We start from the raw sequence: 70338 nt of genomic DNA, 5'->3' as shown, positions 1-70338 counted from the left end.
AACAGAAAATGAAACTAATCCCAAATCTGTTAAGGATTTAAATAAATCTCTCCTCTCAGCACAATAGAGACTACATTCAAGCAAAATATGTTTCACAGTCTCAGGGTGTCCACACTCATACATAGCCCAGTACTATGTTTCCCAATTATGTACAAGTCGCTGTTTAATCCACAGTGCCCCAGTCTTAATCTACACATTTTAACAGAGTCTTTCCGATTTCCTTGACAATAAATTACTTTTTTAATTTTGGGGTGAAAAGAGAAATAGTGTCTTCCCTTGCTTTCTCCTTCCCATTCTCTTTGCCATTCATTCTCCACACACTCTTTAATTATTGCTCTCATTTCAACTCTTCCCATAGAATTCTTCACATCAATCTCTCCTTTCTTGAGGGTTGCTTTTGCTAACAGGTCTGCTATCTCATTTCCCTGTATCCCTGCATGCCCAGGAACCCAGCAAAACTTGACCTCACACCCAGCCTTCCCAGCTCTGAATAGAACAGACAGAATTTCAATTACTATCTCAGGGCGAGCGATTGATTTGCCACCCCTCAACGCCATGAGAGCGGCTACCGAATCAGAGCATATCAGTACTCTGGACATGTTTAAATCCTCTAACCACCACAATGCCCACAGGATTGCTAATAATTCTGCAGTGAACACAGAGCTCTTATTAGTGATTCTTTTGTTAAATCCATATCCAAGCTGTTCCACAAATACTCCTAGAACCGGTGTCGTGCCAGAATTTGATTTTTGCCAGAAACTGATTTCCGGTGTCGTGCCACCGGAAAAATCTAATACTTCGAGATTAAAGTCGTAAATTTACGAGAATAAACTCACAAATTAATGAGAATAAAGTCGCAAATTTACGAGAATAAAGTCGTAAATTTATGAGAATAAAGTCATAACATTGTTGTTTTAGAGGAGGAGAGTTAAAATGAGGGACGTGGAGCATTTCGTTAAGTTGTACTTCAGAATAGGTTTCACGAACAAAGAGATAGCCTATTTAGGCTAATCTTTTGGCACATCAGCATCACATCATCATAAGTATCAGGACTTTAAAAAGAATATGCAAGAAATTGAAAGAACCAGGCGGACTTGGAGGAAGTCGCTGCTTTTGTGGAGGGGGAGATGGCTGGACTACGTTAAATGTACTCTCGTCTTTTCCCATTACGTTCTCCCTCTGTTGATTTAGATGTTCTCCTCCCGTTTCCGTTCTAACTCAATTACGACTTTATTCTCATAAATTTACGACTTTAATCTCGAAGTATTAGATTTTGGTTGGGTTGCAATAGGCTTTTAAAGGAATTGTCTACTTGATAACAATTCATCACTAATTAATTTTTCTTCTTGTAGATGGTCTTTTGTACTATATAAGGCATAAAGGGCAGCCTAATTCCACCAGGGCGAAAGTTCTTTGTGGACAAGAGGAGGCCAACAATGTCTTCATAGAGTTTCATGCCAGCAGCCATGGTGCACACTGTGGGCAGAAGAAAACCATAGCAGCCATCTCTCAGAGGTTTTACTGGCCTGGAATGTCTGGGGACATTCATCAGTGGGTCAGTATGAGCATATGCTTTCCTGTCTTTCCAATAATCTGTGGTGGCTTTATATTTCGGTCTGTTCGCTATATTTTTACTCTTTAAATTCTTGAACTATGCTGAAGTTAAAACGTTTTTTCATTTTGTCAAGGGCACACAGATGGGTATAAGAAGAGTAATTTTTATGGTTTTGTTGGTTTTTCTTCTTACTGTTAGGTTGCCCAGTGTCCTGAATGCCAGGTCAATAGTGTGGTGATTAAACAGGAAGTGGAATACCAACCCATTAAAGAAAGAAAAAAGTTGAATCTTTATATCATCTTCTTCTTTTAGACAAAAAAAAATTATAAGTTAATAGGAGAAAATAACAATTTGCTGGAAATATGATACACATCTAATGAGTTATATTTTATGGGTTGCAGGTCACTACACCGTTTGAACTTGTGGGTATGGATCTAATTGGCAAACTGAGCACCACTCAAAGTGGAAACCAGTACATATGTGTGCTCATTGATTATTTAACAAAGTGGCCCCAGGCTTATGCCATAAAATCCAAGACTGCACAGGAGGTCAGTCAGTGCTTACTGAAGTTCTTCTATCAGTTTGAAGCACCAAAACGGATACTGACAGACCAAGGCCGGGAGTTTGTTAATGAAGTATGTATGAAAACTAAAAACATTTATCATCCACAAAAATTTGCTAATTAATTATGTAACGCTTACAGTATTCAGTGACTCTTTTAGTCACCTGTTATTCCCCCTATGGCTACCTTTAATTTGCTGTCTATGTATTTCTAAAATAGATCAACAGCAACATGTGCAAGATTCTGGGCATCAAAAGAAGCCTGTGCGCCCCGTATCATCCACAGACAAATGGACTAGTGGAGAGGATGAATGGGACGATCCAGAGGTGGGCCTATATCTATTTTAACATGTTATTAATATCACTCTGGAATATGTCTTCTTGTAAAAAAAATTATAATTTTTCTTCTTTGTAGGGCACTGGCCAAACTGGTGCATGACAGGCCAGATATGTGGGACCAGCATTTAGATGTTTGGCCTGCGAACCAAGCGGCAAGTCACTACAAAGTTCTCACCATTCTATTTAATGTTCGGGAGAGAAGCGAGGTATCCCTCTGAAATCCCAGAGGATTACACGGTAAGATGCATTGCGCATACTGAAAAAAAAATATTTATAGATGTACAGAAAAGAAAATTGAATTTGAGCCCACTGTGGGCCTTAACATTAGTGTAATAACTCATCTATCAGACGATGTAGCCCAAACTTTGTGCAAAATTCTATTTTTGAGTAAATCTGGGATGAAAGTGTTTTTTTGTTTTTCTTCTCATTGGAAAATGCAGGCGCACAGATTATACATCAGCCTGCTCATGATTTATCAGCCACTGATAATGGATCCGTCATCCCTCAATCAAACGTCTGAGACCCACACACACAAACCAAGCTCGGTCTCACCCCAAACATTGAATATCCCCCCGCTCGATAACAACCAATCAGATTCGTTTTCCTTACTCGGGTAAACTCGGCATGACAGGACAAACTGTCATTTCTGTACACCTTTAATAGCTTTAAACTTAGAACAATGTACTGCTTTAACAGGGATTTGGTTTAATTGTTGTTTAATTTGATTTTTAACTCATTCAAAAGGTGGATAGCAGTGTGGAGGACAACCTCTCTGTTGAGGAAGTCACAGAAAATGTCCTCAAACTGGACGATGCACTTCAAAGTGCCATCCAAAATATCAACAACCGCCCCAAACCCAGGAAGGATAAAAAAAGTGCTGTCAACCTTCAGGTGGGCATGAAGGTGCTAAGAATTAATGTGAGGAGCCAGCAGAGGAAAGGAGGAAAATTGGAGGCAAATTATCTTGGGCCCTACACAATTTCCTCCATCAATGGCAAAAGTGTGGATCTGGTAGACCCAAGTGGGATTACTATCCCCAAAATAAGTAAGGATCACCTTGTCCCTTATACTGAGCGGAAAGACAGAGTTCCACACAAACTCTCCACTGGCCTACCCACAACCCCATCAAATCAAGCCCCACCTGCTGCGCCAGCTTCCACCGGACCGTCTGCTGTGCCAGCTTCCACCGGCCCCCAAGCTGCACCAGCTTCCACCGGCCCCACAGCTGCACCAGCTTCCACCGGCCCCACAGCTGCGCCAGCTTCCACCGGCCCCACAGCTGCGCCAGCTTCCACCGGCCCCACAGCTGCACCAGCGTCCACCGGCCCCACAGCTGCACCAGCGTCCACCGGCCCCCAAGCTGCACCAGCTTCCACCGGTCCCACAGCTGTGCCAGCTTCCACCGGTCCCACAGCTGTGCCAGCTTCCTCTGATCCCCAAGCTGCACCAGCTTCCACTGGTCCCACAGCTGCTCCAGCTTCCTCCAGTCCCCAGGCTGTGCCAGCTTCCACTGGCCCCCAAGCTGCTGCAGCTTCCTCCTCTGGTCCGCCAGCTGCAACATCCAGTGATGGGCTAAGGACCACTGCCATTTCAGGTTATATACACCTCCCCTACATGTACTCCACAGTGGACACCCCTATCAGCAAGCTATGTTTTCTCATAGACAGACAGACAATTGTATCTCAAATTTATTTTTGTACTGACAGAATTACATTATTACAACTTTAAATTTCTCTTTTCCAGATGTGAGAGATGCATGGGGGGGAAAGAGCATACGTCCTGCTCTCCAAAGTGGGTCCCTATAAAATATTTTACAACGATATCTTCAACACGGGTCCTCAAATGGAGTTTGAGAGTGAGGTGAGGTTTTAACACTATTTTACTTTACATTTATTTCCTATTTTAAATACTTTCAGGCACACACATCTCTTTCTTTTTTATATTTTGCTCTGCAAAAAGGGGTTTAACTTTTTTTTTAAATTACGCATATCTCACAAAACTTGTGGAGAGGTATAACAAAAACAACACCACAAGGGCATTTGCAATCGACAGTTTTGAAATGACACGGATTTGGGAGGGGAAGAAACCAAAAATTAAGGTAATAAAATATATTCTCTCATGTTTTTGTACTAATCAATACAACACAATATAAAAATATCACAAGACATCTTTTGTGTATCATCTTACGTTACAGATCATCCCGCAGCTGTATGACTTAATTTTGGGTGTGGTCAATCAGGCCCATCACTGGATGCTGGTGGTAAGTTCACAACACATTTTGTCTGTGTGTGTGTGTGTGTGTGTGTGTGTGTGTGTGTGTGTGTGTGTGTGTGTGTGTGTGTGTGTGGTAGTGTGCATGGGAGAGTGGATGTCTGTCTGTCTCTGTCTGTCTGTTATTGTGTTATTGTGTTACTGTCCAAAATAAATCGTTCTTTTTCTGAAAATTCATGAATTCTATCATTATTTAAATAAGTGGACACAGTATAGTAAGATATCAAACGAGGTCTTGTCATTGTGATGATTACATTTTATTATAGGGTAAAAGACTCAAACTTTGCTGAGTGACACCAAGTGATACCCTTTACTCATTTCTCAAGCACTGGTTTATAACTCTGCTGAATTTTGGGAAAAATATGCAGCTCTCTGCAGTACCAGAGGTGTGAATCAATTTTTGGCAGGTGATATAGCCTGATTTTTACATTGTGATAGCCCTTTAGTCATGTTCCCAGTAGTAAAAAGTACTGTTTGAGCTCAAATCTTGCATATATCACTCTGCTGAGTGATCCAAGGTCATTTCAGGGCAAAATATCCCTGTACAATACCAGAGGCATGAATCACTTTTTGGCAAGCAAAATAAGCTGATTTTTACACTGTAATGTCCCTTTACTCATTTTTCAAGAGGTAAAAGGGACTGGTTGGAGTCAAATCTTGCATATATCACTCTGCTGTGTCATATTAAGTCATTTTGGGGCAAAATATCCCTCTATGTACAATACCAGAGGCATGAATCACTTTTTGGCAAGCAAAATAAGCTGATTTTTACACTGTAATGTCCCTTTACTCATTTTTCAAACCGTACAAAGCACTGTTTGGTGTCAAATTACTCTGTTGAGGGATCTAATGTAATTTTGGTGCAAAAAAAAGAAGCTCCCTCGGTGACAAATATCTTTATTAGCGCAAATACAAGCCAGATTTAAATCACCAACTAGCCTATTCAGCAGCAATATAAGGCAGCTGGGCGTACAGGAGGCTATCAAACGCAAACACAAATAAACATCGTTAGATGATCATAAACAAACTGGTTGTTTGAGCCCGACGGAGCCTGCCGCAGACCCACAGAAGCTGCGCTTTTCTACTATAGCGGCTGTGCGCGGAAATCAGTTTCTGGCAAAAATCAAATTCTGGCACGACACCGGCCAGGAGTTCCATGTGAGTTCAGTTAAAGGAACCAGCAGCTATCAGCGTTTCAAGTCTGAGAGAAACAAACAGCGCCACCAACCAGGGAGGAGGACACGGTGCAAGATACAAAAACACTGATGCCAGTCACTTAGTACACCTGGTTAAAATGAATGCAGCATACAGTCCTGTAATAAATCATACCCTCATGAAAGTTATTATGTTAACTTTTTATTGAAACTGATTTAGAGTGGTGTTAATTCAATTTTATGGACATTTTGAAAGACAGAGTTTGTGCTGTTGAACTGTCCTGCATTATATAGAGAGGTCTTTGTTATTTAGCCTGCCCTCACTGATATGAATGGGGTGGACAAAATAACAGAAATACTTGTCAGCAGGTGCATATGATAATAAGAGCTGGACCTATAAATCAGTTGGGTTGATATGTCAGCCTATAGAAGCTATTTGCAGATATAATGTGTGTCGCTGAATCAGAAGAAAGTAATTGCAGTACAGAAGAGGGCTATGATCAGCAGTTATTTATTGAGTTAGGTTATGGTTATGATCAATCAGTAGTTATTGATCAGTGTGCTGAGTCATTTGGACTTTCAAATGTCAGAAAACATTTTAAAATACTGTATTTATGTAAAAAAAAAAAAAAATTATCAACTGATAAATTGTTTTCAGACTTCTTTAAACTCTCAGAATTCAATATCAGCCCCCATATACTCCAAATACAGAATTGGTGAGAGTATAATGATCACCTTCAAGTATCTTTAATGTAAGTGTAACTTGCATTAAAATGATACACAAATCAGTAATACCCCACTCACAGTGACATACTTATATATGTTTACTTTTAACATCTGCAGGACGTTTGCTTGTGATATTGTGTATTTATTGAGTAATATTTTTACAGTAACGGTCCTGAGCAGTACTTCTGCTACTTCGCACCACCGATTAATATCAAAACACATTTACTGATTGAACAACAGAAGGATTGCATGAAAAGTGCCTTATTGTCAGAGGCCAAGCTTAACTGGGGAACTGGGACTCCATCGGCTGTGAACTGGAGTGCATAGTCAAATGAGAGTTCATTTGCCCACTTTTCAGACAACAAAAGAGAGACTGACGAGCCTGCATGTCATGCCCAAAACACCAATTACTGAAGACACAACCTCAGTGACTATTCTGCACCCAAAGGCCAATATGTTGTCGTCTCAGCACATACCAATGCTAATGCACTGCACCCCTTTTTACCCACCCTCTATACACACCTATACCATCACACCCTTGTGTATGTCTGGGCATTCATACAAGATCACACGAACACAACACATCCAGGTGGAGATCAGTAGAAATGCTAATGTGCCCATTAGGCTCACTGTCCTCACACCATTTCACTGCTAACTGACTCATTACCATGACCACAAAGCCAAAGAGGGAGAACACAAACAATCATTGGATGGTAACACACAAGCTAATCTAATTCATCTTTGTGAAAAGGATTGCAAATGGAGGGAAAGTTTGAGTCAACATGCCTCAACCCCCCCCCGTTCAGGATGGAGGTATACTGAGATTTGAAGCTTTAGTCTCTGGTTTGGAACACTGTGAAGAAATCGCAATTAAATAGATGTTTTAAATCACGTTGGAGATAAAAATGTATCACTCCTCATACACAACACTTGCAAGCGAAATATTCTGTTGAATACATCTTAGTAACTAGGTCCTCTGCCCTAGATTTATATGTGTTCACAATCATCAACAGTAACGCTGATTAAGAGGTATTAATGATTCATGAGATATTCATGTGTGAGGCCCAGATATATGCTATATGGTGTAAGATAGTTGTTTACATAAAGAGGAGGGGGTTTCTAGTAGTCACTGGGTTGCTGAGACATTGACCTGCACTTTACCTGCACTTACAGTATGATCACAGTGTATGATTGCAGATAACATGCTACTGCAGATACTGACCTTATGTTATGCATAACATGTTACAAGACTGCTGCAGCAGCTGGATGAAAGGCCTCCAGTCTGATCGAGCATCCAGGTTTAGAACCTGTTTGCCTAAATGTGCATACAACACTTACAGGGTTGATTACGGTCCTTTACAGCTATGGGGAACAGAGCAGTGAGTTTCATCTTAACCAACTTCATTGTTCATACGCCATAATAAACTAAATAAAGTCAATCATATTTTTTTCTTGAACATATAGCAAAGTTTTTCCTTAGCAAATACTGTATATTACACATTTATTCACATGAAACATTTTATAGATATACAGTAAATATTTATTGACCGCAGTCATGAATAGTTATACATGGAAATACAGTACAAGTGAAGGAATCACTGAATCCATATTAGAAAAATGTGAATACAGATGTTGACATTATACAACCTTTTGACTAACATAATGTTCAATTTTCTCAGTTGTTACAGGTTGTTGTTACAGGAGTTTTGTGAGCTGGTGCTGGAGCTTCCTCGGCCAGAAGATTTGTGTATCATCCCATCACGCGTAGTACTTCAGATACGTTGGGAGTTTCCTGACGCCCAGGGAAGATACGCCCCCCGACTGAATCTTGACTCGTAGCTGGTGACCTCCTTGTCTGGATGCTAATATTGTGAAGGCACGTCCAGCAGGATGTTTATCTTCAGAATCTCAGCTCTGTACTATGATGGGTCGACAAAGATCTTCTCCATGATCATGTCCATCAAATCATCAATATACCCTGTGCAATACACAGACACACAGAAAAACGTGAATCATTAGTATCATTTATTGGATTATTCAACGACTGTTAATATAGTGACATTTTGCACTTTGAATTCTGTATTTAAGTGTGTAGTTTTTGGTTTATTTATTGTGTGACATGTACAATATAAATGTTTTTTGAGTGGAGAAAAAAAAGAAGTTAACACGAATGTGGCCTCAGCCTTCAGCCTCTGCACTCTCTCTTCATGAACTTTGGAAAGCTCAGTTTGAAAAGAGGATCCCCTGATGATGTGGTGGTTTGTCCGCTAACAGGATTCTCGCTGTAATGCAGTGCGAAAGTATATTTTTATGATAACAGGCCATAGTTAGGAGTAAAACATGACAGCACTGTTACAGTGTAAATTAAGTCACTAAAGGCTGCAACAACTCACTGCTATACTTGATCAACAGCAGGTAACTGTAATGATGCACTGGCCTATGTAAAAAGAGAGAAGTGACATCAGCTTTATCTTACGCGTATAGCTATGCCAACAGCTGCACGCAGCGTAAAAAAGGATCACTCATAAATAAAATCCAGAGAAAAAACGCTTGTGTGAGGAGTGTAAATTGTGCTGGGATGTAGCAGTCTCAACCATACACTCGTTTTGCCCTGGGCTTTTCTAACATACACCAGTTTAGAAGATATTTCCAAATGCATTACTTTCACAAATTCCCGAAGCTTAGACCCGGTGAAGTGTCCGTGCATGTATCGCCTGGTTGCTGGGTTTACATATGAAGACCGTGATGATTGCTAACTAAAAGCTAGCGGTTAGCGTTAGCTTGTGCTATATGGCAAAACGCTACTATGTTAGTTCGTGTAGAATCGAAAAATGAACACAGCTAAACATTTGTAAATGCTGGCATCTCCCTCGGCCATGCATTAAATCATTTGCAAGACCAGAAAACGTGGTGTAATGTACCAGAAGCTACGGTAGCAGCGAGCTAACGTTTGATGGCTGAAGCCTAGCGGTTAGCCTTGCGTCGTCCTCAATGGCAAAACACTCGCTACAACACGCAAGAGTTCGCGCTAATCTACAAAAGAAACACACAGCTAATTATTTGTATACTTACATGTATGGTGTGATGTAAATGATGCACATGATGGCTGACAGTGTGCTCCTTAAACAAACACAACCACAAAACATCACCAGCTGTGACTATCTGAGCCTGAAAAGCCTCGTTTAGAGGCAACTCTCTATCTCCCTATAGGGCCAGTAGTGTCACTAAGAAATTCTACATATTCAATTTATCTTTGTTTAATTCGAACATTTTTCCTAAATGGTGGTAAAAGAAGTGAGGTAATTCAAAACTTTCTTTTTGTCTCCAAATCTGAAAAATACAATTTAAAAGCAAAGAATTAACTCAGGTGGCCAATGAAAGGGCTTTCTGCCACCCATACACCCACCTCCACCACGTCCACACCCACACACGTGTTAATAAACAGCCTGTGGGAGGCTGCGCGCAATTTTTGAACACTGGCCCGGCATGTTTTAGCCGGACGCTTCCTTGCTTGTGTTTGCCTCTTCGGATCTACGGGGGATCCAGCTGGATTAAGCGATTTTGGGGCCAGTATTTTAGCTTTTCTTGTATTTTTTTAAAACACTTTTATTACAACGGTGCCAGAGAAATGGCAGACTGGAAGTCACAGGTCAGTTACAACTACAGCCCCACTTACCATGCGTACGCGTACGGCCTCGTGTACCCACCCGGGCCCGAGAAACCCCACGGGAACCTGCCCAGCTGGGGCGAGGCTGGAGTCACGGATTTGAGCAACTACAACGGAGTACCACACGCCTACTACGCCGCCGCCGCCAGGACCCAGGAAGAGTCCCCGCCTGGCAGTCCGGAGCAGCACGCCGTGAATGGCCATTGTCACTACCAGGGCTCCGGGGTTGTGTACCTCGGTGACGCCCAGGCAGGCCGTCTGCTCCTCGCCGGACCGCACCGGGCTGCCTACGACGCAGGGGCACACGAGGCCAGGCGGGACGGAAGTGATTCACCCAGCGACTCCGAGGCGCACACCTCGCCAGGTATTTCTAACCTGAGCTAGCATTTTACAAAGAAGCTAATGATGGAGAAGGTTGGCTAGGTTGACCTCCATGGCTCAGCTGTAAATCACAATATTTAACACGTCGGCTTATTTAACTAAGCCGGCGTGTGAGCGCTTACATCTCCAAGTTGGTTTCTAAAGGCTACGATTTCTTCCTCAAGAATGGCCATGAGCTCCAATTCAGCTCCATCTTCGTTCTAAAATATTTCCATAATATCCCGCCACTGGTTTTACTGAGTGCTATTGGAAAAAAGTCGAATGGCGACATCTCGCGACAGAATATGAGAGTATTGGAAATCACGCTCAATGTTTACATGTGGGACATTTGCGCGAATGGATATTTTACTGTTGATAAGACGCTATTTTGTTGGGATTATCTGTTGCATAATAAGTGTGCTATAGTGGTGACTATACCTGGGTACAGTTCAGGAGCGCTGCTCTGAGTCTGGTCCACATTGACCCTGTAGGTATGTGGTCTGCTCACCATTTGTTCCTCCTCACCTCAGATTCATGGAGTTCTGGTAGTAGCAGAGAAGGACACCTCCCCCATGCAGACCCGGCCACCTGGATGAAGAACGACCTTGATGATGAGGCAAGCAGCAGGAGCCCTGATGCCAGAGAGGATGTTTCCAGCTCTCTAATAGAGGAGCCGAGGACCTTTGCAGTCACAGGGAGTGAGGGCATCGACCTGACCACCCCTCCACGTGTGGCCTTAACCCCCCCAAAGAAACCATGCACTACTGCTGTGAATACCCCCAAAGCAAAAGTCCGTGCAGCCTTCTCAGAGAGTCAAATGAACGCTCTTGTCCAGCGCTTCAGTGTGCAGAGGTACCTCACGCCAGCTGAAATGAAGAACCTGGCCGAAATGACGGGGATGACCTACAAACAGGTGAGGGATTTAGGAACGTTGTTGGATGACAAGCACGGCAAAATTGAATTTCCTGTACACTTTTTGACCAACTGGATCTCCTTCACCTTGCTTGAAGGTTAAGACTTGGTTTCAGAACCGAAGGACAAAGTTAAGAAAGCACCAGAAAGAAACCAGCTGGGTGTCTGAGCGCGACACCACCAACAAAGGCAGCCCAATTCATGGAGCCATCTTCACTAACGTTCCCTCACACATCCCATCTGTGAGTAGCTTCCATTATTCGCAGTGTGTAATGCAATTTGTCAGTGGGGGTGTGTAGTAGTAGTATTCATACATAGAGCATTATTTTGGGATGAAATATTTAGTTTGATTCTGAACAAGAACTGTTTTACACTGAATTCTGAAGAATACATTTGAGACCAATTACTCAAAATGGGAAAGTGATCAAACCATTGTCCTGCTCAGGTTTCCTGTTAACTGGTGATGGAGAAACAGCAGCTTGGACATAGAACAATTCGTCCATACTGGAGGCCTAAACATAGTCTGGTTATTGCCTTAAAGGCGAGACGAAACATGATCAAACTATAAAAGTCTATTGGGTTTTTTTAGTTAAATTTGATGCTAACCATGTTTCCCTTTCAGTATCAGGGAGAGGCCCGGCCCCAGCTCAAGGAGCATTACAACCAGCACATGATGGAGGCAGCCTTCAAGAAGACCGCTCCACAGAACTTGGCCTTCTACCTGGCCACGATGGGCTCTGCTGCTGGATCTGGAGGCTACCCCTCCTGGTCCCCTGGCCTACCCCAGACTGCAATGCCCAGCAGGCCTCATGCGGCTGGCTGGTCCATGCCCCCAGGCATCAGCCCTTATGATTACAACCCCAGTGCATTCAACTCAGCCAGTGTTGCCTCTGCGAGTAACACTGGGCACGACACAAGCTTTGATTGCAAAGACGTGGAGCCAGTCAACAGCCGCAGCTCCCTGAACATCGCCATTACACATAACATCGGCCAGTAGTCAACGTTTGAGCCTTTCTGTAAATGTTACCTAGCAGTCTTGTTAATATTCTTCTATTCAAGTTTCCTGAGTGCAGTTTGACCTTAACTGGTGCTTCTTGTCAGGCTCGGTGTACATATGCCTTGTCCATAATTCTGTTCAAAAGCATTTTACCTTTTTATCTTGAGGTTTTATTTTTATATGCAACTATTTAATGTATGTTGGTGTGTTCTTTGCGCTTGGTATACTTGATGTGTCCTTGATGTGAAGTTGGATGCATTCTTTGGTTTACATTGTTTTTTGGTGCCAATGTGATGTGCACACATTTCAACACGTTTGTTTTTTTGTTTTTTTTTTTCTATAAATACAGGATCACTTTGGCAACTTGAAATATTGTCTTTGTTTCACTTTGAGTGCTAATGCATTATGTGCGTTTGTGTAAAAGTGGGCAAACTTAAACTCATCCAAAGTAAAAAAAAAAATAGTATTTTTGGTTAACATAAAGTACTCTGTTGGCAGTTGGTAAGTTGTGCAGTAGAGAGGGCATTATAAAAGAAGAATGTACAAACTCTTGGGAAAATATATGTATTAAAAGGTATTTTATTGAAAAGACTATTTACATCAGGACCCAAATCACAGTCAATGGTTATCATAGAATACATTGACAATATTGCTCCCATCACCGACATTTTTGCAACAGCTCTTCAACCTACCAGGCATCGCTCCTCTTATCCACTGCAGGGCCACGTGGAGCTTGACAGGGCCAGTGCAAAACATAACTTTTCTATTATTTGACCACGCTGCCACAGTAATGTGTGGGAGTGTAAGTGCAAGTAGTTGCACTTGCATTGCTGCATAATCGGTCAAAACTACAGTTAGCTATCTCAGTGGGTAACTGGTGTAATGGGTGGGGGGGTACCGAATGTGTTGGTCCTGCCAAGCCTTGATAGACCATGAGTAGGAACTGGAGCAGATGATGCCACACTACACCATACAATGATTAAATTCATTCACTCATGTATCTCAACATACATTTTACGCATTCACTCCTGATGGGACACAATCATCCCTTTTTACTGAAATGTCCCATTTAATCCTTAAATATATGATCCCCCTCCCCAGCTCGCCCTTCATCTGTCCATCCGGCCAACTATTCCAACAATGACAGCTCTAGTTCAATCACTAGCTCCTGTCAGATCAAGGTAAAGGCCCCTGTTTCTCCTCCCAATGACCCCATAGGAGGTGTGTATGTGTGTGTGTGTGTGTGTTGTATATGTGTGAAAGCAAGAGAGAATGAGGATTGTCGATGTGTGCTATGAGGAAATGTGTGTTTACAGCTGTGTGTCCAACTCCGTATGCATACTCCATGTCTAGTCCATCTTGAGGCTACGGTAGATGTAGCGAATGAATGCCAGTGAGGCCCAGAACGACACGCTGCCCAGCATCAGTGAGAAGACCATCGCCGTGAGCAGAGAGTAGCCGAAGAACTCCGTGCTTTGCACCAGGCCGCTCATAGAGGACCGGTTCCGGTAGTAGAAAACAGAGTAGACGAAGATGAAGAGGCCTGTGGAGCCAGTGCTGAGCACGCTCCGCCACCACCATCGGTAGTCCTCACCAGACAGCAGGAAGTAGGTGAGCGCCACAGAGATGCAGGCGCCCACTGAGAGGAGGATGGCGAAGACGCACAGCAGGATGCCGTAGAGGGTGTAGTGCTCTCTGCCCCAAACGGTGGCAAAGATGTAGTACAGCTCCACTGAGATGGCGCTGAGGGAGAAAATTGATAGAGAAGAGGAGAAAAAAATAAACGTTGCACTAAAACTCTGAAACATTCTGTTTAACCTCCTGCGTTGACGCCAAAGACAGCTCACCTGAATGGCAGGAAGCCGCCGATGGCCATGTGCACAGCCGCGTGCTTGTACCAGGGCTGTGTAGGGATCTGCCGGGCGATGTTGCGAGTGCGGCAGGGCGCCTGGAAGCTGCCGGCTCGGTTCTTTCCCACGATGCCACCGATGACCGTGAGCGGGAAGCCCACCAGCACCCAGGCCCCCAGCAGGAGGAGCACGGTGGTGGCCGGCAGAGCCTGAGTGGAGCCGCTCCACCAGTGGATCGAGTTCACTACACTCCATGTCAGGAACAGAGGAGCTGTGGGAGCAAATGACCACGTGAATAAAGGACAGCCACTCCAGATAACACATTGAGAAAATCCACCTGAGAGTATTGCTGATAATTCAATTCAATTCAATATTCCTTTATTAGTCCCGCGAGGGGAAATTCCAATTTACAGCGGCATCAATAAAGCGGAATAATGGATCAATTATATCAGTGCTTTCATTGATGAACATCTCCAACTCACCGGAGAAGAGCGACGAGGTGAGGATGATGTTCCATGCCCAGCGCTGACCGTTGATCTGTGTGTAGAAGCTGCATGACACGTAGCCCGACACACAGCTGGTCAGAGCGTACAGGACAATGGCCGCAGAGTTGATGGCACCATGGCGGTGCACGTTGAACATTCCCAGCAGTGCCATGATGATGATTCCTATCGCAAAGAGGAAGAAGTGTGCTCACTTTCCAAACAGAACAATGATAGTATCTGACACTGTTTCAGAATTTAACAGGCCGCATTCAGCTGTGTGTGTTGCTGTGTTCAGCTTTATTTGAGAATTACCGCTCACCCGTGGCAAGGGTAAGGAACTGAGCCCCCACTCCCAGCACGGCACACAGCAGGCTTTTGTAAGGAGGAAACCTGAAGACGTCAGTGTGGATGATCTTCCAGCCGTTGTCTCCCTGGTCCAGATCATCACAGCCGCCCTCCTCCTCCACATTGTACCTGCAGGCGAGGGAAAAATGCAGTCACCCAGGATGTTATCGTGTATCTGAAGAGCAGAGGGTTTAAAATTAAGAGAGACTAAGTTTTTTTTAATCAGAATTAACTCATTAGTTTTATCAACTTGACCAACCTGGCAAAGTCATTCTTAAGAACCCGCATGAGGATAATGATGACGAAGCCCAGCAGCAGCACCACCAGCACCAGTGAGTTGATGATGGAGAGCCAGTGGATCTCCAGCGTTTTGGGGAAGAAGGAGTAGTCTCGGAGGCGCTCGGCTCTCCGGGAGTGAGGCAGAGGGGACTCGAACCAGCGCACGCTGTAGGTGTGGGTGACTGTCAGGCTGCCTCCACCCACCCCGACTCCACCCACTGCTGCACCCGCGCCCTCCTCAAGGGGAACGGGTTTGACATCTTTCACTGAGACGTTGGCGAAGATAACGGAGTCGCCGTTGTACTCAATGTTGAAGTCTAGGTGAGTCCACAAACCCACCTGTTGGAGGAGAGAGAGGAGGGCAGGGAGAGAGACAAAGACAGACCAAAAAGACAAAAAAGAAAAAGAGGAGGAGGAAGTGAGGGATGAGAGCAATGACAGCGAGTGTGGTTCAGCTGAAACAGGATCTTTGCATAAAGATAAAACTTTAAAGAACTTGCTCTTTGTGTTTCTCTTCATCTCCCTCTCCAAATATCCCACAAACCCTCAGGAGCACCACAGGCTTACCTTGTGGCTATGAGGCAGGAAGCCGCTCTCCTCTATGTATCCCACAAACCCCCAGATCGGAATGTCATCCAGGACAAACTCAAAGTAGAACAGCTCCTCGATGGCCTCGCGGAGCTCGTCCACCTGACACACACAAAACATCCACCATCGCATTCCACACTCCAAATTTTGGAGGCGATCCAAATCACTGGCACACAAATTATTTTTCACTTTGGTTAACAAATTGGGCATTTGGCCCTGGCAGAATAAATGTCATTCATCTCAAAATCCAGTAGATTGTAGTAAAGTTCAACAGTGACACAACAGCCAACTGTAGAGATGGAACGACTCCGTGTCACAATCTACACTCCCAGGTACCAGTAATCCTCTGGGGCAGCCTACACATGCAGTTACTCAAACTTCATACAGAAGGCAGCCACTATGGAGACTCAGGGACAGTGGTTTCATGGGAAAACTGGAACAACTGGAACATTGCCACAACTGTAACAGCACTTTTTCTAAGTGCGCAATAAATGCAAGTCTGAGATGATGAGCATGGCACATCCAGATTTTGACATAACTCTAATAATTTGGGAAATATATCCACACATAGTGTGTATAGTGGTTGTGCTTACAGATTTGTATATCATAGAGGAGTGGACGACTGGCCTGGGCGGAGATCTGCGCCGTCCAGGTATCCTTCTAGTTATTATATTTTTGAGCAGGAGGGAAACTTAGCAGTTTTATTGTATTATACCAGCTATCTTTTTAAAACTACACTACAGTAAACTGGCATATTCCGGAGAAACATCTACTTGAGGAAATGTTAAGGAATCATAATTACCACTTGGATTCAAATTAAAATGAAGCAACTTCATAAATAACTGACAGTTTAAATCCCCTTTGAGCCTTTAAGAGTATTGAGGCTTAAGCCACGATGTGTGGTAGTATAAAACGCAATCTGCATCCTTGATACCTGATTCCTATCCTGGTCTTGTGTCAATAAATACCTGTTTCTCCGAAAGGGTGAGCTGGCATAGAGTTTTTTTCTCCACGTTCTCTCTGAATCGGATGTGATATAACGACTCTGCCATCCTGTCACCATCCAGCACTTCGCCCAGACTCAGGGACTTGTGATGCACCTGAATATGACGTGTTAGATCACAAGTAAGAGCGTGTAAAAAAATTTTTTTTTAAAAAAGCTGGCCACAATCATACTTCATCACTGTACCATATCCCATAAAGTTACTCCTAATGTACATTTGGGATCCACCACCAACAACACAATCATACATCCAATAATTGCTTTTATAGCAACATATCACCATTTTTTTTGTACTCATTAAAATATGTTTGTGACAATGCAGCCAAGTCTCAAAATAAAGCCTCAAATAAAACCTGACACATCCTGCTCACACAGGAATAAATGTTATCTTCGAGCCGTTTCAATTTTTCTTCTAATCTTACATGACATTAGTATCATTTATGGCCACGTTCGGCACCCTTCAGATGAAAGCAATTTTACAAGAAATGCTGTGACTTGTTATCTCCACATAAGCGTGACAAAACAACCTCCACTTCCTTCTTTGACTTACAGCGAACCATTAATACGCCGCGAAACAGAACAAAGACTGACCTTCTCCGGCCGGCAAACGGGCAGGGTGTAGTAATGATACGTCTCCTGGGGGTTATGATAAGGGCCCACTTTGTTGACATAGAGAGTCACGTTGTCCCCCTGCTTGTAGCCCACTGCCCAGCCTGAGAACAAGCACAGGATCAAGACGCAGTGCAGGCCCATCGTCCCCTGGCAGCCACCTGGCAGGTGTCCTATTCCACACCGCATAACCCCTGTTGCAAAGATGGACAATTCATCAGCTCATGAGGGACAGGTGTGATTTAAACTAGACTGTCTGTCCAGAGACTCACAGCATGCCTCTCATTTCAAGTCAGGAAACGAGCCTTAGACTCTCTATGTGACAATTTATGTGTCAAGTGGTTTAAATGGAGAATTTTATGCAACGTCACTCCCTCATTACTCGAGCAAACAGCAGAAAATTGAGAAACACTCGGAAAGAAATGCGAGACAATGCTTTACCACCAAGAAATACAACGTCTTTCATCTTTCATCATCAGTTTTTATCTGTTATGAGTTTGTGAGAGCTTACAGGAAGTGAAATTGCCTATAGATACAACCACAGGTGTTACTGTTTAACACTACAGGGGTCTCTCAGAAGTCCTGATTACGATGTTGCTTTCAATATTTTATAAAAGCCTCATAATAGCAGCAAGCAGGCACAATTAACTCAAAACTAATGACCTCCCTTACTGTGTATGGCTGAACACTAGTTTAGCCATACACAGTATTCCTCTTTCTATATCTACAGGATATGAAAATGTACTTAAGACACTGACCCCTAGTCTGCAGTGATGTAGCCTTACTGATCAAATGTCACATCAATGCAAAAGATGTGAGTTGTCTGTATTTCAGTGCAATTAAAATGTAGTTGATGGCAATTTCCTTCCTGTGTTGGGCATCATTATACTGATATGCTGATCATCATAGTGAAAAATGCTCTGGTGACAGCAGATTTTAGTTCAAATGGGACTTCCCCTGGAGGATAATGTACTGCATGTGCTTGATAAATAGTGGGCATGCTTTTTTTTTTTTTTTTTTTTTTTTGTAACACACTGGAATTACATTTAGCAGGTTTCTGACCGAAGCTGCTTGTAGAACAGCTACAAGGTGACAGCGGTCTCAAAATGTGATCAGCTGATCAGATGTCAATAATCTGTCAAACTGTTCTGCTAGTCCTCTTCAGATGAGCATCACAGCTGTCTGGACCTCCTGAACCTGCATTTGATATGAGTTTTCCCACCACGTTTTTTAAGATTTAACACAGACTTATACCAGATGGACAAATAACAACAGCCAAAGCACAGATGTTTTTATTAACTCTTTGTATTAGCATGTAATGAGTGAAGCGATGGCAAAAATAGACTATTCCCTAATTTACGGCACTACGAGTAAGCGCAAGGTCAAGTAGTGCCACGAAACGCAGGGCACATCTTATTTGTCTTGTACATTCGGTGTAAGGAACTGACTATAAACTGACTGTGACTATACGAGGGCCCGACTGATTCGTGGAAAACAAACAACCTTCATCAGCACTGCTTTATTACAGACAGCATGTGACTACAGACAAGGGTTAGTCAAATCTGCTTTACCAATATCTCTGTTGTGTCACTTCAGTGCTGATGCCGCAGATCCAACGAAACCTGTTTGTCCGCCGGATTCCTTGGACTCCAGGCCCAGACAGTCTCGTCGCTGCTCCGGTATGCGCCGATACTGGAGCCCACTGTTAAGACTTACAGCTAAACATCTTGGAAATCCTCGATGCAATGTACCAACGTATTATGCATTCATTGAGTGCTTATCCGGGTACGCCAAGTACTTTTACTGACATATGAGACAGTGTAGAAGAGCGGGTCCGACTCCACGTCACCTTAAAAAATAAAAATAACGACGACTCGGTTGAGTTTTCCGGAGTGGGCGGAGAAACAAAAACACACGGCAGACGTTCCCGATTATTCGTAGCTGGTAATACATTCCCCTTCACAGGCCATTTGAAATTGAAGTGGATTACTTCCGTGCCTTATCGCCACAGACAGCCGACATTAGGATCGTTTTTGCTCGTAACTGAGCGACTCTATTATTTTGCGGTACCGACCGGATTTCCTTCAGCCTCAATGAACCAATCGGATGTCCTTCCAGTACTTCCTCGTTACAACTCAGACCTGTGTAATCATACATGCACTGTCGATGCGCAGTTCCCCAGAATCTTCGGCAATGCCGTGCTCGATAGATTGATAGTTAATGCCTGCTATTTGATTTCCCGCGAAAGAGACGCAGTTCCTCGCGCCCGAGTCCCCGAGACAAGTGGTCAATCTGGAGTGAAAGAGCCAACGGGTGAGTCTGTAGTAATCAATAAAATGGTTTAATAATTTGATAAAATTCAGTATGTACAGTGTAGAGGTGCCACTTGTTGCTATCCGCTAAAAGCATGTGCATTGTGAATAACTGTGAGATTGTTTATGTTTTAGCCCCCTTGCTAGCTACACGTCTGTAAGTTTACCTGCAGTTAGCTCTCTGCGGCAAAGCTGCTAAGCCGGGACATGTTCCATCCCGCACCCCAGACCTCTTTCAAAAAACTGCAGATTTAATGTGGCTGTCTTTCACTGCAAGTCCTCACTCGTATACCATAGCTGATATTATGTGTTAACTATAAGCAGTAGCTAGTCTTTACTTCGGCGTTCATTGGACGAAGCAGCACATGTGTAAACAAAACGTAAACTTTGAAAGCCGGATGCGTGACATTATTGATCGCACGTTTTTAACCATATTTGGGGAGATTAAGCATAATGAATCAGTTACTGGGGCCCCTGCAGCGTGTAGCGAGGGTGGATGGTTATAACAATAGAATTAACAAACACTATTTCATTGTTTTCAGACTTAAGTATTGAAGTTTGAGCTTCAGACCAACGCAATGGGAATACACGGACTTGCTAAGCTGATTGCTGACCAGGCCCCTGGCGCCATCAAAGAGCAAGACATCAAGAACTATTTTGGTAACCATAACGGGCCTCTTTGGTGTATTCATGGTTTCAGATTGGGGGTTTAAAACTTTATTTTCTCTGTCTTGCATTAACAGTACATAGGCAGTTTCTGATTATTCAGTCCACCATGACATCCCTTATTAAAACTGTAACCTCTTTTGCATAATGCATGCAGGTCTGACCGTGTGGGTAAATGAATGAATCTTATTCACTTTACTTTGCCTTGTAGTGAATATAGTGAATAAAGGCTTAAATAGAAACCAGGTTAAAGGTAGTTCAGGAAGTTGTTACACTTGATACAATTGTGTTGATAATTTGCAAACTGCTTTTTGGAACTTTTGCAGGCAGGAAAATTGCTATAGATGCCTCCATGTGTATCTACCAGTTCCTGATTGCTGTGCGCCAGGACGGGAACGTTCTGCAGAATGAGGACGGAGAGACGACGAGGTGCAATGCTTACAATACAGACACTTTGACATTCAGACTATTGGACACATATTAAAGATAAAGTAGTTCCTGGACGGATCCTAGACCACGTAGTTCAATGTGGGCACAAAGCTGAGATATTTTTGCCAACTGTTTGCTCTTTTTTCAGCCATCTGATGGGGATGTTCTACCGGACAATCCGCATGCTGGAACACGGTATCAAACCCGTGTACGTGTTTGACGGCAAGCCCCCGAAGCTCAAGTCAGCAGAGGTTAGTGTGATTTCCTCTGGTGCTTTTCACCCTGCATTCTGTCATTGTAGTCATGGCTATCAGCCTGAATCAGATTAATTTTCATTGCCTTGCAGTGTTGCTTTTGTTTGCACGTCACCTGTAATCTTGATCGCATGCAAGTCAAACAGTGCGGTCAAAACTGTGACATTGGTCTCTGTAATCTGTTGTTTGGTAGATCAGTCAACATAAAAACATTTCAAAACTGTCGTCATGTGTAAATCATTTGTTTGGAAATGGAAAGAGACGAAATGTGACTTATATGTTCTTTCACCCTTGTTTTTAATGAATTATGTTTTGTTTGTTGGAACTTACATCATCTGTCATCTGGTCCTTCCTTCTCTTACTCTGTCTTTCTTCTCTTCACCCCCAGCTGGAGAAGAGAGGAGAGAGGAGGGCAGAAGCTGAAAAGCTGTTGGCTGAAGCTCAGGAAACTGGTACAGTTAATGTGTTTCATGCTTTATTTAACAATAGCAATGACTGGTATATATTTAATATTATCTTTATTTACATGGTGGTGATTGTACAAAACCTTTCATGTTGGTTATGTCTGCAAATTTTGTTTGTCTCAACCCAGGGGAGCAAGAGAATATTGATAAATTCAGCAAGCGTCTGGTGAAAGTCACCAAGCAGCATAATGATGAGTGCAAGAAGCTTCTGACCCTGATGGGAGTGCCTTACATTGAGGTAAGATCAGCTCTCACTTTGATACAACTCCATCCATCCATCCATCCATCCATCCATCCATCCATCCATTATCTATACCCGACTATCCCTTTCCGGGGTTGCGGGGGGGCTGGAGCCTATCCCAGCTGTCAACGGGCGAGAGGTGGGGCACACCCTGAACCGGTCGCCAGCCAATCACAGGGCTGTTACAACTCTTTCTGCCTTTATTATAAGACTACATTTGTATTGACGGTTAACCGGTTTTGAGGAATCTCAGTGCTCTTTCTGACATTTTTATTGTTATTGCAGTTGCATGTTGATTGCCAGACTAGGCTTTAAGGGCCATGAAAGACAGAAAATGTAATATTCAAACAAAGCAAATGTTGTTCTTAACATTGTGCCGATGGCATCAAATGTTCATGAATTATGATCTGCAAAAAGGCCTGATAAGTACAAGGAAACTCCCGCTGCTCTTCTGTAGACCTGCCAACAAAAGCATTTTTCCCACGTCAAAGAAATCGATTGCAAAGGACAGGTGTGGCTGAATAGTTCTGTGAAATGTATATTGTTGTGTTTTTGTGTTGTAGGCTCCATGTGAGGCGGAGGCCAGCTGTGCTGCTCTGGTTAAAGCAGGGAAGGTCTTTGCCACAGCAACAGAGGATATGGATGGGTTGACCTTTGGCACAAATGTCCTGCTCAGACACCTCACAGCCAGTGAAGCAAAGTAATGTTGCACCTGAGTTCTCCTGTTTGTCATTGTTTTCTACTGTTGGCATCTGTTTGTCTCACAATGAGCCGGTAGGAAGGAACCTAAACGTGTATTATGTCATATTTCATATTTAAACATTTACATCTTTGGGCAATTCTGATAATACATAATGTAATATATTTGTTTCAGGAAACTTCCTATACAAGAGTTCCACTTTAGTCGAATGCTGCAGGACATCGGCCTGACCAATGAACAGGTGCGTTTTTTTACCTGACTTTGAGAAGGTGCAGCAAATTACATGATAGTGTCATTTTCCATCCGGGGTAAAATTACAGAATTGCTTCCTCTGTCTTTATCATGCAGAGTCTGTGCTCTGCAAACCAAATGCTGTAGATTTATGTCACAATACTTTCCTTATTCTTAAAGTGCTGTGGAACTACAAACGCAGTTCGGACAGATAGATTGTGATATTTCGGGCTTTCTTGCATTAACTCCTCCTTTTCATGGTCCATCCTAGTTCATCGACCTTTGTATTCTGCTGGGCTGCGACTACTGCGGCACCATTAAGGGGATTGGCCCCAAAAGAGCCATCGACTTGATCAAACAGCACAGCTGCATTGAGGAGATCCTAGAAAACATTGACCTCAGTGTAAGTTGACGTTTGCTACAGTCCAGGCGTTCAGGCAGCGAAACAAAGCAGGGTTTGGTTCTCATTCTCTGTCTGTCTTGCTTGCCTTCATGCAGAAGTACCCCGTTCCAGAGAACTGGCTGTACAAAGAAGCCAGGGGTTTGTTTTTGGAGCCAGAGGTGGTGGATTGTTCCACAGTCGAGCTGAAGTGGAATGAGCCGGACGAGGAGGGACTGATCCAGTTCATGTGCAGCGAGAAGCAGTTCAGGTGAACCACCAGCAGACTCTCTGCAGCACTGCACTGCATGCTGGGTTTGTTTTTGCTTTATTATTGACTTTTCTTGCAGTGAAGATGGATGATGGCAGTGATGATGTTTGTTGGTGCAGTGATGCTGTGACCAGACCAGCTGGTATGACAACATATGGCCACTAGTCTGCACTGCTGGACATGTAGAGGCAGAGTTTATAGTTGTAGTGTCACTTGAGCGTGCAACCTTTTTACATATGACGTGAGGTTTATTACACATTCCAGAGTCTGTTCAGGGCGGACTCTTTACAGTGAACGCTTTTGTTTACCAGTCATACAGTGAATTTCTACTAAGATCTGCTTTAGTTATTTGTCACAGGCAGTTGTGTAGTTACTTCCATTCTTCTAAATGCTGCTTTAGTGCAGCTAGAAATAACGTTGTGCATAGATAATTTTTTAGTTTTACTGAGTGCTTGATTTGGGTATCTGTGTGCAGTGAGGACAGGATGCGTAACGGCTGTAAGAAGATTGTGAAGAGCCGACAGGGCAGCACACAGGGACGACTGGATTCTTTCTTCACGATCACTGGATCTCTGTCCTCCAAACGAAAGGTACATTTAGAAAAACTACTCCTGCGTGTTTCCAAAATAACTGCTCTTATTAATTTAATCTCCTCCAGTTGTATGTTACGTGTGGTACCCCAGGTATAAATTTTTAATGAATCCTTTTAACTAAACAATAAGCAGAGGTGCTCTGTGCATTGCTTTATTTTGATGCCAGTGTATTTAATGAATTTTTCCAATCCTCATTTTTATTTTTCTTACAGCAAGTTTCTGTTGTACATTTATCTTTTGAATGCTGGACTCATTTGTTCTGTTTTGTTTGCCTCACTCAGGAACCTGAGATTAAAGGATCGGCTAAAAAGAAGCAGAAGACTGGAGCAACGCCGGGCAAATTTAGGAAGGGAAAATAGACTGAACGTAGGGTTGCTTTGGTTTCCCTTGAGAAGTAATTATTGTAATGAATAACACGTACTAAACAGAGTACAGAAAAGCTCCAGATTAGGCAGGAGGAAGCTACAACACAGTACAAGGCTGAAAAAATTGTATGTACATGACCGAAAAAATGATGTAGAAAAGTGTGTTTTCTGATGTTCAATAAAAGTAATGACATTTTTTTTTGTAGAGAAACTTGTCATCAGCCTTTTCATTGACTCATTATCGGTCATCATAATGTTGAACACCAGTATTTTCTGTCCACATAGCATTAGAAAACATTTGGTGTTACATTTGGAGTACATAGTACAAGATGAGCGCCGCTCCAGAGGGATAAAACTTTGCTAAGGGGCAGGAAGCATATTTGGAGCATATACACTCAGTGCAGTCCTGTGCATGTAGACAATACTATAAAGACTGTTGTGTTGAAATAATTTCACAAGCGCGGTCCAGTGAATCAGCAGTGTGAGGCAAGTTCCTCAATCACATTCACTGCAGTGCAACTGAAACATGTTTACTGTGGCTCTCGAAGTCTAGTTAGCAAACTGTTTACAATGCACAGCTCAAACTGATGAAATATGAGTATATACATGCATGAGAGACAGTAAAATTATATGACTTAGATTCATTTTAGTCCCAAATAAGAGCCCCACTCATAGCACCAAGAAATAAATGTTTTCAGAATATTGTTTCACTTGATAACATTTTTCTGATATTTGTGAATTCAAAACTGACATTTTTTCCAAACAGTGTTTCTCTGAAGGCGCCGCATGTGTGCTGTCAGCGTGCTTACAAAGTCTCGATCAAAGTCAATGTCGCTGAAAGCCTGACAGAACTGCTGTGTTATTTTTATCAGTTGAGTTGTCCATGCGTGGTTTCATGTGGAACAGACATTTCTAATTTGCCTGTGAAAGCTCAACTCTTAAATATAATTTAAATATTAATTCTTTCTAATATCTCAGATCAGATGTCATTGCACACAGTGAAATACAGCATTTACAGAGAAGAGCAGCACATCACCATTGTGGAAAGTTAAAGAGTTAATATTTTTATCTGTCACTATGGTGTGTCTCTTTCACATGTCACTGTCATTGTGTTTAGGATACCACTTTGTTAATCCCCCATAGGAGAGAGTTGGGTGATACAGGCAGCAGAAGTAGAATCAAAAAGTATAAATAGACATAGATATAAAAAGACATAGAAAATAGAGAAATTTAAAAAAATCAAAACTCTGTGTACACACGCACACACGCACACACACACATTCTATACAAGGAAGAACAGTGTAAAAATTGTAATGGGAATGGAGATTTGCACATGGTTCAAATACAGTGTTTTCATCATTGCACATTGGTTAGAAACATGTAGCCGTATATATAAGAAAAATATGTAGATGCATAGATTTGATAATCTGATAGTTTCCACGTGAAGGCGACATGTCACCAGCTTGCAGTGAGTCAGTGGCTAAATGGGGTAGTTGGTGCATTGACGAATTTCCTGGCAGTAGCTGAATCTCGTCACTTACATCACTTTCACGTTACAATCAAAAGACCTCGTTTCCCCTTTTTGCTCGGGGCTTGTTGGGTAAGGCAAAGAATTTACGTCTTCTACAGCTTTTACTTCATATCCTTTTGAGACGCAAAGTTATATTATTTGTTTTGTGATCTGCATTGGAAAAGGACATTTTTCATTGTAATGTCATAATTTAGCTCTTCAGATGTCATTCACTTTCTAAACCACAGTGAAGTCTGGTTGGACAGGACCTGTAAATGTGTGTGACTGATAAGTAAATTAACAGCACTGTTGTGTTTGTAAATGCAGGTGAGCAGTCCTGCCTGTGAACATGGTGACAGCCAGCCTGTTACTGTGTGTCTTCCTTATTTCAGGTGAGCCGTTTGTTTAGTCATTTTTCTTGAAAGACATCACTTGAATCATTTCTAGTTTGAACCTCATTTAGAAACAGAGCACAGTGTTATCCCCCTTGATTCATGTGACTATTTACAACGTGTGTTTTCTCCCTGAGTGCTTGTGCCACTGTGACCACTGTATTAAGAACACCTTGTGCTATTTTGTTGCCTTCAGGTTTACATAAGTGTACTCAAGTAGTCCTTGAGTACCTCTTGAGTGATACCTGAGTATACTTGTGTGTAAATAGTTTGCTAAATTGGCACAACTTTTTCAAACTTTCAGTGTACTTAAAGGAAAGTTAAAGGGCTGATAGTGTCCTCTGGAAATCAGGAAATCACAGCCCATCACTGACATGACAGATTAAATCTCAGGTTCCAGTGAAGAGAACAGTCTGACAGGGTGGTGCAAATGGGGGCCACATGGAAGCCTACATAATATGTAGGCATGGTGTGTGTGTGTGTGTGTGTGTGTGTGTGTGTGTGTGTGTGTGTGTGTGTGTGTGTGTGTGTGTGTGTGTGTGTGTGTGTGTGTGTGTGTGTGTGTGTGTGGGTTTACTTTACACAAGCAAAGACAAAGATAGAAACACCCACATTAGAACTCAGCTAACTGCTGGAACTCCACAGACTCTCCTGAACAGCATCTTCTTGCACTGAGGAGATGGAACATACCACTCTGAGAGGGGTGGGGTGGAATAGTCCAACAGAACTGAAGTATACCCGTGAAAATCATGATTCATCAGCATTAAAAACACACTTGCCGTGCAATTGTATTCTATCACTAATGTGTTGGAAATATACTTAAATGTACTTGAACTTGAATTTATTACTATTAAAATAATTGTTTTTTAGTACACTTTAAAAGTATAGTTAAGTACAAAACACATTTGTAATTATAATACGTTTGTAATACACTAAAGTACACTTTTTATAAGTACTTTGAAATACCACTTGAAGTATTACAGAATCAGTATATTTGTTTTTAATCTATTTAGAAGTACAGTTTCTAAAAGTATGTCTCAAATGTACTTTAGATTAAGCACAAGAAGTAAAAGTGTAGTTGTCTTTTCTGTGCTTAAATGATATGTGTAATACAGTAAAGTGTTCTACTTTTTGACCTGGGTGGAGATCATTTGTTGGGTGTAGATGGGTTTGATCACCATTGGAGCCAGTCTTGTGGGGGAATAAGGGGAGGGTGTTACCTGCTTGTCACAAACAATGACGTGACAAAAAAGACCATAATGCAAAATATTCTGAAGTATATTTTGGCTTTATGTTCATAAAGATTGTTTTTAGACACGGTGTGAGACATGAGTCTGGTTTCACAGGTGTTTTGGCTGCTTGTCCAGAGGATTCAGATCTCGTCATTACTGCACCTCAGGAGATGGAAGCACTGAGTGGATCTTGTGTGCAGATCCCATGTACCTTTAGATCTAAATCAGTGGAGGAACTCAACAGCACGAGACCAACCTTTGGGGTGTGGATTATAAATGACCCCATGAGACTTTCTGACAGAAATGTGATTTTCAACAGTAGCCGTGCAGTCAACACATACCCAATAAGTCTCACTGGGAACCTCGGTCAGAAAAACTGTGCCACTCTGTTTTCCAATGTAATCAAAGATCACACAAGCACATATTTCTTCAGAATTGAGAACCAACCATATCTAGCAACAGCGGTTTGCAACCCTGTTCAAATAGCAGTCAGAGGTAAGAGATTTTTTTTTAACATTTGCTCAAGAGTCCCACATAAACACAATTCTGTGTTCATGCAGTTTTTCACAGTTTTTTCATGTCATATTTAAGATTTAGAGCAAAGCATAAGGTTTGAATGAATCACAAATATTCTTACCACTGTAAAATAACCATATTTGGGGACATTGAAGCAACTTAAGGGTCAGCATCAGCCTTCAAAAACTGGCCCCACTGTCCTATTGTTAACTATTTCTATTTACTGTATATGCTTATGTGTAAACTGTGTTTGATTGGAAACCACAGATTCTCCTGCGAGCCCCAGAATTGAGATCTCAGGTGACCTGAGGGAGAATCAGTCTGTCACTATAAGCTGCTCAGCTTTCACTCCCTGTCCTCACTCACCTCCTAAACTCACCTGGAACCTCCAACAAGACTCTCTCAACACAATAGAGGAGAACACAGACGGAACCTTTACGACTAAAATCCAGAAGAGCATCACTCTGTCAGACCACCATGATGGATACAACATCACCTGTTCTGTTGCATATCCTGTGAATGGAGGGAGAGATGTGAAGACAGCAGAGGAGAGAGAGACTCTCAGTGTTTCATGTAAGACTTCATTTGATTTTGTATTATGAAAACATACAAATAATGGTTTCCTTGGTTATAGATTTAGGGTCTTAATTTACTATAAAATATTCTTCTTCTTCTCCCTTTACAAATCTTTTCTCATCACTCCAAAATCTCTCCACATGCCAAACCTTCCAGATGCTCCCAGGAACACAGCGGTGGTCGTCAGTCCCTCTGATCCAGTGTCGGTTGGCAGCGTGGTGAACCTGACGTGCTCCTGCAGAGGAAACCCTCCTGTTGTCCACTTTGTCTGGTTCATGATCAGCGATGGCAGACTGGAGCTGATCAGAGTCGATACACAGGTTTATGGCTTTGAAGTGGCCCGTGGTGATCGAGGCAGACTGTTCTATTGCGGATGCAGAAATGATCTGGACATTCAGCTATCAACGGGACAGCAGCTGGTGTTTGAAGGTAAGCGCAGGAATTAGGATTTGTGGAGTTGTAGTGTTTCAGAACGTGACCATGCTTTGTGTCAAAGGTGATCAACCGGCTGGCCGGGTTGGCGTCCAAGTCATAGTGATGATCCTGGGAATCATCATGCTCGTCAGTACGCTGGTCATCTTTGAGTGGTGAGACAAACATTTGCATGTGACAGTTTGCAGCTACAGACAAATTGGACTAATTTTAAATGAGGTTTGGCTGCATGATACAGAGCAGCATCATTACAGCATGAGCAACAACAAAAAAGGCTTCACTGCATTGTGTTCTTCTTTCAGCTGGTTTAGATCAAGACGCTCCCCTAAACCAGTGAAGGTAAGTGACTAGATGAGTAGATGTATCTCTCTTTCTTCCTCCTCAGGATGAAGAAAAAATCCACCTTAAAGTATCTCCTAATTCAGCTCCAAAGTTTCAGTTAGCAAAGGTTTATTTTAAGATTTCTGATGTTCAGGTCTTATCTGAGACTGTATGTGGTTGGTTGTTTACTGCTTCACCTACTCTTCTGTAATGTGGGTGTTGTGAGGCCGTGTGACACAAACACAACCGCAACACCAATGACAACTATTTTATAAAAGCTGGAGTACTAACACTACTTGTTCCATGTCCACAGGAAGCAGCAGGAGCAGACTACATCAACACAGTGACTGAGATGTCATTATGAAGTACAAGGAGAGGATGAAGATGTCTTGCTCTACTAATCATACTGCATTGTCTCTTCTTCAATCACTTCTTCGTCTTTGTTCCCATTCAATGAACTCCAGGCTTACTTTCTTTAAAATGACCTCAAAATATTAAGAAAAAGACTAAGAATACGTGATGTTTTTTTCTGTTCTGTGTTTCTTTGTTAAAGTGAGTATAACACAAAAGTAAAAAAATGATTTATCTCATGTTGAAGTGGTATATTGGGACTTTTTCTTTAGTTCCCAAAAGATGTTTAGATTATGTCATTAATTTTCCCTGGACGAATGCAATGTGTGCTAAACGAAAGAAAAATGAAGCTTTTCGTGCAGCAGACAGTCTTCAGGAGGAAAAGAAAGGGAGGACGGAAAACAAGCCAGCAAAAACACTGTTGATGTGTGAATTACATACGCTGAAACCTTCCCCTGCTCAAAAATGTCACTGTAGGTGATTTAACATAAAGGCTAGCATGAGGGATGCTATAAACAGAAATCCTTGAGGGCGAATTAGTCATTTGAAACCCAAAGTTTTTGAGGTGTCGCAAACTCTGACTTCCTCGCTCACAGGATATGAGCAGTCAGGACAAAGCTGTCTGTATTTCTGCATCATTTACTCATGGGTGGTCAAGTGACGCCTCACAGCTTTCCCAGCAAAGTTTACTGCATAACAACAGCTAGCTTAGGTGTCGTTTCACTCTAAAATACTAACATTTCATTTTTCTTATTTCCCAGCTGTGGGCTCCTTTGGTAAGGAAACATTTTACTGCTTTTATTTCTCAGCTTCTTATACTAAAACTTAAATAACGTGTCTGTCATCGTAGTACATGAAGAATAGTAATTTATTTGTTGGTCTACTCTGCAGATGTTGTTAACCACAAACAATAAAAAAACTGGCAGCTTGGTACAGGATAGGTTACTGGTGTGGATTTGAAAAAGGGGAAGTTGCTTTAAAACAACACAAACGCTGTGTAAAAATTCAGTGAGTGCTGTAATTAAGACGACTGAAAAGAAAATGCGTGATTATTTTTGCACATCCAGGGAAACACGTTCTGTTTGTGATTATGGTGACAGCCAACGTGTTCCTGAGTTTCCTCTGTATTTCAGGTGAGCTGTTTCTTCAATTATTTGGAGGCACCACTTGAATAAATTAATCTGAACTTCATTTATAATGAAAGCAGAAAAAGCAGTGCAGGTGGAGTTACTCTTTTTGGCTGTTTGTGTCCTGACTGCAAAGTGAAATGAGAGACTGTTAACACGACATTATCATGAACTTCATCTGAATGCAGATTTTTCAATTTGTTAACTTTACAGGTGTTCTGGCTACTTGTTCGAAGCCAGCAGGCCTATTTATTATTGTACCACAGGAGATGGAAGCACTGAGTGGATCCTGTTTGCTAATCCCATGTAGCTTTAGAGCTAAATCAGAAGAAGAGTTCAACGGCGCAAGAGAAACCTCTGGAGTCTGGATCAAAAATGACTCCAGATTTGGCAAACATTCAAGCAATGTGATTTTCAACAGCACTGAGAAAGTTAACAAGTATCCAATGAGAATTACAGGAAACCTGACCGAGAAAAACTGCACGACTTCATTTTCCAGATTACTCACAAGTTATACAGACAAATACTTCTTCAGAGTTGAGAACAAACCCTTCATGGCAACAGCTTCTTGTGATCCTGTTCGAATCACAGTTCGAGGTAAGAGAGCTCAACATGTCCTGAAGGATGATCAGCAGAATCAGTTGTGGCCAAATGTTCCAGAAAGCAGCCACGTTACATATCATATTATATATTCTGTTTTGCATTGCTATTGAAAGCATGCTCGTTCAAAAAAAGGGAAGTGCCATGTGGTGACCTCTCATGCCCTCATCAGTGGGTGACAAAATCTACATAACGTTTTACACAATGATGAAGCTGAATGAACTTTCATGACAGTTTAACAGTCAAAATAACACACTGCACAAGCTGTTCTGTATTCTTATGTGTAAACTGTGTGTTTGATTTGAAACCACAGATTCTCCTGCGAGCCCCAGAATTGAGATCTCAGGTGATCTGAAGGAGGATCAGCCCGTCACTATAAGCTGCTCAGCTTTCACTCCCTGTCCGCACTCGCCTCCTAAACTCACCTGGAACCTCCAACAAGACTCTCTCAACACAATAGAGGAGAACACAGACGGAACCTTTACGACTAAAATCCAGAAGAGCATCACTCTGTCAGACCGCCATGATGGATACAACATCACCTGTTCTGCTGCATATCCTGTGGATGAAGGGAGAAATGTGAAGACAGCAGAGGAGAGAGAGACACTCAGTGTCTCATGTAAGACAACCAGAGTTTCTTACTGGATCCTGCACAGGATAGAAATAAAGGATCTTATTCAGGCTCTGATGTTACTCTCGTATCTCACATCTCTGCCACATTTTCCTCAGACGCTCCTAAAGACACCTCAGTGACCGTCAGTAAATCAGGTAGCTGGGTGAACCTGACCTGCTCCAGCAGAGCCAAGCCTCCTGTCAGCAGCTTCACCTGGTTCAAGAAGAGCAACGATGGAGCCATGAACGTGTCTGAAGGATGGTTTTACAGCTTGAATGCGACAGATGGAGGAGTTTATTACTGCATGGCCACAAATGAGCTTGGTCGACAACAGTCATCAGAGATTGATCTGACTGCTGAAGGTAAACATGGAACTGTACAGTATCCAGAAGTGAAATAGGAGCCATTAATGTTGCATGTATTTTATGCATCCTGTAGACATTTGCAGAATTGCAAATAATGTGTTTATATTCAATAAGGAGAGATCAATGGTGAGTTAAAAACAGTATATACAGAGAAATGTGCTCTTGACAGTACATGGAAACAGATGTGTGAATGAGCCATGACATTATGGCAAAGCAGAAATGAAGAGGCTGGCATGAATGATGGTCATAATGAAAATAACAACAGGAAGTGAGATGAAAAGAGAGAACTGAGAGCCACTGAGGAAAAAAGGAGGAAAAAAAATTAGACCAAAGATTTCCCCAAAATAATTTTCAAAAGCTTGACCACAATCTTCTGACGCTGTTTTCGCATATTCTGATGTTACGACACAGTGTGAAATGAACTCTACACATCTGCAAACACATGGCCCACAGCATTACTGCATTTGGTATAATATGTTGAGCTTTACACGAAAGCTGTTCATAACCATGATTCTAATTGACTTTGTCACTTGTAATGCTTTTGTGTCTGTAGGAGTAAAACAGCCCAGTAGTTCCTCACCGTGGGGGGCAGCTGTTGGAGGGATCGTCGGGGTCATTGTCCTCATATTTGTTGTTGTTGCTGTTTGGTGAGCATCTCAAATCAGTTTCACATTCACATTTGTGCACCAAAATTGTATTTATGTCGATATTTTCTCCTGATGTTTAATTTGTGATTGGCTTGTTGATTCCTCTCAATATTTATCACTGTGAGCTCTTTTCCAGCCCAGATGTACATTTCATGCTGTTGATTATTTGGCTTTGACTGAATGTCTTAAATAATAATAATAATATCGTGCTTTTTCTGTCACTGAGAATTCAAAGCCAAAGTTGTATTTCTGGAGTTCCTCTGGGTTCTGTTCTTGGGCCATTAGTGTTGCATCTCCATGCAGCCACAAGGTCACACTACACACATACAAAATGCAGATATTATTTTTACCCAGATGACATAATTATTCTTCCCCGAGTCTCTCGATATCACATAAGTTTACCTGCTGAATTAGTGTTGGTTCTGAGTTATATGAATGATTGGATGGCTGCCGATAATTAAAAAAAGCAGCATACACTGCTGTCATTTCAAACAATAAGTGAAAGACTAAGGGTGATAAGGGCTGTGCTTTCTCTAAGATGTGAAATAACCTTTATGTATTTAGTAGTATTGTATTATTAATTGTCTTATTTTCCCATAAACAATGAAGCTGATGGCCTTCTTGTGTTTTCCAGGAGGTTAAAGTCAAAACATCTAACTTCACAACAGACACAGGTGGGAAAATGCTGAAATGTAGAGTGCAGAATTGCATGTTGTGAACATGTTTAGATCCTATGAGTGCAGTCAATATGAACAGCAACAGACTGAACAGGTTTGTCATAGTGAATACATATGGAGAAACACAGGAAGTGTGATGAAACATCCTGTGAGCAACCAACTTTAAAAATTGACTGTGGTATCTATAAATACATAACATCATTTTTGGGAGCCAAATCAGAGCAAAATAAGGTGATATGAAGAAAGCAGATGAAGACTTCACAACATTTCTCCTTCATCCATTTTTCACAGAGCCTGACCGCTGAAGAGCCAACTGTTCAAGAAAGAGATGGAGCAACAGAAAAAGAAGACATCCACTATGGAGAGATCGACTTCTCCAAGCAGAGATCTGAAGCATCCCCATCCACAGTGCAGGACAGTGGACAGCAGCAGGACACACTGTATGCACAGGTCAAAGTGTCCAAACCAGCAAACAGCTCAGCGCAGACTGCTGACAACTCAGACTGCATCTATGCTCAAGTGAAGATAAAATAAATGAATGGACATGTCTTTTTTTTAAAACAAATATTGTTTCTTTAGTCAAAGAAATGCTCTTCATTGGCTGCTGTCCATTGAATTCTATGTCAAATGTGCCATTTGCGTATTTTTTTATTAGTGCACGTGCTGTTGACTGATCTCAAAATCCCCTTTCCTCCCATAAACTCCAAACCAGAGTCAGATTTCTTGCATGTGTGCACACACTTGCCCAATAAAGCCGAATCTGATCTTGGTTCACCACACACAGCTGATTTGCTCAAAACATGCAGCATATTTCTTCATCATACGTGGATTTGTGTTTTGCTTGATGATGAAGATGCCAGGCTTGGCATCTGATGACAAAAGGCTCGGCACGCAACTACAGCAGCTTTCAACTCAATAGTTTACATATTACGTGTGCACATTACCAAAATCATACCATTTCATCACAATTAAAAGGGCAAGCGGAATAGTGACTTGACTGCTGACAAATATTGTTATATCAAGCTAAGATGGACTAATAGCAGCAATAAATACAAACAATGTGTGACATTCCTTACTATGTAAGTAAGATGATGAATAAACAAAATGGAGTAAAACTGTAAAATATTTGCATGATCTCATTTGGTCAGTTTATGATTCCTCCCACCTCTTTCTCTCTCACAGATGTAATCAGTAACTGAGAAATCGGTTGTGTTTTGGCAGGTTTAATGTCCAAAGGTCATTCAAGCTGATTTATGACAATCACCAGCTGGAGGTGAATGCTGTGCATTTGAATCGGAGACTGAGACGAAGCAGGAGACTGAAGCGGGACATTCAAATTGAGCAAATATGCTTTTTCTGCAGCGGATTCCTTCTTTGTTTGCCAGTTCATATTTTCAACGTGTTCAAAATAAATACGAGAACTTCTTGTTTTTCTTCAATCTTTACCATAAGTCAGATGATAATCAGCAGACATAAATAAATAGATACAAAAATTAATAGCTGGATTTACTCTGAAGTCTTGAAACACAGGAAGTCGACTTGGTTTTAAATTGCAACAGCAAAAAAAAAGGAAGTTGTATATTTGGTGTGTTGCGCTTTAGCTGAATTCATAAAGTGAAGCGTTTCCACATTAAAATCATTATCACAGCCAAAGGATCGCATCTCAACGTGGACTCATCTGGTAAGAAAACATTTTTTAGTCCAGACAATTATATTATTTTCACAAACAAACCTGATTTATTATTTTATTTGATGGGTTTGCTGATCAGAACCAAGACTTAATATATGACTAAATAACTGTGTCAGCTGAAATACCATAAATTTACTACTGTTGGATTATATATTATATAAACTGCAGGTCTGTAGATGTTAACTGACCACCACTTAAACACACACAGCCCTGGTTTGTAGAATGAATATGAGTGTTTTAACATGTTGTTACAAGCTCTCGCATTCATTGTAATAACTCCAAAAATCTGCATCTGTGTTTGCAATGCAGGTGATGAGTGTCATCGCAGTGCTTTCTGTGAATATGGGGACAGCCAGCATTTTACTGAGTGTCCTCTTTGTTTCAGGTGAGCTGTTTGTTCAGTCACTTTTATTTGGAAGCAGTTTGTTTATGGTCCGAGCAGGAAGAGCAGCGCAGATAGAATGACTTTCACAACTGTTTACACTCTGAGGATTTATAAAAATGACATTCTGACATGCATGGTGCTGCTGAAGTGGAGTTTTCTCTTTCTATTCATGGAGATTTGCTCCACATTATGTTAATCATGAGTCTGGTTTTGCAGGTGTTTTGGCTGCTTGTCCTGATGGGTCAAACCTTTTCATTACTGCACCAAAGGAGATGGAAGGACTGAATGGATCCTGTTTGCAAATCCCATGTACCTTTAGAGCTAAACCAGAACGAGAGTTTAGCGGTCTTCAAAACTTTGGTGTGTGGATGAAAACGGATCACAGCTTTGGTGAACATCCAGAAAATGTGATTTTCAATAGCAGTGGGAAAGTTAACACCTATCAAATCAATATTACGGGAAACCTGAGTGACAAAAACTGCAACACTCTGTTTCACAGCTTAATCTTAGATTACACAGACAAATATTTCTTCAGAATGCAGAACAGTGAATTCAAGGCAACAGCCATTTGTGATTATGTTCAAATAACAGTTAAAGGTAAGAGAGTTTTATTTTCTTATCAGTCTATAAGTCTATAATGCTATGATAATTATTTTTTAAAAAACATGAGAATTAGGCAGAAGTTTGGGCACAAAAGTTGATTGTGAGCTTGTTTCTAAACCACAGATTCTCCTGTGAGCCCCAGAATTAAGATCCCAGGTGACCTGAAGGAGAATCAGTCCGTCACTATAAGCTGCTCAGCTTTCACTCCCTGTCCTCACTCGCCTCCTAAACTCACCTGGAACCAACAAGACTCTCTCAACACAATAGAGGAGAACACAGACGGAACCTTTACGACTAAAATCCAGAAGAGCATCACTCTGTCAGACCGCGATGATGGATACAACATCACCTGTTCTGTTGCATATCCTGTGAATGGAGGGAGAGATGTGAAGACAGCAGAGGAGAGAGAGACTCTCAGTGTGTCATGTAAGACAACCAGAGTTTCTTACTGGATCCTGTCAGCACAGGACAGAAATAAAGAATCTTATTCAGGCTCTGATGTTACTCTCGTATCTCACATCTCTGCCACATTTTCCTCAGACGCTCCTAAAGACACCTCAGTGACCGTCAGTAAATCAGGTAGCTGGGTGAACCTGACCTGCTCCAGCAGAGCCAAGCCTCCCGTCAGCAGCTTCACCTGGTTCAAGAAGAGCAATGATGGAGCCATGAACGTGTCTGAAGGATGGTTTTTCAGCTTGAATGCGACAGACGGAGTCTATTTCTGCGTGGCCACAAATAGTCTTGGTCGACAACAGTCATCAGAGGTTGATCTGACTGCTGAAGGTAAATACTGAACAGGACTGAATCCACTTTGTTTGACCTCTGAAAAGTGAAACTTCTGCAAACATTTGTTGGGTTTCAATGAGCAGGACCATCCAGTGGATCTCTACAGTGGGGGGAAGTGGTTGGAGGAATCATTGGGGTCATTGTGCTCATCTGCCTGGTTGTCAGTATTTGGTAAGTGCCACAAATTCAAGGATCTAATGTGACTCAGTTAGTTGGAACTTAAGTTTCAGCTACAGCTGGGTTCAACATGAAGGCACAGATGAGTAAGTCATCTTTACATCACTGCAGCCATGTCTCAAAGAGCATATTTTCTACACCACTTTATATACTAATCCAGATTTCTCACTCATGGTTCATTTTACAGCGTTCTCATACGTTCGAGGCGGTTAAAGTCGACATCTTCAACTCAACAACAGAGTCAGGTGGGAAAATGCTAAACCGTAAATGTGTTGCATCTGTTCAGACACAATGTGCGCTGAAATATATATGACAAAATATCCTGTTGGCAAGCCACTGCGGTTGAAAACTGAAGACTCTACAACCCACACAAGAGTACATGACTATAAAATATTTGATTGCTGTGCCCAGTAAAAGCTGCATCATGACAGTCCACATACAGCAACTCACCTCGCTTCATGTTTTTTGCAGACTCAAACAGGTGAAGAACAGATTGCTGGAGAGCAAGCAGGAAAAAGAGAAGAAGACGGAGAAGACATCCACTATGGAGAGATCGACTTCTCCAAGCGGAGACCTGAAGCATCCGCGTCCTCAGTGCAGGACAGTGGACAGCAGGAGGACACGCTGTATGCGCAGGTCAAAGGGTCCAAGACAGCAAACAGCTTAACACAGACTGCTGACGGCTCAGAGGCTCTCTATGCTGAAGTGAAGAAACAATGAGACTTGTTCTGTTTGTGTCAAGGCATTGCATTAGAGTAGAATTCAAATTAAACGTGCCTTTATTTTTTATTTATATGCCGTCTTTTTACAATAGTCAATAGAGAAACAGATGCTGGAGCATAGAGAGGAAACTAACATGTTGATGGTGTATATCTCAGGGAAGAGAAACCCACAACCTCCATATCCTGCGGCATGTTCACATGTGTGTGCTGACCTCATATACAGCAGCTGTTGCTGTGTGATATTTGAATATCTGATACATGCCAATAAAAGTCACAAAGGTCTGAATAGGGAACAAGACTCATTGACACCAGAGCATTTATACACACTCATGAGCAGTGCAGTACGTGCCTGGAATTAAATACATGTTTTTATTGCACTGTAATAAATGGCCTTTTTGACCACCTTCTAAAGGGCCAATATTCATATTTCACCATGAGCAGTTTTCATTAAATGTATGCACAGTAAATTATTCTGCATGTCATAAATAAGGAGAGAGGTGTGCTCATTATTATGACTCTAAATGCATCATTTCTTTATTTAAGATACTTTCATAACACACATAACAAACCAACTTTGATTTCTGATTAGGTTGTACTTCCTTCTTTTCTTGTGTGTACAGGTTATATGTTTGTTTCCCACCTTCATGGAGTTCTTTGATTTTACCTGGTTACCAGGCTGCACTGTTGGTCATGCAGAGGCGGTTTATGGGTCTCACAGTTCAGCTCATTTTCTGAAATAGGGCTGCATCAAGTCCAACACTTTATTTGTTCTGTAGACGGCCGTCAGAAGTCCCTCACTTAAATCCCTTTACTGGTGTTTCAAAGTTAACACCATACAGTAAAGATGAATGTCTCCACAGCATTTCATCGAACCCAAGCAGAGCGGCTGATTGTGATGTGTTTCAAGCTTACCAGTTTTCCTCGGGCAGTTTAAAAGGTGTTGCAATCAAAAGCAGATGCCTATCTGAGCCTGTTCTGTTCATCATCCACACCACTGAGTTCCTGTATTTTTCTTTCTCTTTGTATGATCACTGGCTGTTTGGAAAACCTTTTTCCACTGTTTCCTGGAATAAAAATACTTCTTTCTGCCTGGAGCACAAAACTGCTCATGGTTTGTCTTTAAATACATTTTTTTCCTGCATGTTCCTTTATGAAGAATAACATAAAAAAGATACAGCTTCAACAATAATCTGTGTCAGACTGGGCTGATTTATGACATCTTTTCAGTCATTCTTATCTCTGTCTGCTGATGGTCTTATATAACATGTATTTTTGAAAGGTTTGAAATATTTGAGATGAAAAAGTGTGAATGAGGAAAGCAGTTTATCACTTATTCTCACTTTTGTGTTGGTTTTCACACGTGTGCAGGCACTATGTGCACATAGGTGACAGTGCAGTGATGGTCAGTGTGATGCACAGTGACTGTGCAAAAGTCAGCAACAACATCATTGTAGTGACTTTTGAGCAACACATGAAATTAATGCTTTCATGTGTTTAAACATCATTGCCAGCCATCACAGGTTTCATCCTTATCATTGTCATTATGCAGATGTGAAGTTCATACAGACTTGCCGTGAGTCATGTGAATAAAAATACTCACAGGATGTTACCAGCAAAGGAGGGAACTTCTTGTATTTGTCTGATATAAAAAACAACTGGACTTACCCTGCAGTCTTTAATCCAACAGGAGGAAGTCGACCTTATTTTAAAGTACAACAGCTAAACAGGGAAGTTAGTTTGTTGAGCTGGATTGCTGCACCTTAGCTCATATTGGTGGCTTGAAGCTTAGAGAGGGGAGCTGATGACCAGAAATTTGCTGATTCAATCCCTGGACTTCTAATCTAACCCAGAGAGCTGTAATAGTGTGCAGTCGGCAGACTTTCTCAGTTACTTAAAACAAAGTGAGCAGCGGTTGTACAGAGCATGTTGGACACTAAAGTAAGAGCACTGTTGTGTCTGTGAATCCAGGTGAGCGTCATTGCAGGCCTGTCTGTGAATATGGTGACAGCCAACATGTCACTGAGTGTTTCAGGTGAAAGAGACATTACTGAAATCATTCCCAGTCTGTACTTCACTTGTGTTTTTTTCCCTTGAATCACAACTTTTAACCCTGCTGGTGTGCAGATGCTTTGGCTGATTTTGATCACTGCTACAGTTAGGCAACGTATGGGTGATCAAATGTGTTCCTCCAGGTATGTCTTATCTGCGATAATGAAGCTTTTTCTGCGACGCTTGAATAATCATGCAATCATTTTTAAAAGAAAAACTTGTATCTTACCTCATTTGCATGTTGGTTTTGGACAAAAGCATCAAATGAATAGATGTAACAGTGATTTTTATCATGGTCTGATCTGTATCTGTGAAACTTTGACAGGTTGTTTGTCACTAACTCTGCAAGTATCCAAAATTCTAATGAGAAATTATGATCTAAGAAGGTGTTTTATGTAGATCAGGCAGTGCTGTTTTTAACACGTTTTTAAGACGTTTCACTGTGCTGCAGGAATGACTTTAATAAAATATGAACTTGTACCACTGAGTCTGTCTGATCTGTGATTAGCAGTGAGTCTAACACTGAATGTCTTTCTGCACTCATGAGCCATAAACCACCAGCTAGTGGAGCAACAACAATGATGTGTTACGTCACGTGACCAGTGATGCTCCCAGACTGCCCATTTAAAAAAAAAAACCAAAACAACCCCATCTGATCATAATGAGATGATATTAGATGAGATGATGTGATTTGTATTAATATTTTAGAATCATTCATCTGTAAAAGTAGCTGAGTAAGTCTGTCCCTTTTTCTATTCTTATTGTGATTTTGTGAATAATCCCTCAGTCATGCTCCTGTTACTGCGACGCAGCAGTGAAGTTTACAGTTTGAGCCCTGGTGAAATGTCTCCACCTTGTGGTCCTTACAAGTACATGCTGGTTGATGTGCCCTCACAGCTGAACATGGAGCTCTCACCAGCTGCATTATCATGGTCAAAATGACTCCTTTTTACAGGTATTGATCACTGTTATTCAGTGACAACAAGCTCATTTCCTTCCTTTCATTTGTTATTGTCATTTGTTCAGTTTTTTTATTCTCTATATTCTTTTTCTGTGCAATAAGAGATTTTGGCCACGTGGGGGCAGCAGAGAGAAAGTGTAAGCACAGTGAAATGCCATTACCTACAAATAAATACGAACTGTTTATTTTCATTCTACAGACACAGATCGACATTAGCATTACTTTGGAGCTGTGTTTCTGACCACCTCATAAATGTAAATCCAATATTGGTCTCCACCAACTCCTGAGGTCACTGGTGGCCCGATGTGAAGGAAAGCGTGATGAGGCCCCCTCAGGTGCCCTTACACTGGAGAAGAGTGATGCAGCTCCACATAAGCTGGCCTGCATGCTAGAAGATGGAGTCTATCCCTGAGCTGGTCGCCAGTCAATTGCAGGGCACAAACAAACAACCATTCACGCTCACATTCACACCTAAGGACAATTTAAGTCACCAGTTAACCTAATGAGCATGTCTTCGGTCTGTGGGAGGAAGCCTGAGTGCACGGAGAGAACCCACGCATGCACTGGAAGAACATGCAAACTGATTGAACTGACGACCTTCTTGCTGCAAGGCACGTGCACTACCTGCTGCACCACCGTGCCGCCAGAAATTTATTTATTTATTTATATTCTGATTAGTATTTCATATATTTATTTATACTGCCGTTTTTATGAATGGAATTCTGTTTTAGTCATGTTGTGCTGTAAAGTCTCCACATTATTCATGCTGAGTTTGAACAACAAGAACCAAAATCAATTCAGGTTTCTTACAGTAAGTCCTGTTATGAGTCCTTCTGTTCTTCTGCTTCAAATGATTTGAACTGTGCTTTAAAATTGTAAATGCACTGCTAGTTAGACTCGTTAATTTGGCCTTTAGTGAGTCCTGTCACGTCATCCTGAATCGTGTGACTGATGTTTTCCTTTTCTTGACCTTCCATTCAGCTGCCCTGCCTCGTCCAGCACTGGTCATTCAGCTGATACTGACCAACCTGAGGAACCGTCCTCTGAGCAGCACAAGCATAGACTCCATGAGGGAGTCCATCCTGAGCCTGTATCACAACCTGATCACAGGCTCCAAGGATTTCCCTTTAATTCCATACAAGGGAATCTTCCGCTCATGTCAGACGGCGACACCCTTCGTCGACATAGAGCAAGGGCAGAGGGAGAACACCACACCGTCTCCTCTTGTGGAAGGACCATCTGGTATGATGGTGCCCACTGCAGGGTCCGCCGCTCCTCCAACCATACTGACTCCTGTCCTTCCTGAGAGGACAGAGCTGGGAGGCCTGGTGGCGGACCGCAGAAACTGTATCCGACGCATGGAGGTGGATGGCCGGACTGTTCACCGAGTCTTCTCCCCTGTGTACAACTCTGACAGCTCTGAACTGAGAAACCGCTGGAGAGTTACTGACTACAGTGCAGATGGACACGTGCTCATGTCAGCCCTCTGTCGGTTCACAAAAGACTCTACTCTGTGTGCAAAGAGGAAGAGAAAGGACAGTGAGGGACAAAGTAGAAGCAGTGTGTCTCCTCCAGAGAAACGCCTGAGGGTGTGACTTCTTACCCTCATACCGGCAGTCTTTTACTCCTCAGCACTGGCCTTTGCGTCTGGCGGGGCTGGTGGAACCTCTGGTAGCGTCTTGCACCGGGGCCCATGTAAATATGCTGCATTTCAATGATATGTTTGACTGAGGAGTAAATGTTGGACATTTGTAAATAGCTGATTCAACATGGATGCAGCACACAGCTCAGTGTTATGGGTGCGTCCTGCACTGGTGCATCTTGCACCTTTCTTTATTTCTTGGGACTGTCTGTGTGTCTGACACCGTGAAACTGCAGAAAGCCACGAAGAACTGGCTTCAAGACAAGAGGAGACAAGACTGCATACACTGTGAACCCCCTCAGAAAGTAAGTGTGCAATTATTTCATGTTATTGTCAGAATTCCTATATTGCTCCAAAGTTGTTCTGTGTGTCTCATTAATAAAGTTATTAACTATCGATCTCCATGCCTGTCATTTGATTTTTAGAGACAGAAAAGAGGAGCTGAGCCTCAACTAAAACAGGATGAGACGAGATGAGCAAAGAGACAGCATGCACGGTGAACCTTCTCAATTCAAAGGTAAATAAATATTTGATCTCTTTCATTGTCAGAAGTCTTTCATTGACCAATAGTTGTTCTCTGTGCCTCATTGATAAAGTTATTAACTGTTTTTTTCTTGTCTGTCGTTTGTCTTTTAGAGAGAGGACACCAGGAGCAAACGAGTCCTCACAAAGCATGTCAAACTACAGACGTATAGATGCCCAATTGTCCTTCAAAATCAGCCATGACGCAGCTAATTTGTCAAAATTGGGCTCAGTTCATATTGTCTGATGCCAACATTACAGAGAAGAGACAAAAGCAGAAAGAATCAAGTCCTCACCAAGACGAGACGAGCAACGAGACAGCTTGTGAACGTTTCGCATTTGAAGCTACATGCGTATCATCTGCCAATTGTCGTTCAAAATTGGCTATGTTGCAGGTTATTTGTCTGTCAGGACAAATTCGTCTCAAAATCGGTCTCAGTTCACGTAGTGTGAGCCCGACATTAGAGAGAGGAAAGGACACCAGACAGAACAAAGTCCTCAGTAAAACCACGAGACAAGAATCGAGCAAAGAGACAGCATGCAGTGTGAACCCTCTCATTTCAAAATGTAAATAAACATACATCTGGTGTTGTTATTCTCTTTGTCTCTCATTTGTCTTTTGCTCCGGGATCAGACCACATGACATTTTTGTCTTTGATGGTGGTCAACATGTCAGATCTAATGATCACAGTGGCATACACTCTTGCTGTGTTTTGGTCGGGTGACTGGCAAGACGGCATGTGTGAGCCCGGCCAGTTAGTTAGTTAGTTGGTTAGTTAGTTAGTTAGTGGCTACATTATATTTAGGAAAATGCACCGTGTGAACAAAAACACATTTCTAGCCCTGTGACTGTTTTATATTTAATGAAAACAAATACATGACGTTACAGTTTGCTTTTACAGCACAGTGGCACACATTTAAGGCCCTCTGATGATAATAATAATAATAATAATAATAATAATAATAATAATAATAATAATAATAATAATAATAATATAGTTGAGTTAAAAATGTAACTATGAATTGTCTCACCTTTACATTTCTCATTTTTGAAAGTAATCAGATTACAAAAAACTATTGTCACATAGTGAATCATAGTGAATCTAGGCTTCGCCCCCCCCTAGGGGGGCGAAGCCTAGATCTAGGGGTAAGCGGCATAGAAAATAGATGGATGGATGGAGTCTAAAAGCTGTGAGTGCAAAGTCTTATGAATACAACTCATTGAAGTCACAGTCAAGTCGCAGGGGAAAGTAATCGACTTGCCATGCATGTTTGCGTCTGGGGCTTGCGCATGCGCAGTTGGAGGAATCGCTGATAATTACTTTCCCCTGCGGCAGTGACGTCATTTGAGCACTTTTCCACTCGTATCCGTAAACTTGAATTCGTATTCACAGTGAAGACTTCTGAGTCCAAGAAAAATGAGTTGTATACATAAGACTTTGCACTCACAGCTTTTAGACTCATACTTATATGAAAACAATCGTAATCCAAACCCAATTTCACAGTGTATGTAACAGCAGAATTTTGTGTAAAACAACTTTTATGACATACAAATTGGTAACTTTACAAATACGAACATTAAAATATGGACACATCTTTTTGACAGCTATCTTACACCATCTGATCTGATACGTCACGTCTGACACAACACGGGAGGGTCCGCGGCGCACAGCTTCACAGACGAGTAATGTTGAGCAGTAAATCGAGTTCAGAAAGGCAACGTCATCTGTTGTTTACATTTCAGTCTGACTTTATACATGGCCCTGTCACGTACTGCGCATGTGATCTTGTGATCTCGGATCTCCACCTGCTCTGGACTCCGGAGACGGAGCGGAGATGCATGCAGTGGGCGAGAAAATCGCCCACTGCATGCATCATAGCTAGCTATCTGCCCAAAGCTTAGGAAACTATGAATTCTACTTTTCTGTTCATTTCTGTTAAGTTCTCTCTGTGTTATAACATCGATAATGTAGTTACATCGAATGGGCTGGGTGTGCCTGTTTAACAAGAATCAAGTTTGCTACCAGTTAGCTCGATTATTAGCCACCACACAGTTAGCCTACCGTTACAGTTACAGTTAGGCTAATATAACAATACTAACCTTATGGAAAACTTCGATTTAACCTGGTATTTCAATGAGGCAATGACATAAATCTCATTTTACAATTAACCTTTACTAATTATGCATTTATAATACTTCAATATGCAGTACATACCCCAGTGTTGATCGATCAGCTTTTAAAATGAAGTGTCATTCTCCTCTTTGTAGAAATTCCTGCTCTTTGTGCAGTGTTTTGGCTGTACAGAAATATGCCAAAATACATCCATATATGGAATCAACTGGTCCCGCTCTTTGCCCAATCTTCTGGTTTGCCATAAACATGCCATACCATCCCTGTACTTAGAATCCCGCTCTTGCCCAGTCTTTTGGTTAACCGGACATATGCCATTACTCAGCCATATATTGCTGGCGTCTTTTTTATCTATTATGATAACCCTAATCATACCACATATAAGCCAAAGGGTCTTCCTAATGCCAAAAGAAAGCTAAAAATGCCACATGTATGCCATAATACAGCCAAAATATTTGCTATCTGGGGCCGACGTTCTTGCTGCGAGGCACGCGCACTACCTGAATTAAATTTAATTAATCAATTTAGACATTTATTTACAGTTATTTATTTATATTCCGATTAGTATTTCATATATTTATTTATAATGCCGTTTTTGTGAATGCAATTCTGAATTTATTTCCGTTGTACTTATTTGTTTGTATATTTGTATTTATGATTGATATCTGTCATTTATTTCGCCTATGTAATGGTTGCAACAATATTCATGACATATTTATTGACGATTAAATGAAATTCGGCCATCCATAGCAGGACAGAGAGCCAGAAAGTCAGACAGACCAAAGGGAGATGTGTGTCAAGTGGAGCCCGTGTCCTCCATGTCGTCACATTATTCACGGTCTGTCTGTCAGACCACCTGGAAAGAGCAGTTTGTGGCGCACACTCATATTTTTATGGAGTGCACATTTAGATACACATCAAAATAAAAGCTGGCTGCAAGTCTGTTTGCTATGAAGTAAATCAAATGCTTTTTAAAATAACATTGCGCACATGACTGAAGCAATTATTCGATGATCAGATCAGACCTTGTTTCTTTTTCTGTTGGTCAATAACGAATCTCAGCTGAAATCAGGATTCACGATCTTAAATCTCGGTTACATCTAAATATCTGTTACTATAATTGTCATCATTATTATGTTGTGATTAAAAAAAGGATTAATCTCTCGAAATGATCTTCCTGATTAGAGGTCACAAATAAAACTTTGCTATCCAGAAATTGTCCTTTGAGCTGCAGTCTTGTAGAGGCCGAACCAGGCTTTGACTATAATAATAATAATAATAATAATAATAATAATAATAATAATAATAATAATAATGATAATAATAATAATAATAATAATAGGATTATCATTAGAAGTAGTCATCAGTAACGGCTCACTGGTAGTCATGGTGATGAGGGCTGGTGTGTTCAGATGCTGCTATAAAAGGCCAAAATTCTAAGTTCGTTTTTCAGACGAGAACTGACAGAGCTCAACGCTAACAAGTGATCTCATCTTCAACACCTTCAACTGCGATAAAGTTTATTGAACTCAATTTCAGTTTCAAAACTTTCAATTAACATCCTCGAACATCAGGGAGTTAGAAAGTAGCTGTTCCAGAAAAGAAAACCGATGGCCTCCTCTGCTTTCCGGCGTGAGAAATACCTGCTGACCGCAGGTATTCTCCGCCTGCTGGATTACCGCATGGACGGTAAATAAAACAAAACACCACCGCTGCTGATTGAAACATGTTTGCTCGATATCATTATTAAAATAGAGCAAAATATAGTAAAATCAATGACATAATAATTAATAAATATGTAGAATATGAATAACAATGACTTATTTAATTTTGTTGGTTGAAAATGTGGGCCAAGAACAGCATCAAAATGTTAGACCTGTATTAAACTTGTTATGTCGGTGTATAATTACTGTGTACTTTACAGTGTATTTTACTGAGAGTGCACACTATGTAGTGAAAACATGTCGAATATTGATGTTTTATTGAGAAAAACGTGTTTTTTGAGGGGTTGAATTTTCGACGAATTTATCATTGAAATTATAGGACAAAGATGGCGACTGGGCCATTTTTTAAAAAAAAATAACGCCAAACGTTTAAATGTTGCACGCGCCATGGAGACGATGCCAGATATTAGAACGAGTCAGAGAAAGGCGTCTGACGTCATTGTGGTCAAGCTGAACCTGTAATTTGGTTGAGGTAGCATGTTTTCATCGTTGATGCTGGACTGAAATAAGTCAGGAGGTGTTTGAGCATCAAGTTCAGACTTTGGTCATGCAGAGGGTTCTTATGGGAAACAGACAGTGTGATGCAAACATGGCTGAAACAGAGTATTGCTTCATGACAGTTTAGGGATATTCCTTTTGAATTTCAACATTATTAATGTTACCAAATGATCACTTCATCACTTAAGTCCTTCAGTTCCCTTATTACTGTAAGAGGATTACTATATTATTACATATTAATACAAGTTTAGAACTTTCCAATTTTTTGAATGTTCCCAAAATGTCAATAAAACAAGTTGGATTGGATTCAAAGCTGTTTTAGTCATGTTGTGCTGTAAAGTCTCCACATTATTCATGCTGAGTTTGAACAACAAGAATCAAATCAATTCAGGTTTCTTACAGTAAGACCTGTTATGAGTCCTTCTGTTCTTCTGCTTCAAATGATTTGAACTGTGCTTTAAAATTGTAAATGCACTGCTAGTTAGACTCATTAATTTGGCCTTTAATGAGTCCTGTCATGTCATCCTGAATCGTGTGACTGATGTTTTCCTTTTCTTGACCTTCCATTCAGCTGCCCTGCCTCGTCCAGCACTGGTCATTCAGCTGATACTGACCAACCTGAGGAACCGTCCTCTGAGCAGCACAAGCATAGACTCCATGAGGGAGTCCATCCTGAGCCTGTATCACAACCTGATCACAGGCTCCAAGGATTTCCCTTTAATTCCATACAAGGGAAACTTCCGCTCATGTCAGACGGCGACACCCTTCGTCGACATAGAGCAAGGGCAGAGGGAGAATACCACACCATCTCCTCTCGTGGAAGGACCATCTGGTATGATGGTGCCCACTGCAGGGTCCGCCGCTCCTCCAACCATACTGACTCCTGTCCTTCCTGAGAGGACGGAGCTGGGAGCCGTGATGGCGGACCGCAGAAACTGTGTCCGACGCATGGAGGTGGATGGCCGGACTGTTCACCGAGTCATCTCCCCTGTGTACAACTCTGACAGCTCTGAACTGAGAAACCGCTGGAGAGTTACTGACTACAGTGCAGACGGACACGTGCTCATGTCAGCCCTCTGTCGGTTCACAAAAGACTCTACTCTGTGTGCAAAGAGGAAGAGAAAGGACAGTGAGGGACAAAGTAGAAGCAGTGTGTCTCCTCCAGAGAAACGCCTGAGGGTGTGACTTCTTACCCTCATACTGGCAGTCTTTTACTCCTCAGCACTGGCCTTTGCGTGTAAATAGCTGATTCAACATGGATGCAGCACACAGCTCAGTGTTATGGGTGCGTCCTGCACTGGTGCATCTTGCACCTTTCTTTATTTCTTGGGACTGTCTGTGTGTCTGACACCGTGAAACTGCAGAAAGCCAGGAAGAACTGGCTTCAAGACAAGAGGAGACAAGACTGCATACACTGTGAACCCCCTCAGAAAGTAAGTGAGCGATCATTTCATGTTATTATCAGAATTCCTATATTGCTCCAAAGTTGTTCTGTGTGCCTCATTGATAAAGTTATTAACTATCATTCTCCATATCTGTCATTTGACTTTTAGAGACAGAAAAGAGGAGCTGAGCCTCAACTAAAACAAGAGGAGACGAGATGAGCAAAGAGACAGCATGCACGGTGAACCTTCTCAATTCAAAGGTAAATAAATATTTGATCTCTTTCATTGTCAGAATCTGTACATTGATCAGATATCTTTCTCTGTGCCTCATTGATAACGTTATTAACTGTTTTTTTCTTGTCTGTCATTTGTCTCGTAGAGAGAAGAGAGGACACCAGACAGAGACAAGTCCTCAGTAAGCCAGGCGAGACAAGAAATGAGCAGAGAGACAGCATGCATGGTGAACCCTCTCATTTCAAAAGGTAAATACATATTTATTCTGTTACTTTCAGAGTTCCTACATTTGTTAGGGCTGAGTGGAAAGTTCGATCCAAAAGCAGAGCACAGAAACACATGAGATGAATGAGGGATTTATTGTAAAAGTGTGCAGTGTGAGGCTGAAGAATCAATCTGTTCAGATCTAGATTGAGACTGAGTTTGTCCTTGTGCTCACAAAAAGATCAAAAATCATCTTTGGGGTCTTTGGGGTTTGTGTAGTCATGTCTGCTATTACAAAGTGCTATAAAGAGGAGAGTGATGAGTCATGAACTGTATGGAGATGGATCTTTGTGTGGTTGCTTCAAGCTTTGGGATTTTATTATTATATATGACAAGGTTTAATTTTTATGATGTATTCTGATTGGAATATAGCAACAGACATGTGGTTGTTCTTGCTGTCGATGAATTTGATTTTGGTGAGTTGAGACACAAGCAGACTGTTGTGAAAAGGCTCTCCGGATCATCATGTAATGGATTCTTATGGGAAACAGATAGTGTGATGTCTTAAACACAGTATTGCTTCATTGACAGTTTGAGGACATTAGTTTTGATTTGAACATGATAAATGTGACCAAAAGAGACATTGATCACTTAAGTCCCTCAGTTCCCTTATTACTGTGTTTTAGTCATGTTGTGCTGTAAAGTCTCCACATTATTCATGCTGAGTTTGAACAACATGAATCAAATCAAATCAGGTTTGTCACAGTAAGTCCTGTTGTGAGTCTTTCTGTTCTTCTGCTTCAAATGATTTGAACTGTGCTTTAAAATTGTAAATGCACTGCTAGTTAGACTCGTTAATTTGGCCTTTAATGAGTCCTGTCACGTCATCCTGAATCGTGTGACTGATGTTTTCCTTTTCTTGACCTTCCATTCAGCTGCCCTGCCTCGTCCAGCACTGGTCATTCAGCTGATACTGACCAACCTGAGGAACCGTCCTCTGAGCAGCACAAGCATAGACTCCATGAGGGAGTCCATCCTGAGCCTGTATCACAACCTGATCACAGGCTCCAAGGATTTCCCTTTAATTCCATACAAGGGAATCTTGCGCTCATGTCAGATGGCACCACCCTTCGTCGACATAGAGTAAGGGCAGAGGGAGAACACCACACCATCTCCTCTCGTGGAAGGACCATCTGGTATGATGGTGCCCACTGCAGGGTCCGCTGCACCTCCAACCATACTGACTCCTGTCCTTCCTGAGAGGACGGAGCTGGGAGGCCTGGTGGCGGACTGCAGAAACTGTGTCTGAAGCATGGAGGTGGATGGCCGGACTGTTCACCGAGTCATCTCCCCTGTGTACAACTCTGATAGCTCTGAACTGAGAAACCGCTGGAGAGTTACTGACTACAGTGCAGACGGACACGTGCTCATGTCAGCCCTCTGTCGGTTCACAAAAGACTCTACTCTGTGTGCAAAGAGGAAGAGAAAGGACAGTGAGGGACAAAGTAGAAGCAGTGTGTCTCCTCCAGAGAAACGCCTGAGGGTGTGACTTCTTACCCTCATACCGGCAGTCTTTTACTCCTCAGCGCTGGCCTTTGCGTCTGGCGGGGCTGGTGGAACCTCTGGTAGCGTCTTGCACCGGGGCCCATGTAAATATGCTGCATTTCAATGATATGTTTGACTGAGGAGTAAATGTTGGACATTTGTAAATAGCTGATTCAACATGGATGCAGCACACAGCTCAGTGTTATGGGTGCGTCCTGCACTGGTGCATCTTGCACCTTTCTTTATTTCTTGGGACTGTCTGTGTGTCTGACACCGTGAAACTGCAGAAAGCCACGAAGAACTGGTTTCAAGACAAGAGGAGACAAGACTGCATACACTGTGAACCCCCTCAGAAAGTAAGTGTGCGATCATTTCACAAAATTATCAGAATTCCTATATTGCTCCAAAGTTGTTCTGTGTGTCTCATTAATAAAGTTATTAACTATCGATCTCCATGCCTGTCATTTGATTTTTAGAGACAGAAAAGAGGAGCTGAGCCTCAACTAAAACAGGATGAGACGAGATGAGCAAAGAGACAGCATGCACGGTGAACCTTCTCAATTCAAAAGGTAAATAAATATTTGATCTCTTTTATTGTCAGAATCTGCACATTGATCAGAAATCTTTCTCTGCGCCTCATTGCTAAAGTTATTAACTGTTTTTTTCTTGTCTGTCATTTGTCTCGTAGAGAGAAGAGAGGACAGAAGACAGAGACAAGTCCTCAGTAAGCCAGGCGAGGCAAGAAATGAGCAGAGAGACAGCATGCTATGGTGAACCCTCTCATTTCAAAAGGTAAATACATATTTATTCTGTTATTATCAGAAATGCTGTTTTGATCAATTATTCTTTTGTGTTTCTCTGATAACCTTGTTACCTGTTCTTCTAACCTGTCCTTTGTAGAGAGAGGAGAGGACACCACAAAGTCTTCAGTAAAACCAGATGAGATGAGATGAGATGAGCAAAGAGACTGCTTGCATGGTGAACCCTCTCATTTCAAAAGGTAAGTAAATATTTGATCTCTTTTAGTGTCAGAATTCCTACATTGATCAATAATTTTTCTCTGTGCCTCATTGATAAAGTTATTAACTGTTTTTCTTGTCATCATTTGTCTTTTAGAGAGAGGACGCCAGGAAGAAACGAGTCCTCATAAAGCATGTCAGACTGCAGACGTATAGACGCCCAATTATCATTCAACATCATCTATGACTCAGCTAATTTCAGCTGCAGATGCATAGATGCTTGATTGTCCATCATCGTAACATCATCTATGACTCAGCTAATTTGTCGGTCATGACAAAATCATCTCAAAATCAGGCTCAGTTCATGCAGTCTGATGACATTAGAGAGAGGAGACAAAAGCAGGAGGAAACAAGTCCTCACCAAGAACAGACGAGACGAGCAACAAGACAGCATGCAGTGTGAATCCTCTCATTTCAAAAGGTAAATAAATATTTATTGGATCTTATTATCAGAATTCTTACATTGATCAATTATTATTCTTTGAGCATCATTGATCATGTTATTAACTGTTGTCTCCTTTGTGTGTCATTTGTCTTTTAGAGAGAGGACACCAGACAGACAGAAGTCCTCAGCAAAATCAGACAAGAATCGAGCAAAGAGACAGCATGCTCTGTGAACCCTCTCATTTCAAAAGGTAAATAAATATTTGTTCTCTTTTTATTTATCAGAAGTCTTTCATTGACCAATAGTTCTTCTCTGTGCCTCATTGATAAAGTTGTTAACTGTTTTTTTTGTCTGTCATTTGTCTTTTAGAGAGAGGACAAAAGGAAGAAAGGAGTCCTCATCAAGCATGTCAAACTATGGATGTATAAACGCCTGATTGTCCTTCAGCATCAACCATGATGCAGCTAATTTGTCGGCCATGACAAAATCACCTCAAAATCGGGCTCAGTTCATACAGTCTGATCCCGACATTAAAGAGAGGACAAAAAACAGGACGAAACAAGTCCTCACCAAGACCAGACGAGACGAGCAACAAGACAGCATGCAGTGTGAATCCTCTCATTTCAAAAGGTAAATAAATATTTATTGGATCTTATTATCAGAATTCTTACATTGATCAATTATTATTCTTTGAGCATCATTGATCATGTTATTAACTGTTGTCTCCTTTGTGTGTCATTTGTCTTTTAGAGAGAGGACACCAGACAGACAGAAGTCCTCAGCAAAATCAGACAAGAATCGAGCAAAGAGACAGCATGCAGTGTGAACCCTCTCATTTCAAAAGGTAAATAAATATTTGTTCTCTTTTTATTTATCAGAAGTCTTTCATTGACCAATAGTTCTTCTCTGTGCCTCATTGATAAAGTTGTTAACTGTTTTTTTTGTCTGTCATTTGTCTTTTAGAGAGAGGACAAAAGGAAGAAAGGAGTCCTCATCAAGCATGTCAAACTATGGACGTATAAACGCCTGATTGTCCTTCAGCGTCAACCATGATGCAGCTAATTTGTCAGCTATGACAAAATCACCTCAAAATCGGGCTCAGTTCATACAGTCTGATCCTGACATTAAAGAGAGGACAAAAAACAGGACGAAACAAGTCCTCACCAAGACCAGACGAGCCGAGCAACAAGACAGCATGCAGTGTGAACCCTCTCATTTCAAAAGGTAAATAAATATTTATTGGATCTTATTATCAGAATTCGTACATTGATCAATTATTATTCTTCAAGCATCACTGATAATGTTATTAACTGTTGTCTCCCTTGTCTGTCATTTGTCTTTTAGAGAGAGGAGAGGACACCAGGAGGAAAGTCCTCATCAAACACGTCAGACTACAAATGCATAGATGCTCGATTGTCCTTCAAAAATTAGCCATGGCGCAGCTAATTTGTCAAAATTGGGCTCAGTTCATACAGTCTGATCTCGACACTAGAGAGAGGAGACAAAAGCAAGTCCTCATCAAGACCAGATGAGACGAGCAAAGAGACAGCATGCTCTGTGAACCCTCTCATTTCAAAAGGTTAATAAATATTTGTTCTCTTTTTATTTATCAGAAGTCTTTCATTGACCAATAGTTCTTCTCTGTGCCTCATTGATAAAGTTGTTAACTGTTTTTTTTGTCTGTCATTTGTCTTTTAGAGAGAGGACAAAAGGAAGAAAGGAGTCCTCATCAAGCATGTCAAACTATGGATGTATAAACGCCTGATTGTCCTTCAGCATCAACCATGATGCAGCTAATTTGTCGGCCATGACAAAATCACCTCAAAATCGGGCTCAGTTCATACAGTCTGATCCCGACATTAAAGAGAGGACAAAAAACAGGACGAAACAAGTCCTCACCAAGACCAGACGAGACGAGCAACAAGACAGCATGCAGTGTGAATCCTCTCATTTCAAAAGGTAAATAAATATTTATTGGATCTTATTATCAGAATTCTTACATTGATCAATTATTATTCTTTGAGCATCATTGATCATGTTATTAACTGTTGTCTCCTTTGTGTGTCATTTGTCTTTTAGAGAGAGGACACCAGACAGACAGAAGTCCTCAGCAAAATCAGACAAGAATCGAGCAAAGAGACAGCATGCAGTGTGAACCCTCTCATTTCAAAAGGTAAATAAATATTTGTTCTCTTTTTATTTATCAGAAGTCTTTCATTGACCAATAGTTCTTCTCTGTGCCTCATTGATAAAGTTGTTAACTGTTTTTTTTGTCTGTCATTTGTCTTTTAGAGAGAGGACAAAAGGAAGAAAGGAGTCCTCATCAAGCATGTCAAACTATGGACGTATAAACGCCTGATTGTCCTTCAGCGTCAACCATGATGCAGCTAATTTGTCAGCTATGACAAAATCACCTCAAAATCGGGCTCAGTTCATACAGTCTGATCCTGACATTAAAGACAGGACAAAAAACAGGACGAAACAAGTCCTCACCAAGACCAGACGAGCCGAGCAACAAGACAGCATGCAGTGTGAACCCTCTCATTTCAAAAGGTAAATAAATATTTGTTCTCTTTTATTATCAGAAGTCTTTCATTGACCAACAGTTGTTCTCTGTGCCTCATTGATTAAGTTATTAACTGTTTTTCTTGTCTGTCATTTGTCTTTTAGAGAGAGGAGAGGACACCAGGAAGAAACAAGTCCTCATTAAGCATGTCAGACGACACACGTTTAGACGCCCGACTGTCCGTCAAAATCAGCCATGATGCAGCTAATTTGTCAAAATTGGGCTCAGTTCACACAGTCTGATTCCAACATTACAGAGAAGAAATAAAAGCAGGATGAAACAAGTCCTCACCAAAGCCAGACGAGACGAGCAACGAGACAGCATGCAGTGTGAACCCTCTCATTTCAACGTTTGGCATGTAAAAGTACATGTGTATCGACGGCCGATTGTGGTTCAAAATCGGCTATGTTGCCAGTCATTCGTCTGTCAGGACAAATTCGTCTTAAAATCGGGCTGGATTCATGTTGTGTAATGCTGACATTAGAGAGAAGAGAGGACACCAGACAGAGACAAGTCCTCAGTAAGCCAGGCGAGGCAAGAAATGAGCAGAGAGACAGCATGCTCTGGTGAACCCTCTCATTTCAAAAGGTAAATACATATTTATTCTGTTATTATCAGAAATGCTGTTTTGATCAATTATTCTTTTGTGTTTCTCTGATAACCTTGTTACCTGTTCTTCTAACCTGTCCTTTGTAGAGAGAGGAGAGGACACCACAAAGTCTTCAGTAAAACCAGATGAGATGAGATGAGATGAGATGAGATGAGCAAAGAGACTGCTTGCATGGTGAACCCTCTCATTTCAAAAGGTAAGTAAATATTTGATCTCTTTTAGTGTCAGAATTCCTACATTGATCTATAGTTTTTCTCTGTGCCTCATTGATAAAGTTATTAACTGTTTTTCTTGTCTGTCATTTGTCTTTTAGAGAGAGGACGCCAGGAAGAAACGAGTCCTCATAAAGCATGTCAGACTGCAGACGTATAGACGCCCGATTATCATTCAACATCATCTATGATTCAGCTAATTTGTCGGTCAGACAAAATTGTCTCAAAATCAGGCTCAGTTCATGCAGTCTGATCCCGACATTAGAGAGAGGAGACAAAAGCAGGACGAAACAAGTGCTGACCAAGAACAGACGAGACGAGCAACAAGACAGCATGCAGTGTGAACCCTCTCATTTCAAAAGGTAAATAAATATTTATTGGATCTTATTATCAGAATTCTTACATTGATCAATTATTATTCTTTGAGCATCATTGATCATGTTATTAACTGTTGTCTCCTTTGTGTGTCATTTGTCTTTTAGAGAGAGGACACCAGACAGACAGAAGTCCTCAGCAAAATCAGACAAGAATTGAGCAAAGAGACAGCATGCTCTGTGAACCCTCTCATTTCAAAAGGTAAATAAATGTTTGTTCTCTTTTATGATCAGAAGTCTTTCATTGACCAACAGTTGTTCTCTGTGCCTCATTGATTAAGTTATTAACTGTTTTTCTTGTCTGTCATTTGTCGTTTAGAGAGAGGACAAAAGGAGGAAAGGAGTCCTAATCAAGCATGTCAGACGATACACGTTTAGATGCCCAATTGTCCCTCAAAATCAGCCATGATGCAGCTAATTTGTCGGCCATGACAAAATCGTCTCAATATCGGGCTCAGTTCATGCAGTATGATCCCGACATGAGAGAGAAGAGACAAAAGCAGGATGAAACAAATCCTCACCAAGACCAGACGAGACGAGCAACGAGACAGCATGCAGTGTGAAACCTCTCATTTCAACGTTTGGCATTTAAAAGTACATGCGTATCGACGGCCGATTGTGGTTCAAAATCGGCTATGTTGCCAGTCATTCGTCTGTCAGGACAAATTCGTCTTAAAATCGGGCTGGATTCATGTCGTGTGATGCCGACATTAGAGAGAAGAGAGGACACCAGACAAGTCCTCAGTAAGCCAGGCGAGGCAAGAAATGAGCAGAGAGACAGCATGCTCTGGTGAACCCTCTCATTTCAAAAGGTAGTAAATATTTGATCTCTTTTAGTGTCAGAATTCCTACATTGACCAATAATTTTTCTCTGTGCCTCATTGATTAAGTTATTAACTGTTTTTCTTATCTGTCATTTGTCTTTTAGAGGAGAGGACACCAGGAAGAAAGGAGTCCTCATCAAGTATGTCCGACGACACACGTTTAGATGCCTGATTGTCTCGCAAAATCAGCCATGATGCAGCTAATTTGTCAGCCATGACAAAATCGTCTCAAAATCGGGCTCAGTTCATACAGTATGATCCCGACATGAGAGAGAAGAGACAAAAGCAGGATGAAACAAATCCTCACCAAGACGAGACGAGAGGGGCAAAGAGTCAGCTTGCAGTGTGAATCCTCTCATTTCAAAAGGTAAATAAATATTTATTGGATCTCATTTTCAGAATTCATACATTGATCAGTAATTTTTCTCTGTGCCTCATTGATAAAGTTATTAACTGTTTTTCTTGTCTGTCGTTTGTCTTTTAGAGAGAGGACAAAAGGAGGAAAGGAGTCCTCATCAAGCATGTCAGACGACAGACGTATGGACTCCCGATTGTCCCTCAAAATCAGCCATGAAAATCAGCTAGTTTGTCAAAATCGGGCTCAGTTCATACAGTCTGATCCCGACATTAAAGACAGGACAAAAAACAGGACAAAAAAGTCCTCACCAAGACCAGACGAGCCGAGCAACAAGACAGCATGCAGTGTGAACCCTCTCATTTCAAAAGGTAAATAAATATTTATTCTCTTTTATTTTCAGAAGTCATTCATTGACCAATAGTTCTTCTCTGTGCCTCATTGATTAAGTTATTAACTGTTTTTCTTGTTTGTCATTTGTCTTTTAGAAAGAGGAGAGGACACCAGGAGGGAAGGAGTCCTCATCAAGCATGTCAGATGACAGACGTATGGACTCCTGATTGTCCCTCAAAATCAACCATGACGCAGCTAATTTGTCAAAATCGGGCTCAGTTCACACAGTCTGATCCCAACATTACAGAGAAGAGACAAGAGCAAGTCCTCATCAAGACCAGATGAGACGAGCAAAGAGACAGCATGCAGTGTGAAACCTCTCATTTCAACGTTTGGCACGTTTTGGCATTACAACAATATTTGGCATTACAACAATATTTGTTCTCTTTTATTATCAGAAGTCTTTCATTGACCAACAGTTGTTCTGTGTGCCTCATTGATAAAGTTATTAACTGTTTTTCTTATCTGTCATTTGTCTTTTAGAGGAGAGGACACCAGGAAGAAAGGAGTCCTCATCAAGTATGTCAGACGACACACGTTTAGACGCCTGATTGTCCCTCAAAATCAGCCATGATGCAGCTAATTTGTCAGCCATGACAAAATCGTCTCAAAATCAGGCTCAGTTCATACAGTATGATCCAGAGAGGAGACAAAAGCAGGATGACCCAAGTCCTCACCAAGATGAGACAAGACGGGCAAAGAGACAGCATGCAGTGTGAACCCTTTCATTTCAAAAGGTAAATAAATATTTGTTCTCTTTTATTATCAGAAGTCTTCCATTGACCAACAGTTGTTCTCTGTGCCTCATTGATTAAGTTATTAACTGTTTTTCTTGTCTGTCATTTGTCTTTTAGAGAGAGGAGAGGACACCAGGAGGAGAGGAGTCCTCATCAAGCATGTCAGACGACACACGTTTAGACGCCCGATTGTCCGTCAAAATCAGCCATGATGCAGCTAATTTGTCAAAATTGGGCTCAGTTCACACAGTCTGATTCCAACATTACAGAGACGAAATAAAAGCAGGATGAAACAAGTCCTCACCAAAGCCAGACGAGACGAGCAACGAGACAGCATGCAGTGTGAACCCTCTCATTTCAAAAGGTAAATAAATATTTATTGGATCTTATCAGGATTCATACATTGATCAATAATTTTTATCTGTGCCTCATTGATAAAGTTATTAACTGTTTCTCTTATCTGTCCTTTGTCTTTTAGAGAGAGGAGAGGACAGCAGGAGGAAAGACCTGATCAAACATAGAACGCAAAGACCAGAAGAGCCGAGCAACAAGACAGCATGCTCTGTGAACCCTCTCATTTCAAAAGGTTAATAAATATTTGTTCTCTTTTATTATCAGAAGTCTTTCATTGACCAATAGTTCTTCTCTGTGCCTCATTGATTAAGTTCTTAACTGTTTTTCTTGTCTGTCATTCGTCTTTTAGAGAGAGGAGAGGACACCAGGAAGAAACAAGTCCTCACAAAGCATGTCAAACTGCAGATGTAGCGTTGCCTGATTATCATTCAACATCATCTATGACTCAGCTAATTTGTCAGCCATGACAAAATCGTCTCAAAATTGGGCTCAGTTCATACAGTCTGATCCCGACATCAAAGAGAGGAGACAAAAGCAGGACAAAACAAGTCCTCACCAAGACGAGACGAGGTGGGCAAAGAGACAGCATGCAGTGTGAACCCTCTCATTTCAAAAGGTAAATAAATATTTCTTGGATCTTATTTTCAGAATTCATACATTGATCAATATTTTTTCTCTGTGCCTCGTTGATAAAGTTATTAACTATTTTTCTTGTCTGTCATTTGTCTTTCAGTGAGAGGACAAAAGGAAGAAAAGACTCCTCATCAAGCATGTCGAAATATGGACGTATAGACGCCTGATTGTCCTTCAAAGTCAGCCATGATGCATCTAATTTGTCAGCTATGACAAAATCACCTCAAAATCGGGCTCAGTTCATACAGTCTGATGCCGACATTAAAGACAGGACAAAAAACAGGACGAAACAAGTCCTCACCAAGACCAGACGAGCCGAGCAACAAGACAGCATGCAGTGTGAACCCTCTCATTTCAAAAGGTAAATAAATATTTATTGGATCTCGTTATCAGAATTCGTACATTGATCAGTTATTATACTGTAAGCGTCATTGATCATGTTATTAACTGTTGTCTCCCTTGTCTGTCATTTGTCTTTTCGAGAGAGGAGAGGACACCAGGAGGAAAGTCCTCATCAAACATGTCAAACTACAGACGTATAGATGCTCGATTGTCCTTCAAAAATTAGCCATGGCGCAGCTAATTTGTCAAAATCGGGCTCAGTTCAAATAGTCTGATCCCGACTCTAGAGAGAGGAGACAAAAGCAAGTCCTCATCAAGACCAGATGAGACGAGCAAAGAGACAGCATGCTCTGTGAACCCTCTCATTTCAAAAGGTAAATAAATATTTGTTGTCTTTTATGATCAGAAGTCTTTCATTGACCAATAATTTTTCTCTGTGCCTCATTGATTAAGTTATTAACTGTTTCTCTTATCTGTCATTTGTCTTTTAGAGAGAGGAGAGGACACCAGACAGAGTCACGTCTTCACCAAGCATGTCAGACTACAGACGTATAGACGTCCGATTGTCCTTCAACTTCAGCCATGATGCAGCTGATTTGTCAGCCATTACAAAATAGCCTTAAAATTGGGCTCAGTTCATACAGTCTGATCCTGACATTAGAGAGAGGAGACAAAAGCAGGACGAAACAAGTCCTCACCAAGACCAGACAAGCCGAGCAACAAGACAGCATGCAGTGTGAACCCTCTCATTTCAACAGGTAAATAAATATTTATTGGATTTTATCAGGATTCATACATTGATCAATAATTTTTCTCTGTGCCTCATTAATAAAATTGTTAAATGTTTCTCTTATCTGTCATTTGTCTTTTAGAGAGAGGAGAGGACACCTGGAAGAAACAAGTCCTCACAAAGCATGTCAAACTACAGACGTATCGTTGCCTGATTATTGTTCAAAATCATCTTTGACTCAGCTAATTTGTTGGCCATGGCAAAATCGTCTCAAAATCGGGCTCAGTTCCTACAGTCTGATCCTGACATTAGAGAGAGGAGACAAAAGCAGGACGAAACAAGTCCTCACCAAGACGAGACGAGACGAGCAACGAGACAGCATATCAAAGTTTAGCATGTGAAAGTACAAGAGTATCGACGGCCGATTGTTGTTCATCGTCATTGATGACAGAGCTAATTCATCTGGCAGGAGAAACTCATCTCATGTAGTCTGATCCTGACATTAGAAAGAGAGGAGAGGACGTGAGACAGAAGGAAGTCCTCAGTAAAACCATGAGAAAGAATCGAGCAAAGAGACAGCATGCAGTGTGAACCCTCTCATTTCAAAAGGTAAATAAATATTTATTGGATCTTATTTTCAGAATTCATACATTGATCAATTATTTTTCTCTGTGCCTCATTGATAAAGTTATTAACTGTTTGTCTTATCTGTCATTTGTCTTTTAGTGAGAGGACACCAGGAGGAAAGGAGTCCTCATCAAGCATGTCAAACTATGGATGTATAGATGCCCGATTGTCCTTCAGGATCAGCCCTAATGCATCTAATTTGTCAGCCATAACAAAATCACCTCAAAATCAGGCTCAGTTCATACAGTCTGATGCTGACATAAAGACAGGACAAAAAACAGGACGAAAAAAGTCCTCACCAGGACCAGATGAGACAAGCGAGACAGCATGCAGTGTGAACCCTCTCATTTCAAAAGGTAAATAAATATTTATTGGATCTCATTATCAGAATTCTTACATCGATCGATTATTCTTTGAGCATCATTGATAATGTTATTAACTGTTGTCTCCATTATGTGTCATTTGTCTTTTAGAGAGAGGACCTTAAATACTCAATGCCATTAAAGGTTCTCAGCTGTTATTCAGTTTGTCAATTCAAACTCAAACTCATCAAGCAAGGCAAACTACAGACGTATAGATGCCCGATTGTCGTTCAGAATCAGTCATTATGAAGCTAATTTGTCGGCCATGACAAAATCTTCTCAAAATCAGGCTGAGACTACATGAACTGGGTGGAGTGAGTATAGTTGAGACATGTTGAAACACCCTTAATATCTTGCCCGTGCTGCAAGGCTGAGCTGCCGTTTTTACTCAGCACATGCATACTCGCATCCTCTTTGGTGGTGGGAAATTTGAAGAGTGTTAGCATCTCCAGTCCGAAGATATCAGCAAAAGTCATTTTACTAAGGTCAGAATTTCACTTTACCATGTCCCTTCCACGATGAATAGCTTATAATCCTTTTGTGACCATCAACCATAACTTACATCATTGCAATCATTATTGTGTGCCCTAAAAACTCACATATTTCATGCTATCCTAGCATGTTAGGTCACTGCACAATCTAGAGAAACACGCAAAGTGGTTAGTGGGGTACAGTTGAGACACAATGTCTCAACTGTACCCGTGATAGAGTTCTATAACATCACATGCTGTTAAGTCGTGCAGCGTGACGATAACATGTTATAAGTCATAATAAGAGCACAAACAAAGAAACTGAAAATAAAATTTAATATTTGTGATACTTGAAGAGTGTTATATTAATGGACATCTTTTTAACCATGAATGATATAAGGATAATTTAGCGTGTGGTGTAATAGGCAAGGTGGTAGAACCTAGCTATGTTGTGTAGCCTGTATGGACTCTTTGCTAATGTTTGTATTTTTGTGCTATACCTATTGCAGGATGCCCCGCTTCAGAGCTGGGACCACAAATAGGGGAGTGCCAGCACAGCTCTTAGAGAGCGCCTCAGAAGTGGTGCAGGAAGGGAGGTCAATTAGGAGCGTAGCTAAGGAATTTTGCATTCCTGTCCCTTCACTTGCTCGATATGTCAAAAGGAAGATAGCGTTGGCTGAACAGGGCTCAAGCATGTTGCCCTCAGTAGGGTACAGGGAGCTGCAATGCAGGAGCTCAGCCTGGTAGCCTATGTCAGAAATGCAGCAGCCTTATACTACAGGCTACCCCCAAAAGAGGTAAGAATGCACTAAAAACACCGATCGGGAGAGACCAGGTCAAATACAATGACAGATAAGCCAGTATCATAATACATAACAGGTGTTGCAAATCAATTTTCTGTAAATGGTTTTTTTATAGCCTTTAATTTTAAATCATGAGATTATTCAGTTGTAACATCAAACATGTTAGACTAGTTCAATGCAAGTGCATTATCAAAGTTTTTGTTTAATTATTACTGTTTTTGGTTGGCAAATTGGCCTTTGAATTGGCAGCTTTCTACACTGGGCAGAAAATGGCATGGCAGGGGCGAGAGGCACCAACGTCTGTCCATCAGGAGGCCTCAGGCTACAAGTCTCTACCGAAATGCTCATTTCAATTAGTTGAATGTGGCAACCTTCTTTGATAAGCTAGCCTCAGTCAACAAGAAGCACAACTTTGAGGACAAAGATGTTTGGAATGTTGATGAGACGGGGCTCGTGACTGTCCAGAAACCTGGCTCACTCGTCGCCACGAAGGGAGTGAGAAGAGTGGGGGCAGTGACATCAGCTGAGAGAGGGGTCCTGGTTACGATGGCATTGGCAGGAAATGCTCTTGGCAACTTAAGAAGCACTTCAACAGCGAGATGGGCACGTGGCACCGAGAGCATCCAGGGGAAATGGTCACCATCTACGACCTGCCACAGTTGCTGAACAACATCTTGCTCCTGGTAGCGTCACTCCTGAATGTAAAAAAGGGCTTCTCAAGCACTGGCATCTGGCCCTACAAAGCAGACATTTTCAAGAAAGATGATTTTCTCCCTGCATCAGTCACTGACAGGCCCATTCCAGAGGCATCCCTCCCTGAGCCATCCACTGCCGCCCCCACAACGTCTGGGCCATCTGCTGCTGCCCTCACTACAGCTGGACCATCCATGGTCAACCTCAGTCCACCTGAGCTCTTCTCTGCCTCCCTCACAACAGCCGGACCATCCATGGTCAACCCCAGTCCACCTGAGCTCTTCTCTGCCTTCCTCACAACAGCCGGACCATCCTTGGTCAACCTCAGTCCACCTGAGCTCTTCTCTGCCTCCCTCACAACAGCTGGACCATCACCTGTCATCCTCTCATCGTCCACTGCTCTGCCTAGGCCTGTCATAACCGTAAACTCTGAGGGTCTTCAGGAAGTGACCCTCACATTAGTTGATGTTCCTCTGTCTATACAAGAGGAGGAAACTATCACCACTGAAGTAAGAAAAATGTATTTTACTTATAGTATATTGCTTGTCCAATTCTGAAAGTTAAGTATTCATATGTGTGTTTCTGTGTGGCCTGTTCCAGACTTTTCTCCTGAAATAGTCAGGCCTCATCCCAAAGCTGGCCCCAGAACAGTCAATCGTCAGCAGCGGAGGAAAAGGATCAGCACCATTCTCACAGATACTCCTGAAAAGAAGGCCCTTGAAGAGGAGAAGAAAGAGTCCTCCTTGAAGGTAAAAAGAAAGATCCTGGCAAGGAGGAAGGAGGGAAAAAGGAGAAGAAAAGCACAGAAGACACCCAATGCCTGGTGTGGGCGGAGTGGTTTTCAAGGTCAAAGCCAGGAGAGCAATGGGTGGTGTGCTCCAGATGTGGCATACGGTCTCATGTAGAGTGCACAGCTGGCAACCAAAGTTACCAAAGTTTAATTTCAGAAAAGAGGAATGAATTTATATTGAATTATCTTGTCAAATTGTCATTTTTTAAAAAGTTTATTGCATTTACAATTGATGTTCAGTCATCATCAATGGATTTCAACAGATGTACACATATGGGGTATGGTTGAGACAGTACCATGGTAAAAATGCACCTCATGATTATGACCTGATTGTGGAAAAAATAATAAATGATATTCATCAATAATAACTTAGTATACAAACAAATTAAACAGCATATGGAAATTCTCTTATTTTCAGTGTATAATTTTTGTGCAATATCTGTACAAGAAGAAGAAACCAGGAAGAAACAAGTCCTCACCAAGAACAGACCAGACCAGACCAGACGAACGAAAAGACAGCATGCACAATGAACCCTCTCATTTCAAAAGGTAAATTCACATTTATTTGATGATGTTATCCGAATTCTTGTATTGATCAATAATTCTTTTGTGTGTCTCACTTTTTTGACTGTTATTCTAACTTGCCATTTGTCTCATAGAGAGAGGAGAGGACACCAGGAAGGAACAAGTCCTCACCAAGACCAGACAAGACAAGAGATGAGCAAAGAGACAGCATGAACTGAACCCATTTCACCCACCTCATTTCAAAAGGTAAATAAATATTTCTTCTGTTATTTTCACAGTTCTTGTATTGATCAATATTTCTTCTGTGAGCTTCATCAATAAAGTTATTAACTGTTAATCTCATTGTCTGTCATTTGTCTTTTAGAGAGAGGACAGGAAAGCAGGAAGAAACATGGCCGGCAACATCCATCCATCCATCCATCCATCCATCCATCCATCCATCCATCCATCCATCCATCCATCCATCCATCCATCCATCCATTTTCTATACCGCCTATCCCTTTCGGGGTTGCGGGGGGTGCTGGAGCCTATCCCAGCCGTCAACGGGCGAGAAGCGGGGTACTCCCTGGACCGGTCACCAGTCGATCGCAGGGCTGGCCGACAACAATACAACAGAAAATTCAATGCATGTGTTGGCTCAGGCAACTCTTCATCATATCCACACGCCGACTTTCATCTGGTTTATTATTTATCTCAGTCTGACAAACTGCTGTTAATCCAGCAGTGTTTGCTCCATCAAATAAAAAGTTTGAAAAGCTTCCTGGTTGAGAACATATCCTTAAATACTCAATGCCATTAAAGGTTCTCAGCTGTTATTCAGTTTGTCAATTAGTTATTGGTTAGTTAGTTTGTTATTTGGCTACATTATATTTAGGAAAATGCACCGTGTGAACAAAAACACATTTCTAGCCCTGTGACTGTTTTATATTTAATGAAAACAAAAAAATTACATTACAATTTGCTTTTACAGCACAGTGGTACACATTTAAGACCCTCTGATGATGATGATAATGATAATAATAATAATAATAATAATAATAATAATAATAATAATAATAATAATAATAATAATAATAGAGTTGAGTTAAAAATGTAACTATAAATTGTCTCACCTTTACATTTCTCATTTTTGAAGGTAATCAAAAAAAAACAATTGTCACATAGTGAATCTACGTTTTTTTGGATCCCTTTGGTGTCTTTGGGTTCTTCTTCTGTGATTCTCAGTTGACAATCCAGTCTTGGATGTATATTAATTACCATATGATTTTACAGTCAAACACATTTTCTTTTCAAAGTGTCTTCAGTATATTTTGGTCTCATGTTTAGAAGCCACAGTGTGAACTACCAGTAAGAAATCTGAGAGAGTTGGGTTTGTTTTGTCCAGCAGATGGCAGTATTGGCCTGTGAAATATTCACTGAAACACTGAGTGTGTGGGTCTGTTGCTCTCCTGCTAAAAAAAAGTTTCATTTCCTTTCCAGTTATGCTTTTTTATACATTTAAAGAATATGAGAGTGAATATTTCTCATCAAAGACATGAGAGATCATAAAAGTAACAAATGTCTTGTTTAAAGAGCATCAATTGCTCTCTCTCTCTCTCTCTCTCTCTCTCTCTCTCTCTCTCTCTGTGTGTGTGTGTGTGTGTGTGTGTGTGTGTGTGTGTGTGTGTGTGTGTGTGTGTGTGTGTGTGTGTGTGTTGGCAAGAGTAAAGGTTTTCACACGAGCATGTGGCCAGTGGATGTGTGGATGTCAATGTGAGAGTGTATTAGAGGAAAAACACACAGAGAATGCATCTCTCTCTCTCTCTCTCTCTCTCTCTCTCTCTCTCCCTCTCTCTGTGTGTGTGTGTGTGTGTGTGTTCAAAGCCCAATAATCTCACCCAGGACTAACAGAGGAATACAACCAGTCACAATGAGGTCTTTGTGCTGAGTGCAGAGCCAGCAGGTGAAAAGTCTGCTTCTGACCTCAGAGAGAGCATGTAACAGAGAGTCAGTACAGTGTGCTGTCTTATCTGCATGTGTGTGTTTATGTTTATGCACAATATGGATGTTCTGAAGCACACACGCTTCAGTGGAGCTGTGCATGCAAGCAAGATAAGTCTTTGAGGATTAAGATTCAAGATTCAAGAAGCTTTATTTATCCCGAGGGAAATTGCTGTGCAGCAGTTGCGATACAAAGTGTAGAAGTAGTATGAGTAAGAGGATAGATAAAACACACAACTAAATGCAACAAAGTGCAAGGCACAATCAGAATAATATAGCATGAATAAGGTGAAGAATAACGGAGTAACTAAACACACTAAAATGCAACACTGAATGCAACAAAAGACAGTTAACGTAGGTATATATAATATACAACAATACGCACTGCGACGGTAGTTGCATGAATTGAAATATAAACTGAAATATGAAAATTGAATATAAATGAAATACAACAAGTCTAAAATAACAAGTACAGTCTAAACACAGTAGAATAAAATTAAGTGATAAAGTGATGTGATGAGCAAGAATTAAAGTGTGAGTGATTGTTTAAAGTGATGACAGTGATAAATATGGTAGTAGAAAAAAATAAGAAATAAAAATAAAATACAGCAGCAATAAGACAGAATGTCATTATTCTCAATAATGAACCCAGTCTCTGAATAAAGTGACAGTGAAGATAATGGTAAGGTGACAGGTGACACAGAGTCTCTACATTGGCTCAGGACACAGAGTCTCTACAGTCCCTCTCGCGGCCAGAGGTAGATGAGTTGAACAGACTGATGGCCACAGGAATGAAAGACTTCCTCTGACGTTCAGTGTTACATCGGGGGGGAATGAGTCTGTTGCTGAAGGTGCTTTGCTCGAAGTTAGCACCTTGTGGAGAGGGTGAGCATTGTTATCCAGGATACTATGCAGTTTATATAGCATCCTCCTCTCAGACACCACTGCCAAGGAGTCCAATTGTACCCCCAGGACAGAGCCAGCCTTCCTTATGATCCTGCTGATCCTGTTGGTGTCTGCTGCCCTCAGCCTGCTGCCCCAGCACACAACACCATAGAAGATGGCACTGGCTACCACCGACTGGTAGAACATCCTCAGCATGATGTTACACACGTTGAATGACCGGAGCCTCCTCAGGAAATAGAGTCGACTCTAGCCCTTCTTGTAGACAGCCTCAGTGTTCTTGGCCCAGTCCAGTTTATTGTCCAGGTATTTGTAATCCTGCACAACATCCACAGGCACACCGTTGATTGAAATGGGTGTGGGAGCCGATTTCCTCCTGCGGAAATCCACCACCAGCTCCTTTGTCTTGGTGGTGTTGAGATGCAGATGGTTAGTCTTGCACCACTCGACGAAGGAGTCCACAACGCCCCTGTCCTCCTCCTGTTGTGTGTTTCTGAGAGAGGAGTGTGTGGTCATAAAAACAAATGCATGTCGCATGCGTTTGCATTACTGTATTTTTGCCTCTGTGTGCATGTGCAGCATCACCGTGCACACAGTCCCCTTTTGTTTGACTTGGTAATTGTCGCCTCCTGCTGTTCGCCTGTTAGTGTTACCCTCCACTGGACTGAGACTTGGACCCGCTGCAAAGCAGGAATGACTAAGAAGGACATGACACAGATTCTCTGAGGTGAGTTTCCACACACTTCTTGGCGCTGTTTGGCTCTGGCTGGGGGCCTGTGGGCAGGGATCGATGCCTGGCGGGGAGGTTGTGGGGCTGGACGCAGCTCCATCCCTCGAGAGCAGGTGCACTGGTAAATTTCTACTAAGCAGAATCCAACTTGTTCCTCATAAACCACGTGTGTTCCAGCCTCCATCGTGCTCCGAAAGACGTACTAAGACTTACTACATGCCATAGTTATTTTACTGTCTCTTTAACCTTAATCTTTATTCCAGAGGACTTGGCACACATCTAAGCTTTCAAACACTGGCAAACAAATGCTGTTAATATATGCACTAAATGTCAATTAACAACAGGGAAGCATATTATGTGACTCCCGAAGAGATTTATCTTCTCTGGCGGCCAGACTTTGGCAAGGGAGACGACGTATTAGGGTGGACTGAATATGGAGTCTCAACACACTGTGCATGTTACAGCTCATCAAACAGTCACTAGCCTGACACACAGAGCACCTGTGTTTTTCACTAATTTATCAGTGCGCACTGATGGTGATGCCAACCTGTAGCGCAGGAAAAAAGAAAAGAAAAGCATCCCGGTCCCCATTAACAGTCCCTGTGGTTTGCTTTGCACACTTATTGGCTTTCTTCTGGTTCTCAACGAAGGCGGGCGCTTTTTCTCTCGCTCCCTCCTGCTCTTTGTCTTGTGCTGTCTCTGTCTGATCTGTCGGAGCCTCTCTCTGCATTTCTCTACGAAACCTAAAATCATGTATTTGATCAGCTGGTCTCTCAACGCAATCGACCAAATTTTCTCAACAAAGAGACTGGTTAAAGGAGAGCCCGCCTGCCCTGATGGAACGTTTGCAGTTGGATACATGATGGACCCCTGGGAGAGGTGGAGGATCGTGTGCCTGTCGATCCTTTCCATTGAGGATGTTGAAGACGTCTACATAATTGGAGTTATGATAACAGGCATTCTGCTGTTTGGAGTAGCAGCTTCCTGATCTATCGCAAAGTTCGGAAGGTGTTGGCAGCACTTTTGGTAATCGAGAAGCTGCCCGTTATGACTGAGGGGATGTGCAGGGCTGCAAACACTCAGACTCAAGCGATATGTGAGCTCGGTCGCAAGCAGGATGCAATTCTTGATCAAAATCGCAGGCTGGATGCGATTCCCGAACTCCTTTGTAGGATGGAAGCCAACTTGGAGAAGTTGTCAGCTCGGCTCGGCTGAATTTGGCCACTGAATTTGGATTTATTTGAAACAAAGCCACCGGGAGACTCAGAGAGACTCAAAGGCAGACGGAAAATTGTTTTCGGCCTGACCCAAAACAGTTGTTATCTTCGTTGGCTCCCCGAGATAACCGGCCTTCCCAAGGTTGGTATCTCTCCACTCTCCTGGATGTTATGCAGACAAGATGCTCCGGCCACTGCTCGTGTGAGACTTGTGCGACCCACAATTCTCCCGCTCCTGCCCTCCCCCGGTTATGCGTCACTGTCTTTTTTATGTTTCTTGGACGGGATGTAACTGAAAGGCAATTTCCCCTCTGGGGGATCAATAAATATATTCTGATTCTGATTTATTTGGCTCCAGCAGTGAGTTTTTGGAGTTTTTAATTTATATTCCAGCTAGGTAGCCACATGAAGCAATTAACCAATGGTGCTGTCTGATAAAAAAAAGAGCTTGGATGAATACCAATGCATGGCACACTATTG

General features: G+C 41.7%; 5 protein-coding genes and 1 long non-coding RNA gene across 8 annotated transcripts; 5 read left to right on the top strand and 1 right to left on the bottom strand.

Annotated features, from left to right (window-relative positions):
- The first annotated feature begins 10234 nt into the window (after nt 1-10234).
- nanog (nanog homeobox) lies at nt 10235-12542 on the top strand. Its single transcript, XM_070986458.1, has 4 exons — nt 10235-10637; nt 11164-11546; nt 11644-11787; nt 12168-12542. Exons 1-4 carry the CDS (start codon nt 10235-10237, stop codon nt 12540-12542), a joined length of 1305 nt encoding a protein of 434 aa, XP_070842559.1.
- A 559-nt stretch (nt 12543-13101) lies between these two features.
- tm9sf1 (transmembrane 9 superfamily member 1) lies at nt 13102-19793 on the bottom strand. The gene is made up of 9 exons (XM_070986232.1): nt 19273-19793; nt 17684-17895; nt 17058-17189; nt 16069-16191; nt 15482-15840; nt 15197-15351; nt 14875-15060; nt 14390-14663; nt 13102-14285 (listed from the first exon to the last, which is right to left on the bottom strand). The coding sequence occupies exons 2-9, from the start codon at nt 17888-17890 to the stop codon at nt 13892-13894; spliced, it is 1830 nt and encodes a 609-aa protein (XP_070842333.1). The 5' UTR covers nt 17891-17895; nt 19273-19793; the 3' UTR covers nt 13102-13891.
- A 134-nt stretch (nt 19794-19927) lies between these two features.
- fen1 (flap structure-specific endonuclease 1) lies at nt 19928-24812 on the top strand. Its single transcript, XM_070986050.1, has 12 exons — nt 19928-20014; nt 20556-20673; nt 21006-21108; nt 21257-21359; nt 21751-21814; nt 21955-22064; nt 22631-22767; nt 22942-23008; nt 23270-23401; nt 23497-23648; nt 24124-24238; nt 24523-24812. Exons 2-12 carry the CDS (start codon nt 20592-20594, stop codon nt 24598-24600), a joined length of 1143 nt encoding a protein of 380 aa, XP_070842151.1. The 5' UTR covers nt 19928-20014; nt 20556-20591; the 3' UTR covers nt 24601-24812.
- Nucleotides 24813-26136: 1324 nt separating this feature from the next.
- On the top strand, nt 26137-35017 carry LOC139346892 (cell adhesion molecule 3-like). Of its 3 annotated transcripts, none has more exons than XM_070986233.1 (8): nt 26137-26206; nt 26444-26508; nt 27855-28235; nt 28524-28829; nt 32393-32638; nt 33195-33288; nt 33923-33962; nt 34257-35017. In XM_070986233.1, exons 2-8 carry the CDS (start codon nt 26466-26468, stop codon nt 34497-34499), a joined length of 1353 nt encoding a protein of 450 aa, XP_070842334.1. In that variant the 5' UTR covers nt 26137-26206; nt 26444-26465; the 3' UTR covers nt 34500-35017. The 3 variants fall into 3 exon arrangements, with proteins under 3 accessions (XP_070842334.1, XP_070842337.1, XP_070842335.1); XM_070986236.1 differs by lacking the exons at nt 32393-32638; nt 33195-33288; nt 33923-33962; nt 34257-35017 and adding exons at nt 28989-29261; nt 29329-29419; nt 29567-29603; nt 29899-29967; XM_070986234.1 differs by lacking the exons at nt 26137-26206; nt 26444-26508; nt 27855-28235; nt 28524-28829 and adding exons at nt 31280-31660; nt 31977-32282.
- Nucleotides 35018-35637: 620 nt separating this feature from the next.
- LOC139347173 (myelin-associated glycoprotein-like) lies at nt 35638-37437 on the top strand. The gene is made up of 5 exons (XM_070986663.1): nt 35638-35646; nt 35965-36040; nt 36257-36637; nt 36767-37069; nt 37184-37437. The coding sequence occupies exons 2-5, from the start codon at nt 35968-35970 to the stop codon at nt 37435-37437; spliced, it is 1011 nt and encodes a 336-aa protein (XP_070842764.1). The 5' UTR covers nt 35638-35646; nt 35965-35967.
- An 82-nt stretch (nt 37438-37519) lies between these two features.
- Nucleotides 37520-38361, top strand: LOC139346893 (uncharacterized). Its single transcript, XR_011603290.1, has 3 exons — nt 37520-37600; nt 37794-37851; nt 38078-38361. It is a non-coding gene; the product is annotated as an uncharacterized lncRNA (long non-coding RNA).
- The last annotated feature ends 31977 nt before the right edge of the window (nt 38362-70338 follow it).

The sequence above is a fragment of the Chaetodon trifascialis genome, chromosome 18 (genome assembly GCF_039877785.1).
Source record: "Chaetodon trifascialis isolate fChaTrf1 chromosome 18, fChaTrf1.hap1, whole genome shotgun sequence".
Lineage (NCBI taxonomy): Eukaryota > Metazoa > Chordata > Actinopteri > Chaetodontiformes > Chaetodontidae > Chaetodon > Chaetodon trifascialis.
This window is presented reverse-complemented; position numbering and strand designations above follow the sequence as displayed.

Coding starts and splice junctions, on each gene's coding strand:
- nanog (XM_070986458.1), top strand. CDS start 10,235: ATGGCAGACTGGAAGTCACAGGTCAGTTACAACTACAGCCCCACTTAC. Junction 10,638..11,163: donor CGAGGCGCACACCTCGCCAG/GTATTTCTAACC, acceptor TCCTCACCTCAG/ATTCATGGAGTTCTGGTAGT. Junction 11,788..12,167: donor TTCCCTCACACATCCCATCT/GTGAGTAGCTTC, acceptor TTTCCCTTTCAG/TATCAGGGAGAGGCCCGGCC.
- tm9sf1 (XM_070986232.1), bottom strand. CDS start 17,890: ATGCGGTGTGGAATAGGACACCTGCCAGGTGGCTGCCAGGGGACGATG. Junction 17,190..17,683: donor CCGTTTGCCGGCCGGAGAAG/GTCAGTCTTTGT, acceptor CGTCATATTCAG/GTGCATCACAAGTCCCTGAG. Junction 14,286..14,389: donor GGCGGCTTCCTGCCATTCAG/GTGAGCTGTCTT, acceptor TTTCTCCCTCAG/CGCCATCTCAGTGGAGCTGT.
- fen1 (XM_070986050.1), top strand. CDS start 20,592: ATGGGAATACACGGACTTGCTAAGCTGATTGCTGACCAGGCCCCTGGC. Junction 21,815..21,954: donor GGCTGAAGCTCAGGAAACTG/GTACAGTTAATG, acceptor GTCTCAACCCAG/GGGAGCAAGAGAATATTGAT. Junction 22,768..22,941: donor CTCACAGCCAGTGAAGCAAA/GTAATGTTGCAC, acceptor TATTTGTTTCAG/GAAACTTCCTATACAAGAGT.
- LOC139346892 (XM_070986233.1), top strand. CDS start 26,466: ATGGTGACAGCCAGCCTGTTACTGTGTGTCTTCCTTATTTCAG. Junction 28,236..28,523: donor TGTTCAAATAGCAGTCAGAG/GTAAGAGATTTT, acceptor TGGAAACCACAG/ATTCTCCTGCGAGCCCCAGA. Junction 33,289..33,922: donor TTTGTTGTTGTTGCTGTTTG/GTGAGCATCTCA, acceptor TGTGTTTTCCAG/GAGGTTAAAGTCAAAACATC.
- LOC139347173 (XM_070986663.1), top strand. CDS start 35,968: ATGAGTGTCATCGCAGTGCTTTCTGTGAATATGGGGACAGCCAGCATT. Junction 36,041..36,256: donor GAGTGTCCTCTTTGTTTCAG/GTGAGCTGTTTG, acceptor CTGGTTTTGCAG/GTGTTTTGGCTGCTTGTCCT. Junction 36,638..36,766: donor TGTTCAAATAACAGTTAAAG/GTAAGAGAGTTT, acceptor TCTAAACCACAG/ATTCTCCTGTGAGCCCCAGA.